At 36.8% G+C, this 70,770-nt stretch overlaps 8 protein-coding genes across 9 annotated transcripts; 2 read left to right on the top strand and 6 right to left on the bottom strand.

Annotated features, from left to right (window-relative positions):
* Positions 1-7,828: 7,828 nt before the first annotated feature.
* On the bottom strand, positions 7,829-10,395 carry LOC113317833 (pentatricopeptide repeat-containing protein At1g12775, mitochondrial-like). The gene has a single exon (XM_026565960.1). The coding sequence runs from the start codon at positions 9,851-9,853 to the stop codon at positions 8,873-8,875; it is 981 nt and encodes a 326-aa protein (XP_026421745.1). The 5' UTR covers positions 9,854-10,395; the 3' UTR covers positions 7,829-8,872.
* Positions 10,123-12,622, top strand: LOC113362609. Its single transcript, XM_026605209.1, has 6 exons — positions 10,123-10,132; positions 11,076-11,285; positions 11,413-11,423; positions 11,625-11,958; positions 12,051-12,233; positions 12,414-12,622. The coding sequence occupies exons 1-6, from the start codon at positions 10,123-10,125 to the stop codon at positions 12,620-12,622; spliced, it is 957 nt and encodes a 318-aa protein (XP_026460994.1).
* Positions 11,088-14,567, top strand: LOC113317838 (protein argonaute 12-like). 2 transcript variants are annotated; one of them, XM_026565976.1, is made up of 8 exons: positions 11,088-11,490; positions 11,625-11,958; positions 12,051-12,233; positions 12,414-13,071; positions 13,164-13,254; positions 13,342-13,528; positions 13,623-14,238; positions 14,503-14,567. In XM_026565976.1, the coding sequence occupies exons 5-8, from the start codon at positions 13,198-13,200 to the stop codon at positions 14,504-14,506; spliced, it is 864 nt and encodes a 287-aa protein (XP_026421761.1). In that variant the 5' UTR covers positions 11,088-11,490; positions 11,625-11,958; positions 12,051-12,233; positions 12,414-13,071; positions 13,164-13,197; the 3' UTR covers positions 14,507-14,567. The 2 variants fall into 2 exon arrangements, with proteins under 2 accessions (XP_026421761.1, XP_026421753.1); XM_026565968.1 differs by having other exon boundaries at positions 13,623-14,521.
* Positions 14,568-17,958: 3,391 nt separating this feature from the next.
* On the bottom strand, positions 17,959-26,018 carry LOC113317854 (flowering time control protein FPA-like). The gene is made up of 7 exons (XM_026565986.1): positions 25,529-26,018; positions 23,714-23,959; positions 23,472-23,591; positions 22,478-23,322; positions 20,952-22,080; positions 20,611-20,804; positions 17,959-18,237 (listed from the first exon to the last, which is right to left on the bottom strand). Exons 1-6 carry the CDS (start codon positions 25,811-25,813, stop codon positions 20,628-20,630), a joined length of 2,802 nt encoding a protein of 933 aa, XP_026421771.1. The 5' UTR covers positions 25,814-26,018; the 3' UTR covers positions 17,959-18,237; positions 20,611-20,627.
* A 14,887-nt stretch (positions 26,019-40,905) lies between these two features.
* LOC113317862 (hydroxyacylglutathione hydrolase 2, mitochondrial-like) lies at positions 40,906-44,540 on the bottom strand. The gene is made up of 8 exons (XM_026565990.1): positions 44,386-44,540; positions 42,817-42,999; positions 42,509-42,712; positions 42,235-42,358; positions 42,044-42,144; positions 41,848-41,922; positions 41,636-41,734; positions 40,906-41,367 (listed from the first exon to the last, which is right to left on the bottom strand). The coding sequence occupies exons 1-8, from the start codon at positions 44,431-44,433 to the stop codon at positions 41,221-41,223; spliced, it is 981 nt and encodes a 326-aa protein (XP_026421775.1). The 5' UTR covers positions 44,434-44,540; the 3' UTR covers positions 40,906-41,220.
* Positions 44,541-47,516: 2,976 nt separating this feature from the next.
* Positions 47,517-49,876, bottom strand: LOC113362625. Its single transcript, XM_026605210.1, has 6 exons — positions 49,095-49,876; positions 48,882-49,005; positions 48,327-48,820; positions 48,128-48,218; positions 47,889-48,045; positions 47,517-47,716 (listed from the first exon to the last, which is right to left on the bottom strand). Exons 1-6 carry the CDS (start codon positions 49,667-49,669, stop codon positions 47,517-47,519), a joined length of 1,641 nt encoding a protein of 546 aa, XP_026460995.1. The 5' UTR covers positions 49,670-49,876.
* A 3,120-nt stretch (positions 49,877-52,996) lies between these two features.
* On the bottom strand, positions 52,997-57,589 carry LOC113317883 (calreticulin-3-like). Its single transcript, XM_026566006.1, has 14 exons — positions 57,421-57,589; positions 56,208-56,315; positions 55,866-56,058; positions 55,272-55,530; positions 55,096-55,152; positions 54,949-54,996; positions 54,710-54,796; positions 54,558-54,615; positions 54,345-54,412; positions 53,931-54,026; positions 53,771-53,827; positions 53,580-53,681; positions 53,332-53,364; positions 52,997-53,236 (listed from the first exon to the last, which is right to left on the bottom strand). The coding sequence occupies exons 1-14, from the start codon at positions 57,530-57,532 to the stop codon at positions 53,225-53,227; spliced, it is 1,290 nt and encodes a 429-aa protein (XP_026421791.1). The 5' UTR covers positions 57,533-57,589; the 3' UTR covers positions 52,997-53,224.
* A 1,801-nt stretch (positions 57,590-59,390) lies between these two features.
* On the bottom strand, positions 59,391-64,358 carry LOC113317873. Its single transcript, XM_026565997.1, has 6 exons — positions 63,856-64,358; positions 63,499-63,567; positions 62,370-63,341; positions 61,932-62,204; positions 61,611-61,702; positions 59,391-60,817 (listed from the first exon to the last, which is right to left on the bottom strand). The coding sequence occupies exons 3-6, from the start codon at positions 63,291-63,293 to the stop codon at positions 59,926-59,928; spliced, it is 2,181 nt and encodes a 726-aa protein (XP_026421782.1). The 5' UTR covers positions 63,294-63,341; positions 63,499-63,567; positions 63,856-64,358; the 3' UTR covers positions 59,391-59,925.
* Between the last annotated feature and the right edge of the window lie 6,412 nt (positions 64,359-70,770).

A 70,770-nucleotide genomic window follows, 5' to 3' on the forward strand; every position in this document is an offset into this window, starting at 1 on the left:
CGATCAACGAGCGATATTATTTGTAGTATCATGCCAATCGACATCTCGCATGATTCTTTTCTCTTCAGCAATACCATCTTTTATTGACAAGAGAACACCCCATTTAGAGGTGCTACTTTTCATGATGGTAACTTCGTAGTTCTTGAAAAAAAAATCTAGGGTATAATCAGCAGGATTAATTTCCTCATCTCAATGATCAGAATTTCGCTTCTCCACTGGGTACTGAGATTCTAAACCTGCTGCGCGACGAGCATATTCAAGATCTATTCTAATACTATCACCGCTAAGTTGAAATATGCCATGCGAAAAACTCGCATGTGAAAGGATCTCATAAAACAAGGGAATTATGGGATCATAAAGGAAAATATGAAGACCAGCAAGAAGTTGTCCCATTGAAATGATGATATTTTGTTCACTCCATTCCTCAAGATAAAACCATTCAGATCCAAGTTTAGATGAAGGTTTTGATCCAGCAGGGGAAGATAACGAGAAACCCCATGCACCAAACTCGTTCTTCAATCTATCAAATGCATGTTTGTTCTTCCAACCAGCTTCAGACATTTTTAGTATGGGAATGAGGAATAATGAAAAGATGATCAGAGATGATCAAGATCAAGATGGGAGAGAAGTAACAGAGGAAGTGCGAGAAGAAATCAGAGGAGTAGCAGCAGAAGAAAATAGTTGCATAGAAAAAGAAAATACCAAGAGTAAAAAGAAGTATGAAGAAGAAGAGTAAATAAGATATTTACTCTCGATTCCCGAGATATTCACCCATTAATGTGATGATTCAGAATGAACAGATAAGAAAAATCGGATATAAAGGACGTGTCAGTTCAAGAGTAGCTAAAAAGACACGCGTAAGTTCTCACGCTTAAATTAGGGGAATATGTCAGCTGAAAAGTATACGAAAAGATGAATGAGTGCGGCATTTTAAATTGGAGTTTCTCATATCGCTCCCTTTCCAAAGAAGCTACATGAGAAGAGGCAAAATGTAGATACTAAATATTGCACGTCTATTATGTGTGCGAAGTAATGGTTCGATGAACGAGCGAAGGTTACCGCGTACAGTATATTTAAGATGACGCATCAGATGACTTCAGAAGAATCACGAGTAAAGTGTTATGATAGTGCGATATTATATAGTACGTGCAAAAGGGGCCAATATAAGCGTCTGTCAACAACGCACGCGGGATCCGTTAATAGGGGCTTTGTTAGCTGTCATCCACTATGTAAAATCCCTATATAAGGGACCGAGCGACCGTGTAAAGAGAGAGATCTTTTGAGGGCTTAAACTTGGAATTGAGGAGAGACAAAGATTGTTTGTTTCCCAAGTTAGAGTTCATCTCAAGTCTTGTAATCATATTTAAGATTTTATGAATGAATGTATAAATTTTAAGATGATCACTTGAATTGTTATTAATATTGCGTTAAGGGTGTGGTTGTAGGATTTCCTGCCACTACAATTTGTGTACAGGTGATTGGCCTAATCTAAGTAATCTTTCTTTAAGAAAATCCAGTTATTAGACTTGTAACATACCCGAGTTACATATGAGTTAGAATTACTTTCCAGTTATGACTATCCATCATTGATCCTGTTGCTAATAGGATTGGAGTCTATTCTATTACTTTCCAATAACGCATAGGAAAGAAAATCCTACCGTGTTAGGATTTTTCTAAAGTCCGGTACCGGGTCACCAGTGAAGACCCAAGCAATGGGTTCGGTAGAAGTCACTTCAAAGATCAGTACAGCATGAAAGCAGGAGTCGTAGGCATGGGATAATTACAAATGGGCTACAATGCCAACCTTTTACATACAAAAAGTTTATGGGGAGCATCTGGGAATTACCACGGCTCCCCTTTTCAGGAGACAAACCTAATATGATTGATTAATTAACTCAATAATCTTTGGGTGACAAAAAAAAATTACTAGACTAATCTACAAGCGTCCCACGTGCATACGATTTTAGGATAGGTTTTATGGACTGCAACTAGCCGGCAGTCTGTTAGAACTGTAATAGGATGATTGCTCATTTTGGGGATATATCATTATGTCTTCATGAATGCATTCATCCTGATAGCTTTTGAGGGAAGAAATCTCCGATGCATAATGAGAGTAGAAAGGTGATGATGATCTCGAATTACCAGAAATACAAAAAATTCACTAAATCTAATGGAAATGTCAATGTTGATTAGGAAGAGTAGAGAGACAATAAGGAGAGTGAATTTAAGATGATATATCCTGCTACTCCATTGATGCAAGTTGAGTTTTAGAATTTGACGTGAAGATTATATGCACAGACTAGATGTGAAGATTATATGCACAGACTATAGAATATAGAAGAGAAGAAGAAGATTTAGGAGAATTGTTCTCTATTATTCGATGTGTACAAAGCATCGACGGTTTAACTATATATATAGACTCTTTCGAATTCTAAACACAGTAAAAGACTTGTACAAAAAGCATTTCCTAGTTTACATAGTTTCCTAGGATACAACCAATTCTATGTATAGGAAACATTGGAGTTTGTACGTAACTACTAGCTTGATCATTACGGTATCTCAATACCCTCCTACAAGCGTAACGGGTCATCAAGAACCGTTAGCTTGGATCTTAATAAAGCAAAGCGATCTCTGGGAAGCGCCTTTGTAAATATATCTGCAATCTGATCGATCTTTGGAAGAAATAAATCGAACATCAAGTTGTTTAGAAGCAACTTGATCACGAACACATTGATAATCAATTTCTATATGCTTTGTTCGTGCATGAAAAACTGGATTAACTGTAAGATAGGTTGCACCTAGATTGTCACACCATAGGACAGGTGGAGAAGTAGTAGATATTTGAAGTTCCGAAAGAAGAGAACGAATCCACATAATTTCAGCTATAGCAATAGCAAGACCCCGATACTCAGCTTCAGTGCTAGAAAGAGACATTGTTTTTTGTTTACGAGCACTCCAAGAAATAGTATTACTACCTAAATAAATGCAATAGCCACTGGTAAAGTGACGATATTCTAATGAACCTGCCCAGTCAGAGTCAGTATAAGCTGTGAACGAAAATTTCAAATTATCTGCTGGCTTGAGAGTAATTCCATAGGTAGATGTATGCTTGAGATAGCATAATATACGCTTAACTAATGTCCAATGAAATTCAATCAGGGCATGCATAAATTGGCTGGATTTATTTATAGCATAAGCTAGATCTGGACGAGTAAACGTCAGGTATTGTAATGCACCCACAATACTTATGTATTCTGTAGCATCTTTTAACAATGTACTACGTTCAGAAGACATATCTCCAGTGGTACTAATTGGTGTTTAAATAGGTTTAACACCATCCATTTTAGCCCGAATAAGAAGATCATTAGCATATCTTTTTTGTGTAAGAAACATACCAGAAGAAGTACGAGTTGCTTCAATTCCAAGAAAGTAAGACAAAGTACCGAGATCTTTAATTGCAAATTCCTTGTGCAGAGATTGACGAATAAAATCCAAGCTTGCAGTGTTGATCCAGTGAGAATAATATCATCGACATATACTAGCAAAAATATAACTCCATTGTTATCCCTTCAAATAAATAAAGAAGAGTCACACTTAGAAGTAATGAAGTCAAGCTGTAGTAAAAAGGCACTAAGTCGATGATACCATGCATGCGGTGCTTGTTTAAGTCCGTAAAGAGATTTTTGAAGTTTACAGACATGAGTTGGGAAGTTAGGATAGTGTATCCTGGTGGTTGTTTCATATAAACTTCCTCCTGAAGATTACCATGTAGAAACGCATTCTGAACATCCAATTGATGAATAGCCCAATTAGATGTCAAAGCAATGGTAAGAATAATACGAATTGTGCATGGTTTCACAATAGGACTGTAAGTTTCACTGTAATCAACACCTTTTTGTTGATTATATCCCTTAGCTACAAGACGAGCTTTAAAACGTTCAATGGTGCCATCAGCCTTACGTTTAATTCGATAAACCCATTTACACCCAACAAGATTCATGGAAGGATCATAAGGTACCAAAATCCACGTACCGTTTTTAAGCAAAGCATTATACTCATCATCAGACGCTTGACGCCAGTTAGGATCAGCTTGAGCTTGGGAGAAACACGTTGGTGTCACTAATAAGAGCACACTTCGAAGCACTTAAAATTTTTGGATTTGGCTTAAAGATCCCATCTTTAGCACGAGTAATCATAGGATGAGTTGGAATAATATGAGCAGTAGATGATTGACATACAGAGTCACTTTTGGTAGTTGCCTGACCTGAAGGCGGTGAAAGCAAGTATGGAGATGCTGCACCAGAATCAGGTTGACTACTAGCTTGAACGTCAGATATTGTTTCTTCTTGCAACAAGGAGTGCTCATTATGTAATCCCAAATCAGTACCATGTGTTGGTAAAGATTGTTCCTGTGTAGATGTTTCAGGAGAATTAACAGACACTGGGATAGAAGATATAATGTATAAAGGAGAAGATATCACCTAATCATTAGAAGTTGATGCTGGAGATGGTTCAATTGGTGCTGCAAAAGGAAAGGTGGTATCATCAAAAACAACGTGTCTGCTGACATATATACGACCAGTTGGGATGTGAAGACACTTATAGCATTTATATTGTGGACTATAACCAATTAATACACAGGGAGAGGATGATGGATCCATCTTATGAGTTCTATAACGACGAAGATGAGGAAAACAAAGACATCCAAACACACGAAGAGAAGAATAATCAGGAGTTGAACCAAACAATACTTCATACGGAGACGCGTTATCCAGAACAGATGAAGGTACCCTATTCATTAGAAAACATGTAGTAAAAAATGCATCATACCAATAAGAAGTTGGTATAGAGGCCGTAGATAATAGTTTTTGTCATGTTTCACGAAGGTGACGATTCCTACGTTCAACTAATCCATTTTGCTCAGAAGTGTGTGGACAAGAGAATCGATGAAAGATCCCATTTTGTTGAAGATAAGGTGTAAGTTTACGATATTCAAGAGCATTATCTGATTGAAAAATATTTATCTTTCGACCAAAGAGATTCTCAACATGTTTTTGGAAAACAAGAAATATAGAGTAGACATCTGATTTATGAGCGAGAGGAAACATCCATGTAAATCGAGAATATACATCAATAAATATAATGTAATAGCGATAACCATCATTAGAAACAATATGAGAAGGACCCCAAACATCTGAGACAATCAAAGCAAGTGGATTTAAATAAATAGTATTACTAGAAGAGAAAGGTAACTTATGACTTCGATGTTCATGATAGGAAGAACAAAAGCTTATTTTTCTACTAGAAACAGGAAGAGAAAATTTAGAAATAACATGACGCACAGTACGCATCATAGGGTGACCTAATCTAGAGTGCCAGTTTTGTAAGCTAGCACGTTCACCAACAAGACTGGTTGTAGAAGCTTTTTTAATCAGCAAGGACATAGAGACCACCAACCCTATTTCCGCGTAGCATAACCTTCCCCGTACATCGACCCTTCACAATACAAAAATCAGGGTGAAACTCAAACAATGCATCGTTATCAGTAATAAGTCGAGAAACTGATAATAAATTATGGGAGATTTGTGGAGCAAACAAAGTATTGTTGAGATATAACTTACGTCTAGGAGTACCTAGTATGGATGAACCAACATCAGAAATTGGAATAGAAGAACCGTTACCCATCTTGATTTCATCTGGACCTGTATATTCTGAATAAGCGTGTAATCTAGCTAGATCATTCGTGATATGATCAGTAGCCCCACTGTCAGGTACCCACGGAGCAAAAGAAGAAGACCCTTGTGTTGCAGCAGCATAAGCTCGAGGAGCAGGTGATTGTTGTGGATGAGTACGGCGAGGGGGTTGTGGTTTAAAGGTACGATCAAAGCGTTTCCAACACATAGGAGAAAGATGTCCAGCTTTGTCACATAATTGGAAAACAGTGCCTTTTCGAGTACCAGTATTGAAGGTGCCAGTATTAGGTCTTGGTATAAGTCCATTAGTCTGAGAAGAAGGATTCCGAGAAGCAGTAGCAGCGACAAGTTGAGAGTTCAGTAACTTTGTTTGTTGTTCAACACGCAGTTCAAAAGTGAGAAGATATGTGATGAAATCTTCAAGTTTCATAGTACCCGTGGAGGTGGTGAGAGAAGTGACTATAGCATCATAAGAGGAGTCCAATCCAGCAAGAATACAGTGACGTAACTCGGTGGGAGTAACAGTAGTATCAGCGGCAGCAAGACTGTCAACAATATCACGAGCCCTGTCAATATAAGCTCTCATAGAAAGATATCCTTTCTTCAGTGCACGGAGTTCACACTGAAGATGATGAATGTGGGCATCTGATTTGGAAGCAAACAGTGATTCCAGGGAGGACCAAACTTCACGAGATGTAGCAAGACGATGAACTTTCCGGAGAACAGCAGGAGTCAAAGAGGAGAAGATCCATCCTAGGAGAATTCGATCTTGTTTCAACCAAGGAGCATATTCAGGGTTAGGGTTTTTCAGTGTTTTCAAGAGTTGCAGGGGGACAGGGTTTTTCACCATTAACATAGCCATCAAGTTCATATCTTTGAAGATAGGGTAAAAGTTGAGCACGCCAAAGGGAGTAATTTGTTTCATCAAGTTTGACAGTGATGATGTGATGAGGTTGAGAGAAAACAGATGAAGCCATCATAGATTGAGAGGAACCAATAAGTGTAGAAATTGTGCTAATTGAAGAAGATGCGGAAGACATGGAGAATCGAACAAGGATGATACCAAGTTGAGTTTTAAAATTTGACGTGAAGACTATATGCACAGACTAGATGTGAATATTATATGCATAGACTATAGAATATAGAAGAGAAGAAGAATGTTTAGGAGAATTGTTCTCTATTATTCAATGTGTACAAAACATCGACAATTTAACTATATATACAGACTCTTTCGAATTCTAAACATAGTAAAAGACTTGTACAACAAGTATTTCCTAGTTTACATAGTTTCCTATTCTATGTATAGTAAACATTGGAGTTTGTACGTAACTACTGGCTTGATCATTACGGTATCTCAATAATGCATGCATGATCTAATTGCTTGAACTTTAAATTTTAAACAGTTATTTTGTGTTTGGGTGCTAAATTTTGTTTTGTTTTTCTAACTTTTTCTCACTTACGGTCAGTTTGTCCATTATATATTATTATTTGATTGTCCTGCATAACAAAATTTCATAGACTTCATACAAAATCAGCAACAACAATTACTAGGATCTTCCAGATTGCGTGGACTGCAAGGTTAGCATTTTGTTTGATGGTGTCAGGCAGTGTGTTATGGTCCGTGAAAGAAACATCTGTCATGCACATAATTCGTGTAAGATAAATACTGTGAGTACCTGCAGTAAACTGCATGGCTTCATCTAACCTACGATTATTGCAATACCCGTTGATTAAACTCATTTGCTCGAGGTCCTATCCACCATCGAGTCAAACAATTTATTACCCGTTGATTAAACTCATTTGGCTCGAGGTCCTATCCACCATCGAGTCAAACAATTTATTACCCGTTGATTAAACTCATTTGGCTCGAGGTCCTATCCACCATCGAGTCAAACAATTTATTCGCTGCTTGCAGCCTACCTGCCAAACACGGACCTTTTTGATCATTGAATTATAAGTTATCTGATAGGGTTTCAAGTTTTTCTTCTCCATCAGTTCAAATAACCCCCAAGCGTTTTTCATAATCTCAACTTTACAAAGTAAAGTTATTAGTATATTAAATGTTGCTGTATCAGGTTTTTTTTATAAGAAGAGAAGATATATTGAAGAAAAAGATTCACAAGTATTCTGCCAGAGGTTAAACAAAAAAATATATCTCTTAAAGAAGAAATAAGGGAAGCAAATTGTAAGGTAAAACTGAATGTTAAAAACAACATATAAAGAAAGAGCTACTAGGCAATTAAAGTAAAATAATAGCGAATTCATCATCTAGTGAAAATCCGAGATGAGCTTCTGCGCAGAAGCATTGTCTGGGAGTGCTGGAATTGCTCCTTTCCTAGTTGTACAGATTGCGCCACAAGCATTGGCCATCCTTAGAGCTTCTCTCAGTTTGCTTTCGTCTTCCAGAATTGATGAATATTTGGCAGCCGAACAAAGTAATGAAAATGAAGATTCAAAGACATTGGCAGCTTACTGCACTTGGTCATTTCACTGTTAAACCATACACAACCTGAAATGAACATTCACCTCTCATCCCAATCTTTAGCTTTCCTCCCCTGACAGACAATTTTGTGCACATGCTGAGAGAAGATAATACTCTCTCAGCAGTGTACATGCCAATTATCCAGACTGCAACAATTTGAATCCAGTAGAAGGAATTAGGATCTAAGACCCTCGAAAATGGAACCTGGTAGAGCAACATCACCTGGAGGAGTCTGAAAATCAACTGCAGCGCGACAATATTCCCGACCAAACATATATAGAGCTGGAATACGAATAACAGGACATGGTTAAAGCAATAGCTCCACAAAGCATGGGGAAGGCACCAACTTCAAGAAAAAAAACTACAGATTTTTTAGCCCCTTCGCCGAGAGAGTGTTTGCTAACAAGGAAACAACAGAATCACTCGGTACAAATTCTCTTTCAGGCACCCTTGCTATAAGAAAACCCTTAATGATGGTGTCATATGTTCTAGCATTTGGCAAACAACCCTTCTCTTCCATTTCGATGATTAATGCGTTAGCCTCCGATAACATCTTGTTACGGAAGAGGCCTTTGATCATTGTAGTATATGTTACTACATCATGTGCCAATCCTTTGTTTGGGATCTCAATAAACAGCTTTCTTGCATCTTCCAACCGACCAGCCTGACATGAACCATGAATAAGAATACTGTACATTTAAATATTAGCTATGATACCAATACCTTTCATGGATTCGAACAATTCGATTGCCTTCTCCAATTTTCCATTCTTGCAAAGACCATTCAACATTGTAGCGTATGTAACTTCATCTGGAGATTGACCAAAAGATTGCATCTCGCTAATCAATCTTTCTGCTGTCCTAAGTCTTCCAACATGGTATAATCCCCCTAACAGTGCAGTGTAAGTAACAGTGCTAGGTTGCCGTCCACTCCATTTCATTTTGTTGAATAGCTGCATAGCTTCATCCATCTTACGATTCTTGCAATACCCATTGATTAACACACCGTAGCTGAACACATCTGGCTCAAGGCCTCTATCCACCATCAAGTCAAACAGTTTAACCGCTTCTTGCAGTCGCCCTGTCAAACACAGACCATCGATCAGTGAACTATAAGTTAACTGATTGGGTTTTATGTTTATTTTTTGCATTAGTTTAAATAATCCCCAAGCATCTTCCATCATCCCATCTTTACAATGTGAATCTATTAATATACTAGAAGTTATTCTATCTGGTGAAATCCGTCGATCCATCATATCATCAAAATATCGTCTTGCTTCTTCCTGTTGATCATGTAGGCAGTGACCATGAATCATACAATTATAAGTTGTTATATTTGCAGATATTCCTCTATTAATCATCTCGTCAAAAAGTCTCCTTCCTTCATTCAACCGGCCTGAATTGCATATCCCATTGATCAAAGGAGTGTAAACAACTACATCGGGTACAACATTGGGATCCCTATGCATTTCATTGAAGAGAACCAGAGCTTCATCGACCAAACCTCCTTTGCAAAGTGTATCTATAATCACACAGTATGAGACAGCAGCAGGTCTGCAGTTCCATTTGATCATATTGTTTTTCAGCTGAAGAGCACGACCCACTTGACCAGTTTTACAAAGCCCATGTATAAGAGTGCTACATGTGAAGGCATCACGTTGAATACCTGTTTCAGTCATTTTACCAAACACTTTGAAGGCAGGTTCAATCTTTTCTTGAAGACACAGCCCTTTAATCAGTGTGGTAAAAGTGACAGTATCAGGATGATAACCTCTCTTTATGATCTCTCCAATCAAACAAAACTCATAATCAACTATTCCTAATTGGCAAAAGCAATTGGTCAAAATGCTCAATGTTACAAACTAGGTTGTACTCCAACCAAATTCATCTTTTTATACAACATAATCACATCTGAATAACACTTGATTTTGGATAAAGAACTCAAAACATGACAGAATGTACTATTAGATGGTAACAGCCTTTGCAAAATCAGTTGATTGAAGTATTTCAACCCATCATCAAGCTTCTTAATCTTACCAGATTTACACTCATCCCTCACAATTTGCTCAAGTTGTGTTACTCTTTTATCTCTGAACCATAATAATTTCTCACAGTTATCTCGATATTATTTTGATGTAGTAGAAATGAATGATTAAATATTGCTCTTCTATGAAGCTGCTGCAATAATTTTTGACCCAAATTCATTTTTGTCAAATCTTTGTTTGAGAGAAAACAAAGAATGTAGTTTGTAGTAATATTTTTCAGAAGAGCAACTTATTTGGTGTTGTTCCGTATGCAGGCACCCATATGTGTGCTCCTAATTTTATTATGGGTGCCTTTATAAGTTTGTCATGGTAATATTCACATTACAACTGTATCTTCATATTTTAACAGTAAATATCCTCACAAGTAGGGGCGAGCAGAACACCCAAATAGGTACATTTCACCCAACCCAATCCGTATTTTGGCGTGTGGACGCGCGTTCTCTTGGCGGATTGGGCCCGGGTGATCTTTGAAACACACATTTTTCACGAGTTAGAACGCGGGTGAAACACCACTCATCTATTGGACACTCATCCCTAAAAGTAATGCTGATTATATGCTCCCACCGTCCTATTTTGGATGCTTAAATTGAGGATTTTTTTTATCCTTAATTACTTGCTAGAATTCATATTTGAGTTATTTTGTAAAAGGGTCGCATCTTTTTGGTTATATTAGGGTCTGGGTAGTAGAAGTTGCAGTTGCTGCGTTTGGGTCGAAGACTAACTTTGACTGCCTAACATTTTTACCAGAATACCCTTACGAAATTGTTTAAGGACATAATATCCTAACATCATTAAGAAACTTAACTGGGTCTAACATATCCGATCCATTTATAAACGGACCCATATTTTTCATCAGACGATGAGGATGATGATATAGGAAATAAGCTTTTGGATGAAGCAGATGGGGTTGAGAATTACGCTGAATTCATCAGGCTAACAGCAAACTGCTATAAGGAAGAAGAGGAAGCGGAAGATGAGGATCCTAGAAAAGCTGAAGTTACACCACTATATGTTGGGATGGAATGGGGTTCTTTTACAGAGTGCAGAGAGTATTTAAGAGACTATGGTATTAGCAAAAGATTCGGGATGAGAAAAATTATGAACAACAAAGTAAGAAAAGAGTATGTGTGTGATGATGATAACTGTGGTTGGTTTGTGAAGTGTATCTCAATGAGTGACAATGTTACTTTTAGGCTCAAGAAAGGTGAGTTTAAGCATACTTGTCAACCAAGAGGGATGGAAAATGCGTTAGCAAGTGGGTGGCACACAAGGTATCGACTATATTTACCTCAATTATGTCACTTAAGTCACTTAACTTTTCAACATTCATTCACTTAAGTTTTATTATTTTCTATTTCATTCGTATTTTAACCTCAATTATGTTGTTTATTTATTTCATTTGTAGATTCTGGGATATGTAAGAGACAACCCTGACTGCAAGCCTAAAGCTATAAGGAGAAGAGTTAAGAGGAAGTATAAGGTGAATATTTCATATTGGACAGCTTGGCATGCTAGGTGGAGGTGTTTGGAGATGATATTGGGAAGCTTTGAAGATTCTTACGCTAAAGTTCCTGATTTGTGTGAGCAAATAAAGAAGGACAATCCTGGTAGCATTGCTGCATTCAGTAGAGATAGTAGAACAAAGCAGTTCACAGGCTTGTGTGTGGCTTACAATGCTAGTCTAGAAGGCTTTAAAGATGCTAGACCAATGATTGGTTTAGATGCTTACCACAGTAATGGTAAGCTACATAAATACTTTGCAAGAATATGGTTTAGTGAAGTTTTCACAAAATTTGTGTCTGATGCTATTCAATGTTTGTCCCACGTGCAGGCAAATATGGCGGGGTGATTATGAGTGATACAGCTTTGGATGGTAACGGTGGGTTATTCCCCCTTGCAGTCTACTTCACAAGGTTAGAGTGTAAAGAGACTTGGAATGCGTTTTTGGAGATCATTGCACCTAGTTTGCACCTCCACGACAAGCCTTTGACCTTCATTAGTGATAAACAAAAAGGTATTGATTTCTTTATTATTCGATACTAGTAGATTATAAAAATCTGGTATTTTAGAATGCAAAGATGAGCTACATTTGCTTTAGTCTAATTGAGTATAGTTTGGCAGGAAATGCTTGTCCTCTGCCACTTGATCTTTTTTCACATTCCTTCTGATTTTTATGTTTGTTTGGCATGTGTAGGTATAGAGTATGGTGTTCAAAGACAGTTTGGTTATGTCAATCATTTTCACAGGCTCTGTTTTAGACATCACTACAAGAACATGAAGATGAAGCATCCCGGACCTGAGATAGAGAAGCTTGCTTGGAAAGCAGCCAAGTCCTACAATGAAATTGATTATAATCAAGCAATGAAGGATCTAGGTGAAACAAAGATGCAAGCAAGAGAATAGCTGGAGAAACATGACTTATCTCAGTGGACAAGATGGAAGTTTGACAAGACAAGCAAGTGTGAGCATGTAACTAACAACTTCAGTGAGTCCTGGAATAGTTGTATTCATGACTTAAGGGCATTACCCATCTGCAAGTTTGTTCGGGAGTACCAGATTCTGATCATGAGGTTGATGCATGACAGGAAAGAAGTTGCGCTAAGTGAACAATGGAACCCAGATGGGTTAGTTCCAAAGGCAGAAAAAAGATTAGATATGCATAGAAATAGGCAACATTTGTTTACTTGTTACCATTCTACTAATGTTAAGTGGCTAGTGGAAAGTGACAATGATATGTCTTACAAGGTTGATTTGGATAAGAAGAGTTGCGCATGTGGGGCATGGGAGGTAGGTGGAATTCCATGTGTTCATGTGATGGCAGTTATCTTCCCTATGGGTCATGATGATAATAGGTAATGGACAATTCATAATCAAGTGTTTTAACAGTTGTGTTTGAAATTTAGGATGTCTAATTTCGAAATTAACCTACAAATTGCATGTGCAGGTATGTAGATTAGTGCTACACTGTTGAAACCTATATGAAGATGTATGCAGGGAGTGTTGAAGCATTGGATCCCATTGAAACATGGCCACCTGTAAGTTTCTCATTCAACAAGAAGTTTGTGTTGTTTGTAATTTTTTAGTATTTGTAGCGGCTAATTTGATGACCTTGTTAAATGTAGAATGAGTACATTGTTAAGCCACCAAGACTAGTAAGGCCAGCTGGTAGGCCAAGAACCCAGAGGATCAAGGGTAGAGACGATCCTGGATACGACAACAGGAATGCACATAGATGCGGGAGGTTTGGACTGTATGGGCATCATAGAACTACTTGCAAAGGAGCTCCAGATGGATGTGAATCTTCTACTGGTAAGTTCGTATTACATTTGTATTACTGAATTATTTTCTAACATTTGTATTGCTCACTTACTTGCTTCTGTTTGTTGTTGTTGGTGAATTGCAGGTCTTCACATATACCATGCTCCACATATTAGAAGGCCACCAAATACAACTGGAACTGGTGAACATGTGAACTATAGCAGGACAGTAAGATCCACTGCGGGTATTAGGACAACTGGTTTTCATGGTAGTAGTGTTGGTGCAAGTGGAAGTGGTGGTGGTGGTGGTGGTGGTACAAATGTAACAGTTGCTGCAACTGTAACTGGTGATGATGCAATTGGTGCTTCTACTCAGCCTGCCAGAGGTGGTACTACTAGGAGAAGAGGAAGAGTTGGTGCTACTAAAGGAAAAAGAGGTGGTGCTAGGGGAAGGAATGGTGGGGCTTCTACTCAGTCTGCTAGAGTTGAAGGCCAATACTATCCAGAGACTCAGCCTGCAAGAGGAAGAGGTAGGGGTAGAGCTATAAGGATGCCAGGTGCAGGTTTTGGTGTAGGCCAATATTATCCAATTGAAAACATAGCAAGAAGGGCTTCAAGGATGGAGCACTTGTTGTTTGGAGATGCTGGTGCTGCTGCCGAACCACAACAACCAACTGCAGGAGAACCACAACAACCAGCTGCAGAACCACAGCGTCCACCTGCCAAGAGAGCGAAAACCGGCCCTCAATTAGTGCAATGGAGGTACTAATTTACATGACACTGAAGTTATAATGCTTCACCTTCTGCTTGAATAGAAGTTTTTTGGTAAATACACCCTTTTTAGTTGAATAGAAATTTTTTGGTGATGGCACTTTTTTGCTTGAATGATAGTGACATTCAGTAATTTCACTTAACAATAGCCATTAATGAACACAACTTTTGTATAAATTGCATTAACATTCTGTATGTATTTATGAATGAAAATGGCAGTGACATTCTCTATGTATTTATGAATGAAAATGGCAGGTGAAACCATCTTTTGGATATGCAATACTGGGTTTTTTTACAAGGTTTTATGCTACAGAGTATGGTCTTATTTATAGATTTTTTTTTTTTGGTTAAATTACATACATTCATTCACTTGTGTTGCACTGATCTAATCTCAGACATCAGATTTTCACACGAGTAAACAGTGTAACACGTGTGACCCATGGGTCTAACGTTAACTGATTGCTTAACTTGGTCGAGACGGGCGTTATTTTGACCATATATGGAATGTCAACTAACAGTTGACTTGACGGTCAACTATGAGTCTACGACCCAAACGCAGCAACTACAACTTCTACGACCCAGACCCTAATATAGCCAAAAACATACGACCCTTTTACAAAATAACTCTCCATATTTTTCCACTTTTTATCCTAATCTACCCATATGTTGGAATCGGGTCTTAATAGGGAGTTGGGGTGCAGAATCGAGACTCTACCAGTTACTTACTTAGGTATGCCTATTGGCTCGAGTAGGAGAAGTGAGATAATTTGGGAAATCATCATTTAGAGGATGCAAAAGAAATTAGCACCTTGGAAAAGAAGATATCTGAATAAAGCAGGTAGAGTTGTCTTGATTAGAAGTTCACTTGAGAGTTTGGCAGTTTACTTTATGTCTGTGCATCATATTCCTGCTTCAATTGAGAAGATGTTGAACACTTTAATGAGGAAGTTTTTGTGGGGAGAGGATGAAGATAAGAAGAAGATGAGTTGGATCTCATGGAAAAGAATTTCCAAACCAAAAAAGAAAGGTGGTTAGGTATTTGAAACTTGAGGCTGGTGAACAAATCTTTATTAGCTAAGTGGCACATAAGATATTGCAAGGAAAAGACGGCTCTTTGAAGGCGTATTGTTTGCGAGAAATCAAAAGCTAATGAGAATTGTCTGCTGCCCTTGCAAGTTAAGAACTCTATAGGCAGAAGCATGTGGTTCGACATCTTATGGTTAATGATGTTTTCTTTGATGCAGTGAAGGTTCAGGTTCAAGATGGTACAACAATCAGATTTTGGCTCGACTGGTGGAACGAGAAAAGATCCTTAAAAGAGAAATATCCAAGGTTGTATAAGATTAGTATTCAAAAGACGGCGACTGTGGCTACGATGTACGACAGTAGATGGAACTTGCAGTTCAGTAGAGCCTTGAATCCAGCTGAAAGGATAGACCTGCTAGAGATTAAGCATGATCTTAGACATGTGAACTTGACTCAAGGGGAAGAAGATGGTTGGATGGAGATTGTTCGGTGAGAAGTATTTATCTCAAGTTAACTGAAGCTGAGCCTGATTGGGATGGTCACTATCTATTGTCTAGCAAGTTCGTACCTCCTAAAGTTTTGTTTTTATTTTGGGCTTCTCTTCATGATTCTATTCCAACCAGAAGTATGTTGCAACATAGGAGAGTCACAATTCATTCGAATCTGTGTTTATTTTGTAATGCACCTATGGAAACTTTGGAGCATCTATTCATTCATTGCATCTGGGCTTCTCAGTTATAGGAGAATTTTATTTCAGCTATGAGAGTTCTTTGGGTGATGTCGTATAATTTTAAATCTCTTATGCAAAGCTGGAGGTTAGTTAGAATCTCAGCTAGACTGAGAATGGTTTGGCATCTGATGCCTTTTGACATTTGTTGGGAATTATGGAATGAACGTAATATGAGAGTTCATGGTGGAAGATCAAGACCTTTATACGACCAGAAGATTGCAGTAAAGCTTTGGATATGCCTTTGGAGTTCATCTACTGACGTTTTAAAGCAATTCTCTACGAACCAAATTCTAAATCATTGGGAGAATATCTTGCATATGTAGTTGTGTTCTTTCTCTCTTTTTGAAGGTCTTTCGACCATTGTAAATACCTTGTAATTATCTTTTTCTTTCGATATAATCTTCCTTTCTCGAAAAAAAAAAATACTCCTCTCTCTATGTATCCTCTATTCTCTTGAGTTATATTTTATGTTTTGAATTGTTCAAAGTAAAGAACATAAAACTAGACTTCTAAAAACTAGGTGCCTTAAATACTAGCCTAAGGTAATTGTGTAAAAAAATTACCCTCTTTGTGTTTCTTAATTTTTGTACAAAATCCTATTTAGGCATCTAAATTAGAACGGAAAAAGTATATATAAAAGTTATTATAAGAAATTAGTAGATATTTCTATATTTTCCTAGTCAGATACGGTGAAGGTCCTCTAAGATATTCAAGTATTAGTTTTGGATTAGTCGGAAGTCTTCATTTGATAAATATTTTAATTTTGGTTGCTGGAAAGACGTTCTTTTTGTGTTGTAGTTATTTAAATTTCAGTAATTGAAGTTTTAAAATTAAGTTATATTCTCTTGTTAAAACTGAGGAGAGATCCCCTCACGCTTTTATTATCACATTATCTCACACGTTGGGCGTCACTTTTGCGAATAAAAACCAAACCGTGACGGATTTGAAGCTAATATTTTAGGGATGTGTTCCTCTTACCAAGTTTTACATACTTACCAAAAATGAGGGTATTCCGAGACATATAACACCACCATCTACTACTTTGAAAATGAGCCGTTGAAAACCAATGGATTTCTGGCCGTCGAAATTAAGACCGGTATACTGTGAGGTTTTATATTTCGAAATGTGCTCATTTTTGGTAGGGATGTAGAAGTTGGTAAGAGGAACATATCCTCAAAATATTAGTTTCAAATTCGTTACGGTTGATTTTTATTCACAAAAATGACGTCCAACGTGTAAGATAGTGTGATAATAAAAATGTGAGGGGATCCTTTCTCACCTCACATTTAATTGCTTCGTTTATTATTCCTTAAAATCCGCAAATTCACCCATATCCGGTCCGTTCATCCATTATCTCACGGGTGTCAAATCCGACGGATAATAGAATGGACGTGTATCTTTTTTAATTAAAAATATCCATATGGATAATTAAAAAGTATCTTTTTTAATTTATGTGTATTTACACAGTATCAAACTTTACATGTCTTTTCCGCCTAGGAATTATTGTTGTAGAGCTATTCCACCAAGCTTCTGTAGTTTTAAAGATACTTGGCGACTAGCGAGATGCCATTATCATATGACAGATGGATAATAGACATTAGGACAATTGCAAATGGGCTATGATGAGGTGCTATAATTCGATTTGGGTACATAGAAAAGAGCAGGGACAACACCTAAAGCCAAGTTACAGCTTATTGATTCTAGGACCCCATATCCCTATGGGTGCTATAACTTGACAGAGTTTAGCTTTCCTGAAGCGATTCTTATCTTACTCCAGGACTGTCCAAGAGTTCTTACTGCTGTTAAAATTTGAACCTGGGCTACAACCTCATCATGACTGACTGTCCAAGAGGGTTTGGCAAACCATTATGTTTACGGCTTCTTTCATAAATTTATAGAAGTAAATTTTGCAAATTTCTAGTTGCCATTTGTTGATCAACACGGACAGGAAAAGATAAGAGAGAATAAAAGAAATTTTTATATAAAAAACAAATCGAAACTGATGAGAAAACATAGGTTTTTTTTTGTTTTTTCTTTCAGCCCTTTTCCGCTTTTGGCCACCTGAAAGATCCACAGTACTTCCTGTGGGGAAAAAAGTTACATTTGTATTTAACAGTCGTCTTCTCCTCTGGCTTCCTCTCTGCTTCCCAGGTTGGCATCTCGGCGGGTTTTGTGTGGAGCGAGGTAGTTTGTAAGGAATATGTACTGGATGGCCATTTTGCATTTATCCATGCCTACAAAACGTAAATTTGGAAGTTCATGTTTCTTTCTGGAAACTTTGAGCCATTGATGACTACATAGAAATGTCTAAATGGTAAAGCCAAATGAAAAGTAACCGACAACTGCAGGTTAGAAATCGAAGCTGTAAGATCAGGCATACTTGCTCTAAATTTTACAGGCCTATGCAGACTGATTGTTCACTGTGATTATACTAAGAGGACCCTGACTAAAACCCGAAGTAAAGAGGACCCTGACTAAATTTGTGCAACCTTCATTTGTTTGTTGGCTATAAGACGCCGTACGTTGTCTAACGATTATACTGAGGATACTAGTGCACATTAAGGCGTCCAATCACCCAACATAAATAGTGGCAGACTAAACAGGACATGCACACTTTATGCTTTCAGAAAATTATCTGAAACCTCCACACCTTGTCAACGAAATAGGGAAAAGACCCCAGATTTTGTAGTTCAGTCAGTTTCCTCTTTGAAAAAACGCTTGATTCTGCAGTGTGGCAAGTTGGAGGGTTGATCTCAAATAAAAACTAAACCCTAAGAAGGCAAATAATATCATGACTGCTGCGAAACGAGATAACCCTGGAAAATTGTGATGCCAGACCACAAAATCAGAATCAAATCTAAGGTAGTGATTTGTTTAGGAAAAAATAACTTATCACTCCTATGAATGATGAACCCATCAGTTGTAGGTAAGCCAAAACTACTGTACATATATTACAGGGGGCCTATAATATACCGCAGATATGAATTCTGCAACAGAAAGTTTTGGTGCATGAGGAAAAAAAAATAACTGTGCACAGAATCGACTTTTATTATGCATCTCTAAACAGAAAGTTCAGGTGCGTGAGGGTTAAAGAAAACAGTGCACTAAACGATTTTTGATGACCAAAGCAGAAGGATAAAAAGTGATGTCGCACTCAGCAATCAAAATAAAGTTCGATAATCTTTGTATCGTGATTGCATACACGCACATGAGACTGTTAATTGCTTTATCTGTTCTACCCTACGAATCGATTTTATTGCGCTTTCTATAGCCACACACGAAACTCTGTATTTGACCAGTTTAAGACAAGTTACACATCTAAACCTAACAGGAACTCCTGCGACGCTCACAATGTGTTTATCTGGAATTAAAGTGGGCATTGGCAGTTATAGCTTTTTCAAAAATACACAAAACTGATCGACTCCACTGGGCGGGAGGGGCTCTGAATCGCTGTATGTGTCTTCCCATCAGACAGGATTCCTGAAAAGTGTTCTGAAACCGTCGAGGGGAAAAACAAACAGAAGGGAAGCTTTTGTTCGTAGAAATCGGTGATAGTTACTATCTCAATTAAGAATGTCTTTCTTCCTTTTGCTGATAGATAGCTTTAGAAATCCCTATAAGGTAAGTTTTGGAGGTGAGGGCTGGCTAATGATTCGCTACAATTGTAGCCTAAGTTTCAAATTTGTAGCCTAGACCCTTAATTCAATTTGATACAGAGAAAACACGTGAACTCCTAACACTATTCGTTCAGAAAGGCAAAACACCTTTTTTCCAATGAATCATTTAACACTGACAAACGTACATATACATGGATAATGCAAGATGTAGACAAAAAAATGGGATGACATCTCATTTATATACTACCACATGGTAACAAATCCTGTACAATAGTCAAGAATCTTGTACAAAAAATAAAGAATGATAAGAACAACTTTCTTGGGAGCAAGCAAGAAACCATGACATCATAGCAAATTAGAGATAACATGCTCAGAAAATTCAGGTAAAGCATGTTAGCAACCGAAGTATCATAGCAACAAAAAATAAAATCATCATCATCATCACTGAAATACGAATAACAAGACCCTAAGAGCTAGTTACGAATCTAATTGCTGATTTCTAAAATCAAACTATGACCAGGCCCTTGCATGGTATTCCCCTCTCACCCATTGAACTTTAGGTATCTCAAAAACAACTCAAATTACAAGAACACTTGTAGCACCAGGTACCAAAAAAGAAAAAAAACACTCTAAATCAGGTACATGTTGCAAAGCTGACCCACTAATAAGAAAATGGTATAACACTATAGTCTATTTCCTGCACTTGCATGTCGTAAACAACAGATTGCACCCTAGGCCACCGGGAGTCCAGAAAAACTTAATTTTGCTCAAATTAACATATGCAATGAGGGAACGTTCAAATCCTACATTTAGTTTGTACAGAACAAGAGACCATGAAAGTATAATTTGTCAATCAGACACACAGCATGACCCACACATCTAAGGGAAAACCATTGATAAGGTGGACAGCAGAATGCAATCAAGGATGAGGAGTAAGCAAACACATCAACACTAACAATTACAATGTAAAAACATGCAAGAATAACTCACCCGACATGAAGCAGTTCTCATTGATGATTGCCAGGTCCTTGTGCAGCCTGAGAGTTTCCTTGTTGCTGCTGCTGTATCTGAAGAAGAAGGTTTGCAGCAAATTGCAACGTCGATTGATATCTTTGGTTCTTATCAGCATCACCATCCGCTGAACCCTGGCCAGCACTTGATAGAGCTGATTGCAGTTGTTGCACCTGATAGTTGAACAACAAATTCAATTACTATCTAAAAAGAAATTTTGATATGACACTGGAGTGGATGAAGTAACCTGAAGCTTGACTTGTTTAAATGAGAGTCTATCAAATTGCAGTCAAATGCCTGAGAGGAGTTAAGTCTCAAACCTGAGTAGACGAGGTAACTGGAAGCTTGGGCTGCTCAAAGCCTGGTGCACGGAACTGTCCTGCAGCATTGGTTGGGTGTGAACTGCCACCATAGCTTCCCTGAGAATTCTGTGAGGGATCAAACTGGAACTGTTGGTTGACCTGCTGAGGAACAAAATGTGAGCCCTGAGAAGGGTTCGCGAAATTACTTGGTATTCTAGAGGAAACACCACCCTGCTGCTGTGGAGTGTTGAGAACGGGATCTTGGATTTGTGTATTGCCATGTATGGTTTGAGCTAGGTTCTCAGATCCATTAGAAAAATTTGCATAACCAGGATGATACTGTGAAGATGGTGGCTGATTACCAAACTGATGCACTAATTGTTGGGCTTGCTGAGCAGATTGATCCTCTCGTGGATGATGTAGAGACCCAGTAACATTAGTCGGATGATCTTGTCTCCATCCTTGTGATGAAATTAAATTCGATGCAGGCCTCTGCGCAGGGGAGACCACTGGTAACTGAGCACTATTAGTAACTGAAGACTGGAAGTTGGGCGGTAATAGAGAAGTTAAGGTGGCAAGAAGCTCAGGAGGTAGGGACACTCCCCCCTGGGGCAATGATGTAGGATTTCTGGAATAATCTTGAGGCATAGATGGAATCAAAGGGGATCCTTCACTGTGCTGTTTCTGGTGATGAGCCATCGAATCAACATGAGGCAACCTATTATTATAAACTTGCTCGTCCTTCTGAGGCAAGTTATAATCATTTCGGGAAGGAAGTAATTGCTGCCTATTAATGTATGGTGATGGAGGAATAGGTTGTTGCGACTGTTGTTGCACTGGCGCAGCGTTATTCGGCAGGTGCTGGGGCAACTTAAGAACCACACCATAAAGGCGTTCAGGACCTGAGACATCAAGAACCTTTGTTAAGAAATCTGACGGAGGCACCAAGAATAATGTGGTCCCATCATCGAATTTTGCAACTCCAGCACGATTTTTTGCCCCCAAGTAACGGAGAAATTCAGTGTACGATGCAAAATCTTCTTCGCTGTCTGGTAAGAAGTATACGATGTCAAAACCACTAGCCTCTGCATAATGTTTTGCCAGCAAATCCAACCCTGTTCTTGCAGAGCAATTCACAATTTCAGGGCTGCACCAAAAGCAATTAACAATAATATCAGATTGGGCCATTACACTCATCCTAACAAATATATCCCGCATAAAAATTCCTTTCTCGTGAAGTAATTTTTTTTCAGGGTTATTCTATGAGCTCCAACTACCATGGAGATTGATATTCCAGAATGGTCATAAATTTTTCACCCCGACCTATCCATTGGGCCATATGTTTTAACTTTTTTTTGCAAGAAGAAAGAAACCAGCAGAAAATTAATAGACGTGAACCAAATATGGATAGAAATAATAGATTTTTTGCTATGTGGATCAGATTAAGATTCTCATGGAAAGCCTATATGGAACTCAGAAGTATCTTCATAGAACACAATAGTTATGAAATCAAAGAAGAAACGCTAGGGCAAAGTCGAACTTACAGCTGAGAGTCTATCCCCTTTCCAATGGGAACACAACGAGCATTACAAACAGGAGTTCCTCCTTTAGCAATGACACCACGCCAACAAAGCTCATTTTCAGATGGGCTCTGCCCAGGATACCGCAAACTTGGACTACTTCCAAATGGGCCCAAAACACCTCGATCATCAATTGGTGAATGACCGTCAATCCTTGACCTCTTAGATTCCCTTTGATAAGGGTCATCTGGTCCATCCCATGTGCTAGACACACCCCTGCCGGATTGACGTATTCCTTTTCCGTAAGGAAGCATGCCTGCTCCAGAAGGAGAGTGCCTTCTTGCATTCGAGAAATTTTGGATGAGCCCAGCCAAGTCATTGTACAAATCAGGGTTTGCTGAAAGAGACTCGAACCCACCTTGAGGGCCAAGAGATCTCATCAGCATATTAGCACCTGGCATACCTTTAGCCGCTAGGTGCGCCATAGATCGGCCGTCACCATAGAAGTCCATGGATCCAGCTCCAAACGAAGGTTCATTAAAGAACATATCTGGTCTAGACCCTTTAACTCCAGGGAACATACCAGGAGTATCTTTAGCCGGTGCGAGTCCACTACTTGAAAATAATATCTGTATCCTAGGATCATTAAAAAGACGACCTTGCAATCCTTCTTTTGCACGCCGAGCCTCATCCACACTTCTAAACTCTACAAAAGAATAATTCCTTGAGGGGAAACTTTTGATTCTCTCAATTTCACCAAAAAGAATCATAGCATTATGAAGCATCTGCTCGTCAATCTTAATCGTGGGAGGGTACCCTATCCATAAAACATTGCTAGGTTGCTGTCCTCTTTTCCCACTTGGTTGTTGCTGCAGCACACAAGAGAGGGATTTAGACAAGATACAAACTCATACATAATTTCTCTTCTTTCATTTATCATACACAAGTATCTAAGCAACTAACAACAAAAGAGAAGATACACTTGAAGATGAAGCAAGAGATAGATGAAAACACGTACCATGTGTCTTTTGGACCCGAATTGGGATGACTCAGACATCAATGAAGGATCACTATGTCCCATACCCCTTCTACTGTTGAATTGTCCATCTCTTGAGTCAGGGAACTCGTTCCAGTTTTCCTGTTGCAGAAAAAAAAACATGGATACCATTCTTCTTATTGTAAGGAAAACCGAGGGGCATTATGCAGGAGGAACTGAAAAGGTGAAAGAATGCAGTAACATTAATGAAACAGTTAACTCACTCTTCTTGGAGGTTGAGACCTCAAGTAATCCACTCGTATTTGATCACCTCCGATGCGCTTCCCATTCATACTTTTTAGGGCAGCAGCAGCATCCTCTGATTTTGAGTAGTCAACAAGTGTGGTGTTTCTGTCTCTGAGAAATTTGAATTCCTCAATTTTTCCAAATTTTGAAAATTCATTTTCTAGGTGGTCCTTTGTGACAGCTGAACTAATTGCGCCCACCCACAGTTGTTTGCCTGGTTTAGCCTGCAAAGTGCAGCAGACAAAAATTCATTGAGGATTCAATTCGTTCCACACTGACAGCAAATAAAGCGCTTAGGCAATAAAATAGGTGTAGGAAATGATCTCTGATCATAATTTGTCAAGGTTTTAGCATACTTGAATACGACAATGTAGGGAATAACATCAGATCTTCTTTTTTCTATGCAGGGTAGAGTTGCTCAAGTGTGAATAGGCATAGCACATATTCATGCATGTCAACAATCTAATGGATACGTGTATAAAAGTACTGGCCAACTGTTGACCACAACAAGCGGACCACGGGTCCACAACAAGCGAAGTTAGGAATAATGAATTTTTTTCATTGCAGAAATAACTGTTGGATTCATTGCAGCAATTTCCTATGTTTCATCTGAGGGTTTTTTTGCAGAAGTGTTACTCTCATGATATGTCTAACTATTAGCATTTGGTTTATGATTTTAAGCTTTTAGCTTTTTTGAGAACGGGTGATCTGATAGCTTTCCCCGCTTTTGGTGGGAAGGAATATAGCCTACAATGCAATTCAGTTTTCTTGGAGCTGTTTTCCATTGTCATGCAAACTAGCGCGTAAACTTTCTAGAATGACTGTCCTTCATCTCAGAAAAATAAAAGCATAGGTACAGTTTTATTATGTTTTGGACGGTACGTATGCTCGAAAAATAAAAGCCAGAACGATCAGCTGTAAAGTGTTTTACGAAGAAGGAACAAGAAATGCTTGAGTGTCAGTGTTATTTGATGCTTATCCTTCAATTTGTGTTATGAGATCTTGTGATTTTTGTAAGGGCGTAACTCCACATTATGAAAATTCAAACTCATGCTACTCCAGGCTTTCAGCAGTATAAATATTTTGAAAATATAAATTCACTGATTGGACTGCAAGCTTTTCAGGGTTACCTTTCATGGTTTTTAGAGACTCATTGATATGGTACGGGAAATCAATAAAAGGTATGTAATTGTTGCACAAACACAATCGAAGTTTTGATAGTAAATTTTCTTAGATAACTTGACAAGGCTAATTAGACATTCCTTAACACTATCCGATATTGATTATGTCTATACAAATCTATCCTAGCTCCAAAAAAAAAAAAAACGCACCAATAACCCTAAATAACAGATTGTGCAGAACATATAACAGTTAGTTTAGAGATCACGAGTATTTCACAATTGGATCAGATCATGTTTGATAAGCGATTAAGGTGGCTCGAGAGTTTCGGTTAAGGTGCCCACCAAGGCTTAATAAGAAAAGCAATGGGTATGATTTTCTAATAATCAACATCTATTATCACCCCCATTGTTCTACGCATTATCATTATCCAAAAATCTAAGACACTAACTCTGGAAAACACACACAAGGGAGATCCAAAACATGCACAATGTGGACCGGGACCGATACGGCTATTATCACCACTATTTTTTCAGGCATTTGGGTTGAAAATTGCATAAACATAATAAAACTTTAAACTTAACCAAAGAATCAATCTGTACAACAGTATTTACAACAACCAATACAACAATATCTAAAATACAAACAGGGAGGTTAAAAGAACAAGAACAAACCGGACGAGCAAACTCGATCTTCAACGGATTTCCAAGTAAATTAGTTCCTTGTAAAGCCTCTTTCGCCTCTTTAGCATCTTCAATACGTTTATAATAAATAAACGCAAAATTTCTTGATGCGTAACTAGTCACTGTATCTAAATCACCATGTTTACCAAATAGATCCATTAAATCTTCTTCGGTTGTATCATTCGTTAAATTACCAACCCATAGATTATTTGATTCATGCGATCCTGTTTCTTTTCCTTGTTTTGAGGGTTTCTCTGAATTCTTTGGCGGTGCCATTGTGAATCAAATTCACCAAGAACTAAAAAAAACCTAGAAATTTCTGTTATTTTTGATGGATTTGTGGGATTGAATTGGGGAATCAACGATTTGATTTGATTGATTTGGAGGAATTTGAGATTTGGGGGAGAAAAGGGGGGATTTTTTTTTTACGATTGAAAACCCTAGAAAGATGGAGAGAAGGAGATAAGAAGATTTGAGATCGATAGAGATTGACTGAAAGGTGGTAAAATAGATTTGTTTATATATAGGGGTATTGCTACAGTGTCGATTTTGGGAGTCCGACAGGCGTGGTTTCCGTTCTAAGGCATGTTTCCTAAAGGATTCGGGGGAGTTCTACACGTTTCCGACAATATAGCACACATCTTTTGTTAAATTTGTTTGCTATACCAGATGGCCGGGAAAACTATCCAGCCACTATGAAAAGATACAACGATAGATTTTCTATCGAGCGATCATCTGAGGAGTGTCAGGGATAAAGTCTTCATTTTCGGCGATTTAGCCTATGTGGCTCGGCATAGTTGATATTGGCAATGGTTGGCTTTGTTCCGTCTATAAGGCCTACTCCTATGCACATGCCAAAAAAAAGTTGTTTGGCATACTAGGTGGCATAGCAAACCAATTGCGTCACTATGGGAAGACCAATAAGCGATAGACTTTCTAGTGAGCGATATTATGAATAACGCTGGCAATATTATGATTATCGATGGCGTTATACATTAAACCGAGCGATTTAAACAGTATCGCTGGCGATATTAATATTATCGACCACTAGATATTTTGCAACGGCTATTTCCCCCTACTGGTTCATATATATACGCCCTCGTATTTCTCCAAGGTACTCACACCTACTTCAACCTATAGTTCACCGATTTCTCTATCTCTATTCTCATTTTAAATTTCGTAATCATTAATGACGAGATCCAATGAAGAGAGGAATGTTATTATGAATCGGTTTAGATTACAACAAGAAATGCATCGAAGGAGGTTGCAAGAACTTGATGATGAGGAAGCTGAAGATAATAAACTAATCGACACTTTGATGCTTGTACATACGGGCCAAATACCTAGAGTTCCATAGCGAAAAGAAGTATTATCAAGAAGGTATATGTATGGAGGGAGAGAATTTTACCATCAGAAGCTGATGTACGATTATTTTCTTCCCAATTGTGTGTACTCTAATCAAAATTTTCAAGGTCGATTTCGTATGCCTCGTCATCTGGTGATAAAGATTATTGAAGAGCTTTGTCGAGTAGAACCTCAATTTAATTATCAGTTTGATGCACTCAATATTTGAGGTCATAGTCCTGAACAAAAAGTTACTTCGTCTTTAAGGATTCTAGGTTATGGCACTCCAGTGGATGCAAACGATGAGTACCTTCGTATGGGTAAAACAACTTCATTCACTTACCTTTCATTGTTTTGTGAAGTAATGATTAATCATTTTGGTCCAACATATTTACGAAAACCAACCGAGGAAGATGTTAGAGAAATATTGAGGGAGAATGAGGAAAGGGGATTCCCAGGAATGTTAAGTAGCCTCGATTGTATGCATTAGGTATGGCAAGGATTCCCTGTTTATTGGGCCAGTCAATATAAGAGTCATTATCTGTCATTTTAACGATGCTCAAATGGCAGCGAGGAAGGATTGGAACGCGCTTTTGGAATTTTAAAGAGGAAGTTCGCTATCATTTGTGGCCCATATCGTGGGTTGAGTCCTCGTGAAATGCACAAGACTATGCTCACTTGCATAATTCTTCATAACATGGTAATTCAGGAAACCCGTCGTGATCCGGAGTGGACAAACTATGAAGATGAAGATTTGAGGCCGGAGATTCAACCAGAAAGAGGCATCCCTGCAAGGAATTATGCCCAAATGTCTAATTACATTCAGAACCGAAATTTATATGACAGTTTAAGAGAATATCTGAGATTGAATATTTGGGCAGAGCATGGAAGACAATGAGTTATGTATTTTAATTTAAGTTATATATTTTAATTTAAGTTATGTATTTTTATTTAAGTTAATGAGCAATAGACTTATTTAAGTTAATGAGCAACAACATTTCAAATTAATCAACTTTTCATTTCAAACTAATACTAAGTAGAATGCAACAATAACATATCAAATTAAAATGCAATACTTTGAATTAAAACTTAATTTAGTACTTCAATCATCTAAAGGAACTACTACATCAAACTCATCATCAGTTCCATCCTCATCATCATCACCATCGTTGCTAGTAAATCCATCTTGTTGTTCAATCTGTGCTTGAAATCTGTCAAATTCAATTTGCCACACATGTTTTTGCTGGGCGTTCATAATTGAAGTGTTAGCTTGAAGAAAGTTATGCTTATCATATTCAAACCTAAATTTTTCTTGAGAAAGAAGACTTTTTTTACTCTCCCTGTTCTGAAATTTCCTATCAACTTCTCTTTGCTTCTCGACGGTCTTTTGATGTTCCATAAACTCCGCCATGTTAAATCCACTGGAACTCCCTCCTTCTTGAGCTAATTTTCTAGCTAGTCTTGCATTGTTCCTCCCTGGCATTTTTCTCTTACCATCATCATAATCATTAAAAACTAAGTTACCATTTGGGTTTCTTGCAGTATCTGGTGAAGAATTTGATGGACCTGGTGAAAATGGTGAAGAATTTGGTGTTTAGGGAGAAGAATTATATGTTGACCTTTCAGGTACTTGTTGATTATTTGATAAGAATTCTGGATTATATTTGTTCAACCCTTCAAAATATGATAACAACTTTCGTAAGCAAACTGTTTACCATGTTTTCCCTGCCAATCTGTACGAACCTGTCTTTCAAAATCAACATCCACCTGACCACTCTCCTTGCCTGTTCTCTTGGCTTGCATTATCAATGCAACATAAGCGGCTATTTCCTTGTTGATTACAATGAAGTATTCTGCCAATCCTTTTGCATCACGACCATTGATGTTCATGGTTTGTTCTTCATATTTACGAAATATATTTTCCCACATGGTATTACCATGTTGTTGTGCACCATCGATACACTCTTGGGTAAAAAAACATAATTACGACAAATGCATTCATCCTCTATCATGTTGTATTTTGCACCACAGACTTTGTTTTTTTTCAGCTTTGCCTTTGCCTTAAATTTGAGATTGTGAATCCATATTACAAGAAATAAATAATTGTAGAGAAGGTGTCATTGTTTCATATTTGAAGAAGAAGATTGAGAAATTCTAGAGAGATTTAGAAATTCTGGCGTGAGTTGAAATGAGATTGAAATTAGGTATTTATAAAGGGGCAAAATAGTAGCCATTGGATGAAGATATGATAAGTGATGCCAGACCAGTGAGCGATAGCTTGACTAGCGCTGGCGCTTTAAAGACCAGCGAGCGCTACTATGACCATCGAGCGATGGACACTCTATCGCTGAAAATTCCATCGTGTATGCCTATATGTTATTCCTGGCATATAGACATATGAGTTTGGCAGTTTGGCATAACCATATTGGGTGCATATATGCCAAATATCAGTTTTTGGGATGTGCATAGGAATAGTCCTAAATACCATTTCTCTTCACATCTTTTCTGTTTTATCTTCTTCTTAAACTTTTTTAAACAGAAGTCGTTATGATCTCTAATTACTTCTCTCAAAAAATTTGTTGTACGAATTTTTTCTTCAACACGGAGAAAGAAAAACCAAAAACAAAAATGAATATCAAAGTCGAAAGATCAATCAGCAAGTCAGTGAGTAGATTGAATTATGAGCAAAATCAGAACTATCAATATTTTGTAAATGGGTCGTAAGTTTGGTGGATAATTAAAATCTGGATCGTTGAAGATGCAGTTGATGCATAGGATCGTTGACTGACTTTCACCAACTAATTGGCCACTGAAACACCCTTATAAATTAGTTAAATGGACTCATATTCTAAACGATATAGCAACTTAACATGATAATTTGTGAAAGATTTAAAAGACTTGTCGATTGAATTTCATTTAGTAACTGTAAAATTCTAAGTTCAAAAACAACATCAACAGCTCTTAAAAATATCTACCTTTCATTTTTCTTAACAACTTTGAATTCCTTTGATAAAAAAAACTTATACATTTCAAGTAACGATCAGGAACATCACATAATCTAGCAAGTTGAAGAACATCAATATTTTCACCACTAATCTTTTGCATAATCCTTTCTACATCCCTGTTTCAATTGTTGTACACCTAACATATATGATAAAGCTTGCAAATATATCCACATCTCTGAATCTCTTATTTTGTGCATCTTGGTAATTAAAGGAACTGAATGAAATGGATGATAACATCAGATATTTACTTGGAACCTAAATATATTTACTTGGTCGATCTATGATTTTCTCCAAAGTTTTAGTTCTCGATTTTTATTAGATTGAGTAGGCAAAGATTCCAAATACATTGTAAAAAAAAAATTACTAACATCTTAGGATTAGGTTTTATCAGACTTTGCTAAATCAAGTCGAATTTGATTAGACATGGAAATGATTTCTGAAAAGTTAATTAGTTTTCGTTTTCAGGATGTAGGAGATATGCGGTCCATTGATTACATTTTTTAAGATTCATAATGGTTTCATAGATGCACATACGGTGTTTGGTTTTAGTTCTCAGATAGGGCATTGCTCATGTTGTAATAGTCAACATCAGTCACAATGCATAGTCAAGGTGCTGGAAGGTGACTGTCTTAATGTAGTTAGGGCTATTAATAGTAATACTGAGGCTGTGAAATGGCAGAATAATTCAATCATTTATATTGTAGGGAACTTTTAAAAGGTTATAATGAGTGGTGTTGTGTTCATGTTCCTAGGGACACAAACGATGTAGCCAATAATCTGGCAAAATAAGCTAGAGTTAGTCTTATTTCTTTATTTTGGGGTCCTGAATCCTCACATTAGAGAGAAACTTATTGTTGAGATTTGATTATGCAATAGATTTTCATTTCCTATTAAAAAAACGGTATATGGTCAGTTTATGACCCTAATGCATCAACTGCATGTTTTACGACGTAGACCTTAATAAAACACAAAACTTATGAACCTTTTACAAAATAAATTTAAAGAATATGGATTTCAAGATTTTAGACAACTAGTTGGTGGTGGTATACTCCTTATGCATGTATGTGTCCATCCAAAGCAAGTTAATTTGTTCGGTCGACGAGGTGGGTGGTATGAGTTTAATGCGGTGTTCAAGTACCTTTCACCTGTTGTTCAAAATAGAACCCGAAGACTTCCTTGGTGGCATTTATACTTATGCAACTTAGAAACTGTAGAACTCAAATTATTCAAGTTATAATAAAACAATGGTGGAAAACTATAAATATGTTCTTTTCCAAGGATTTCGAATGTGGCAATTTTTAGTTTTATTTAGATTGAAATAACTGTAATTATGAATATGTTTTTCATAGGAGTTACACCGTTAGCTTTGTAAATGTGGAAGAAAATAATATATGAGAGGAGTATGTTTCCATTTAATAAATTAAATTGGGAGTTGGAAGGAAGATAGAGAGACTGACTTCAATCATACTTAAACAATCTAGAAGCAAAACCAGATCATGGAAAACTAAAAAGCCCATAGATATAAGGGTGTTTGGGTTGAAAAGTTTTTTAAAGTGTTATGTTAGGAGAATAAATGAAAACATCAGAATAACTTATTTGTTCCCCGAACACTATGAGGAGCTCGAGCGAATATGTATTGTGGACAACAGGCCAAATGCTAGCTCAATGATATTGTTTGGTTTTCTCTAATTGTTGGAAGATTTTGACCGAGCACCAACATGTGACTTGGGGTCTGCAATTTTAGCATAACTTTAGATAACCCTCAGTATTTTATAATTCATTACTGCTCTTCGTGTTATTGTGAAGAAATAACGCTCACATTGACTAATTATTTCTTCACAATATCTGGTGCTATTGTGAAGAAATACTACTTGTGTTCAAAGAAAGCCTGAATAGTTTTTGGGAATGTTTGAGGTAAGAACCACAATATGATTCCATTTTTTATTTATTATCAACACAAATTTTGAAAGGGTAAATACACTAACCCAACAATGTTATTATATTCAGTATTGGGTGGTATACTTACTTTCGTGTTTGTAAACATTATCTTCACAATAGCACCGATATTTTTCTAGATATACAAAAGTACAATGTCGATAATTGGACGACAGACATATTGAAGATGGTCCACATGTTTCCTTGTTTTAGAGGATTGAACAGTTATGTAGAACAATTAGTAACATTGTTGTACCGTCTTACTAATAAATCCCAAAGTAAGAAATTAATGAAGCTCAGAGAATGCAACAGCTAATCCTTAAGAGGATTATGTTATGCAGTCCTATTACTGGGTATTTGGTAGTATGTCCTAAGACACATTCCGCAGTTACTAGGAAAAAAGTTGGATCCATCAACCACTATCCAAGTAGAGAGATTTCTTATGATGATTGGTTGGTTTTGACAAGATGTGGTCCATATCAGGAACAAGTTGAAGATTTGATCCAGCAGGCTCGTTGATGAAGTTGATTACCTTTTTTGGTTTTAACACAATTTACAAACCAAATATGGTTGTGCAACCACAAAATTTGGGCAGGATATAAATTTCCCTGCTTTTAGGATGTCGCTTGCTGGTGAATATCTTCATTTCTAACCTCCACTAGAGACGACATAAGTATTTTCGTATCCCGATAGTTAATTGGGTTCATCGTCGTCCACCATTTACTTGGGAATTAAAGACAATATACATCTTTGGAAAGAGAAATTATTATTGTTCCAATTAGTAATGAAGGTTTGAAACAGAATTATTGGAGGTACAAGCTACATTGTTGGTGGTGGATTGAATACTGAAGCAACTAGATAATTTACTTTTTATACCCCAGTTGCCTCAATCACATTAGCATTTCACCCATTTGAAAATTGTTATCTTGTTCCCCTCCTTATGAATGATCCTCATCAGGTTACTTTTTAAGGTTTTGCAGACAATTTTGATGAGAATTAACCACCAAGTGAGAGTCAAACCGGTGAGATTTGTGTTGTATATGTTGAACGCCACTCATGATCTAAAAAACCTGATGAGATGGATCTTTAAATTTCAAGGAAATCGGTAATTTATGGATGTAGTTTGATTTCAATCTTTATGATAATTTTTTTTGTTAATGTTCAAATCCAAACTGGGTTGACATTTCATTAAGTTTTAATTGGATACATTTAATTTTAAAAAACATAATTGCATTACATAACAATATTATTACATAAAATTTAATCAAAATTAAATTCTTGCATATGAATCTCATAGAGTTCAAGGAATATTTCTTCCTTAACCATCAAAAGGTACATACTGGGTTCGTAGGAAAATAAAAGTTTGGGAATTGGTTTTTCGTTTGATTTTGGATCATATTTCCTATTTAAAGTTAGAGAACAAATTTTGTATCATATGGAATATCTAAGTTACGAGGTAACTCGTGGGTCACATTATAGATTATGGGCGACAACACATATATATATACTCTGGTTAACATTGAAAATTCGGAGTCGTGAGTCCCATTTAAAGTCACTAATGAAATTCTAAATCATGAGGGTTTTTTTTCCAACTAAAGATATATGTTGACGCATGGAGGCATAAACATTGATATACAATGACCTATGTGCTCTCTGTAACTCATAAAAGAAAACTATTGATCACGTGTTCATTCACAACACTTACTCTTTTGAGTTGTGAGATTATTTATCAAGGCTTCCAAAATATCATGGCCTTTCACAGGAACTTCATTGGGGTTGTTTGAAACTTGAAGTTGTAATGTGCTGCAGGGAAGAGGTAAGAAGGTATGCAACATACTTCACTACGCAGTAAGCTAGTTATATTGAAGGAGAAGAACAATCGTGTCTTCAGAGCTAGACATAAAAAATTTGTTGATGATAAGCTTGTTAAACAACTACTACTTTTATGATCTTCTGATTATGAAATTTTTAGATTTACAAACTTTAGTCTTGTTTGGAGTAATTGGGAGCCACATAATCAAGTAGTTACCCCAAATTCTCTTGTATCTAGGTTTTTTCTTAATATAATCTTTTTCTTCGATTCATATGTTAAATCACTGGGTATATTTTTGGCGGTTCTAGAGTAAAAAAAATCAACAATGTAATCTACTCCATTTATATTTTAAGAGAAAAAAAGTTACGGTGAAGCCGAACGTATTTTTTTTTCAAATGTGGCTCGTAGTTATGCTGATATCCAGTAAGTCAAGAACCAAAATAAGTCTAAAGCAACATGCTTGTAACGGCACAAAATTGAAAATTCAGACAAGAAAGGATATGGAATTCCGAGAAAACACCTAATACAAGAATGATAGGAACTGATTTAGTCGGATAAAATATAATCTTCGTAACATGTATCGACCATTTAATAAGTTTTCTTCTTGAGAAAATGATGCTCAAATGGAATTGGAGTATTCTGCCCAAAATTTTGACTAAGAACTTAAAAGAAGACTATTAATAATGAAATGATGAAATATTAAACACAATAAATTTTTTCTATATTTACTCCGAAGAATATTCTAAAATATCAGTTGCATATGCTTTTATAATGTTTATTACATTTAGGTGATGTAAAACATACTATTAGTATTGTCTAACTGGTTGTCTTTAGGGATGCACGAAACCGTATCGGAACCGTAAACTGATACGGAACCCGCTGATTTTAAACCATACCGAAATTATTCCTACGGTAGATTCGTGGTTATCATTTTTAGAAAACCGACAGTTTTGACTTCAGTTCAGTTGCTAACCAAATCCGTACAGAAATAACGGAGCTAGAAACTTTTGATATATATATAATTAATCATAGCCATCAATTTGAGGTTAATAGTTTACACACCTTTTAATTTCTTCCCGACAGAACAGTAACTCCTCTTCTTCATCCTCGGTTGCTACTCCTCTCTTTGTTACGTACAGAGATTCACCACCACTTCATCACCAGATTCATTTCTACCCTTTTCCACTTCTTCGTCTTCTTTGAATCAATTAATTAATCAAACAAACATGCAAGTATCTAATTGAAGATCTTCGTAAATGAATCTTTGAATTTTAATGATGTTCATTATTTGTTTTATTGTTTCTGAACATTGGGTCTTGATTAAATTAAGTAATTAAGATTAATATTTTGGAAAAACTCTGTGCTTGACTGAATTTTTTTTTTTTAAAATTTCCCTTCAAATCTTCATTATATTTGTGAGGTGTTTATTATAACTGTAAGCTTTCATTTGAGATATCTGCATACAAAAGGGCTGAGAAGCAATTAAGTTTGACTTTTGGTTTGTAAGGTTTTGTAGAGGGATTTTCAATTTTATATGGGGAATTGAATATGTTAGTTTTTTTTTCGTTGATGAATTTGTGTTTGTTAATAGCAGGAAGCATCAAAGATTCTAATGGAAAAGTTGTTGATATTTTCATACCAAGAGATCTAAGGTTAAATCTTAAACTTTTTGTCTTTTTTTTTTTTTTTTGTTGTTGTTGTTGTAAGGTTTTGGGATCTTTTTGTTTAATTGTATACGGTTTTTGTGAATTGGAGGTGGATATTCGCAAGGATTTCATTCGGTACAAATGTCCAAACGAAGCTTCAAAAGCTTGATGGTTAGTTTCATGTTTCCGCTTGGAGGTTTGAGGTTTGCTTACTTAATTTGAATAGTTTTTCTTAGGATTTGTTGTTGTTTGTGTGTGACTTGTAAGAAGGAATATTGATGGAAGGGATATTATGGGTTAATTTGCAAAGTACGGTCCCAATGTTGAACGAATGAATTAAAAATTACGTATTTGAGTCTAGTCTGATTTTATTGTTCCAGTTATGCATTGCAGTCTAAAATTAGTCTGCTAACTGCCTCTTATTTTTGAAGAAAATACGGAGTAAAGATTATTTGCTGATTATGTCATGTTGCAAAGCATCAGTATAATCATCTTTCGACACCACTCCGTCAAAATTAACGCGTAATCATCTTTCACACTAGTTCACCAATAGTATTACTTGTGTTATCCCTTTCTGAACATTGATTGTTTGCGGAAATTAGTTTTTCCTCTAATCTCTTGAGAATTTTCTTAGAATTGTTTATTCTCTGAACTTGGAGTGTATTTCAAACTTGACTTGTAGTGTATTTTAAACTTGGAGCTTGTTAGAAAAATTTTCATTGGTTGTAAATCCGTGGGTAAATGCAGAGATGGTCATTATTTTATCCATATATGGTTATGTATTGGGTTTTCAACTTGTTCACTCACTGTTTTTGAAGCTTTACTTCCTTGGTTGGTATATGGACAATTACTAACACTTGCAATTTGGTTGTTTTCTATTGCATACTTTGAATACTCACTAAAGAGCCTTTGTCATGTAGTCATGAGATAACAGAAAACATCAACAATGATATGTTGTTGTTTTTTTATTGTGTGTTTTAGTTAGACCGTTCATGTATGTTCATCTTAATCTCTGTAGGAATTTCTGTTGTGCTATTGTATCTGAAATTGCAAGAACAAATAATTTGACATGTTTTCTTTATTGTCAGTTACCTTATTACTTGTAAGTTTCGCAAAACTGACAGAAAAATATGAATATGCTCAAATATGTCGGTTAACCAAAACTGACCGGTTCAGAACCGAATCGAGTCGGTTAGAAACCGAGTAAAACCGAATAATCTTAATGGTTTCATCGGTTTTCAAAACTGGAAAACCGAATACTTCGGTTTAGGTTTCATTTTTGTCAAAAACCATATTGAACCGAACCATGTGGCCTAGTTATCTTTTATACAAAGAAAAGTATAAAAACTGAAATAATTCAACTTGCCGACCAAAACATTTAGAACCTTTGTTTTTGTACGTATATATACATATGCACATCATAAAAAGGATGTATTCGACCATATGTATCAAAAATATGTATTTGAAAATTTGGTGAAGGTGAAAGAATATATTACGTTTATATCATGGTACACAAAACACGTGTTAATTTTCTAATTGCTTATATATTGGGTTGAAAGTGCACCAATCATACACCTTAACAAATTCTCTTGCATCATTCAAAATCCCGCGTGAATGGATATCTGAAGGAGAAAAAGAAAAGAATTTGACAAAGAAGAAAAATGAATCAGTAAAATTTGTAAGAGAATTAAAGATTTTTATATATTGGATGGGATGATATTTGAAGGATGGAGAAGGAACGTGATTTGGTCGTTCTATTGGATTTAAAAACTAAAAAAACAAGTACTACCTATAGGAAACACCATTTATTTGAGAATTAATGGAAGGTGATCCGAAAATGTACAACTAGATTATTCAATGAAAAGGTTAGGATGACTACAGTCTCATAGAAAGGAAAATTATGTTTATATATTACACTAGTTCTAAGGTTATTAGTTAGTTACCACACGCATAAATTAAGTGGCTTCCATAATATCATGCAAATCAGCTTTCTCAATGAGATCGTCAAATTCACGTGGAAAAAGTTAAACATCATCCAATCCATAGTTTAAATCATTTCCCGACCTTTCAGCAAAGAAACGTATATGAATGCAAAGCTTTTGCGATAAACTTTAAGAATTATTGGTTTTAAGATTTAAGTGTAGTTTATTGTGGTTTTGATTCGTTTAACCCAATTGATCGTGTTTAAAAAAAATTGAGTTATTGTTAATTTATTTTGGTCTTGTGGATGTAGCTAAAAGAGTTTCTCCACTACTTAAATCCAGTGTTTTTCTTGTTATTGTTTATTTTCTTAATTTTATAAAATAAATTGGTAAGAATCAAAAATATATTAAGTGTATATTATATGTGCGCAAAATATATGTTTCCGAATTATATATAGAATACATATAGTGGAAATAATCATGCGTTGACCATAGTATGTTTATATGAGTGTAAAATATCATAATACTGATATAATATCTAGATCTAACAACTTCTTTTCCATTGTTTACTCCCACCTAAATCAAAATCAGAAGAATATATATATATATATATAAAAACTACTTCAAAATAATAAGATTCAATGAAGAATGAGGAAAATATTACTCCACAATAACTAGCGAAAAAGAAAGGGAAAAGATATGAAGAAGGTCTGTACGACAGCTAAAAGACATTTTATATGTTGGGCGGGTCATATTCGAAAGATTTTAGAAGAAAAATGATTTGGTAGTTTGAGAAAATTCACAGATTGCAAACTCAAAAAATTTCATTAAAGGAGTCGCTGGCTTTCACTCTCAATAACTAATGAACTTTGATAATACACACCCATGTCTTTGATACCCAGTCTCTATCAACGTTCGTGGGCGACGATTCGGTGAAGTCTACTCACATTCAATATAAGACACCATGATGGATAATTACGATGCATAATACAGGTTCCAGAGCTATTTATTAATGGCAGATTACGTGATGGATTTCACACAAACCTATATCGGAAGTATATTTTTCAATTTCAAAACAATTTGTATATGAATATTTATATTAACACTAGTACAAAAAGTGATATATGCTACGTTTTTTGGTTTGACGACCTAGCCACGTTTTGGGTTATTTACGTGGCTACAGGTTATAGTTAAAAGTGAATGTTATTATAGCCACGTTTTAGGTCACCGTGTATCGATAGAATATCATTTGGTCACGACTTTTTGCTTGGTCATGGTTTAAGCCTAAACCCATGACACGCAATTGTAGATGAGTATATAACCACATTGTCGAATTATTTGTGTGTCTATTGTGTAGAGTGGCACTTGACACGCCTAATCGCACGAGGCTAAACATAGTTTATTTAGGTACTCTGGCTTTTTTATGCGTCCATAAGGCATGATTTATCAGACACATTAATTTTAAGAAATTTACACATTTGATTAATATGACAAAAGAGTGATATATGGTTATACGACTAATCTTAGTATTTGCTTTATTATATGGATGCGTGAAGATATATTAATGTGTCCAAAAGCATTGGTTTTATTTGTTCCCAATGACCAAAAGTTAAAGAATCTTGTTAATTAGATTATACTCAGTATTATCAGATCATACTCAAAGTGACTGGTTATCCACCTAATTCCATTCAATTTATTCCAATTGTATTCAATCACATTGACTAATTATATATAAATTCAATCCAGTTTAACTCCATTTTACTCCAGTACATTAAATAAGTAGATTTTGTTCAATGTTATCAGATGCGGCTCGGTGTAAGTGATTTCCCACTTGGACCATAATATGTTTTGTGACTTATGTTACTAGGGAACCGATCATTTGAAACCAAAGCACAAGTAATCACATGGTTCACAATAGACCAAGCAAAAATCTCATCCTACAATCCATTATATTATTTCAAGAATAACAGAAAATCTGAACCAAATCACAATCTGCATCAATAAATCAACAACCAAGTTATATTTAAAATTGATTTTTGCATCTGTTAATGTGTTACTGAACTGAAAAAAAAAAACTAAGAATAAAAAACCCTGGCTAACTTTAAAAGAGTTGTGATCTATAATAGGTTTTACTCAACTGGTTGAAACAAAAGATTCTAGGGTTTTGCCCCAATAACTGAAACAAAAATAATTTATAGGTTGGTTGATAGATGAGAAGTAAAAAGTTTTTGTTTAGTTGATCCTAGGTTATTTGATTGAGATAAAGAAACTTATTAATTGTGATAAAATAAAATCAAATTGCAAAATTTGATGAAAATTCGACTGAGTTTGTAAAAATTCGAGTAAAACCGAAAATACTGGGTGAAAATAAAGATTTTGGAAATTCAATCCTTTTGAATTGAGGCGATTGCATCTACTTGATGAATTAAAAATAAAAAGTTGATACTTCAACTTTAATTTCCAGGCTACATCAATGGAAGAACTAAAAATCAAAAGTTGATGAAAAGGAGAGGGTACCAAGTGCACCACTAATTTTTTTCATCCGACAACATGTATGGACAAAACGTAACACAGTCATAAGTAGGTCAACAACACAGACCCTCGTGTAAGATTGTATATAGAGTTCCACAATCAATAACCAAAGGTCTGCGTACCTGAATGTGTATAAGAGTTCTTGGACGATCTCAAAAATCTATATCTAGGATCAATCTAGTGTGCATTCGAATTGTACAAGATCCGAATTCAAACAAGTACAAGACTTGTAATCTATATTTCAAGATACAAATTCAACAAGTCTCATAGGATCTCAATCAATTAGGGCTCGAAGAATATCTAGATTGATTACATACTACTTGTGATAATCCTATTATAAAGATAAACAATATAATACCCAGAAGGATTGTTAACGAGGAAAAACGCATTGACAGAAAAACCTATGGACCTCGTCTAGTTTGAACAACACACGTATTAAATCATTATATGCACTAGCCTACTATCATACTATCAGACTTCAGACTGAACTTTAGTTGAGACTGAATTAACTAACCCTCCAACCAATTCAGCTCAGTCGTGCTCTTGTGCATCTCTGAAACCAACGTGGTTCTATGGACTTGATTCCCTTAGCTGACGTCTTTTATAACCTAAGAGTTGCTTTAGCCTCAGTGAAGACTTTTGGTACTTATCTGCCTCTAGCAGAAAGCCTATTGATTTCCCTTTAAATATGTTCAATCAAGGTCTGAAAACCTGTTCGCAGTAGACAAGTCTAGCGAACCTCACAGATCCAGAACACTTACACACTCTTATCCTGACCACTACCACCTCACAAGAACAATCTAAACAAATCAAAGAAATTATTAAATATATATATATATATATATATATATATGTTGTCCTAACCTAATACAGTTTCTCCCAAGTTGCTGGAAGTACTGAGCAGATGGTTTTTAAATGCCACAATTACGACAAATATGCAGACTTGGTCACTTTGTTTTCGTATGATCACAGGAAAAAGAAGTGCAAGATGATTGAAATGGATGGAGACTCATCGTTTCATCACGGTCCCTGATTACAAGTTTTACGGAAAGCCTCTTTTCTTTCTAGCCACTAAAGCCAGGAATCTCTGGTTGTAGTAGTAGTTTCGTTTCTTATGGTCTAGGTTGGCATTTTTATTTTCATTGAATTGAAATTTCAACTTCAGCTAATATAACAATCATTCAAAGATCAGATGTAATTCTCATTCATATTTAGACAAAAATCGAACGCAGACTCTGCCTGCAGATACTTGAACCATTTATATATATTCATGGGAGATACCATGGGAACATACATTACAAGCAAAATGTGCATGAACCATTCGAAAACATAATTCCTTTTTTCATTGTGGAAATTTATTGACATGTTGGTCATTGTCGTCATTATCATTTTACCTTTTGTACAGGATGTATCACTGGTGTTTTGTTTTTGCCCTGTGTTGCACTTCCCGTATAGACTGATTTTAAAACAACCTGATAAAAGAAACCTAAAAGTTATCTTTTGCTTTGCGGATGACTCCCAAGGCTTCAGCATCATTTGCGGTGTTTGGAATTTTCAACAACTGCCTGATTTCCGGACTTGTTGTGCGCAAGAATGGATTACATGATTTCTCTGTCTTCAGTGTAGTTGGAATCTGATATAAAGCAGAAATCAAACAACCGCCAAACCAAATTAGCAGAATCTTTTGGAGAGATTCCCCATCCCAAGTGTCAGCTTCAGTCAGCTATTTTGCTAAATTATTTTACTGCAAAGGAACATTCATGTTCCGAAACAAAGACGCAAACTAGCAGTTTCTAACATAAACATAGTTCGCAGGAGTGTGACAGTTGCTAATTACATATGTTCAGTCCAAACAATAAAAAAAATTGAAAAATAATATTGAAGTAGGTATTGGAAATTACCGTGGGCAAGCCTTTACTTCGGAGCTTGGCCACTTGGGCAGCATAGGACTGAAGAGCCACGTTCTTGGGCTCTACGGACAGAGCGAATTTCGAATTACTCTGTCAAAATGGGTAACTTACAGTCAGGATATACATTGCATGCCTCTTTATAACTAGAGTATAATTTGAGTTGTGGTTATCAGGGGATGGAGAGGTGTAGAAAGAAAACTCACTGAAGTGTATTCATGTCCGCAGTATATGTTTGTGTTATCTGGCAAAGACATGATTTTTCCAAGAGATGTGAACATCTACAATGAAGAAAATCATATATCAATTACGGAACCCATTATAGGACGTTCAACGAAAAATACAAAATATATAGAGAGAAAAACATGTTGAGTGTATCAATTGGAACTGAGAAAGTCATACCTGCTCAGGTGTTCCTTCGAAAAGCTTGCCACATGACAAGCTAAACAAAGTGTCTCCTGTAAATATGGCACCAGATCCTGGAAAATAGTAGCTAACATGACCTGCTTGATATTTAAAATATAGACGTTAGAAGGCATTCCAGTTGAAGCATTACTCGAAAGGAAGCAATCAAAAAAGGTTTAAATTACAACCTACTGTGTGACCAGGGGTTTCCATTACAACCACCTCGTGGCCTGCGAACATCCACTTGTCTCCGTCCTTCAAAGCTATATCAATTCCAGGAATTCTATCGCTGTCTGCACTTGCACCAATTATCTGCACGTAAAATATAGAGCTTAAACTTCCATGGGGACAGAACTCTGGATAAGAGTTAAGACTAAGATGTGAACAGATACGATATAACACTAAACAATGTTTCTTCAATTTGATAACAATTAAATGTAGAAAACAACCAAACCATCATACCTTTGCACCATACCTTTCTTTCAGCTCCAAATTCCCACCAGTGTGATCAAAATGGTGATGTGTGTTGAGAATATATGTTAGATTCCGATTTGTCCTATTCAATGCATCTATTACAGGCGTAGCTTCGGAAGGATCTACTACTCCAACAGTACCCGTACCTACGTCATGCAAAAGATATGCATAGTTGTCCTTGAGGCATGGTACCTGAGGATGGGATAAGGCTCTACAATTTCAACTGAAAGTACACAAGGAAATAAAAGTTTCCCATAAAACTACACCTCTGTAGAAAATAAACAAAGTATTCTTACCAGTTCAATCTGTAATGTAGATGCCATACTGGCGATGCTACATAAATATTGACCGACTTTATGTGAATGACTAACTGCACGCAAGGTTTTCAACGGTCTTGACAAGAAGCTCCCAAATCCATACAACAAACGCCTTCTGAAGCTATTTTGTCTCATTTTGGGCCATAAACGAAGATCTTTCACCTGCGTAAATACAGAACATTTACAATGTATGAGTTAACATCTTAAGAAGGGATCCAATGAAGATAACTTTCAGCACATCACAAAAATGCACAGACACCAAGTAATTGATTATACATTTACACCTACAAACGATATCTTTCAAGCCTACATATATTAAGTGACAGTTCCACTACCACTCAACATGACCTCAATTAGCAATTTCTCTTCATCATACATTAGGCGAGGTAAGGTAATAACGTGAACCAATATTGGCTTATAACTTCCAATTTGCTGTCAACCAAACGCTTTTCAATTGTTCGGACAGATTTCCTTCCAGCTCATACCATAATGTCGTGATGATAAAAACAACGGAGCAACACCATAGTTTACATCACTCAGTACGTAATGATATCAACAGAATACCTTTGAAAGGGTGCACCAATCGCTCGCGGATCTATCTTTTGGGTTTTACAGGCTCTCACTCTATGTTTCAAAGGACCTTTGCTTTATCCGCAGGATCTATACAAAAGGTCAACTTTATCTTTTCTTTCTCATTCACGGTACACTACAAGCCACGAACACCATGTGACGCAAACACCTCAACCTCTCTACAGATTGCACAACAACAACCACAGTACATATACCCAGTACAGTTATTTTCATTCAACATTACGAGAGGTAAAGCAATTACGCGAACCACTATGGCTTTGAACTTCCATTTTAGTATCAAATTATTGCTTTTCAATGGCTTGAAGAGGCCACCCATAATGTCATGATGATACCAACAACATACTTTAGATCACCCAGTAGGTAATATTCCCAATGGCTCACAGATCTAGCCCTGCAACTTCACAACCGTTCACTCTAGAAAGCAAAGGACCTTTGCTTAGTCAACCATACTAAACACCCCGACTCTCTCGTTTCCATTTCTCATCCGCGGTATTCTACAAGGCTCTTAACACCGTAAAACACAAACACCTAACCGGCTGCACATTGCACAACAACAAGCCACAGTGTCTATCCCCTTTACTAAAACCAACCCAATTCCCCCATTCTCACAATCACTCATTCACCAAATAACTACACCATTCCGTATACATCTCAAACTCAAATCTCTCCAAATGCACTAGTTATCTAATTTCTACTCACATTTCAACACCCCATGTAACCAAAACAAAAAGTAGGGTTTGCATCAAATCTATATAACCAAATCAAAAACCCACAATTTTATTACATTTTTATACAATTTGCACAAATTACAACCATGGGTTTTAGAAGAAAACTAACCCTAATTCTATAATTTACCAAATCAAAAAAGCATAAAAAAAAACACAATTTTCAGTCAAACCAAGTCATAATCCAACCGAAAAAACTGGATAAAAAGAATGGAGAAGGGAAGAAACAAACCCTAACGCACTGCAAAGAGGCAACAGCGGAAGACGCTTTACAGAACATCTTCGCTTAAGAGTGGAGAAAGAATTTCTAGAGCCAAGTGTAGAATGAATGAAATGTGAGAAACAAAGATAGATTTTTTTTTCTATTTCTTTTTCTGGTTTGCCACCGGAATTTATGGGTGGAGTTATCCTGGAGTGTCCGTGTAGGAATAGAAGTGTGGGGGAATATGATGATAATGATGATGATGTAAAGAAAGTCCACTCAAAAGTCATTAATTGAGATTTGAGTGTATTCACAGTTGGCCACGAGTCAACAACGTTGTCATGTTTTCTACATCCTAGGGGCTGTTTGTTTCTGAGTGGTAGTTTTGAGTTTTGACTACCACCCATGAAACATAAATACTTGCAACTACTACCCATAGGTGTGCCAGTGTGGTTCTAGACTTCTAGTCTACGGGCATGTTTGCGTATCAAGGCAGATGTAAAACTATTTTGTTTGGTAAAAATTCAACACAAAATTGGTTAAAAAGACCAAAATCAACAATTCCTGAGTGAAATGGACAGCTAGATTTTGATACTGTTTAAGTGGACAAAAATGTAAAAATAGGCAGGATGTAACCAGTTTCATCGTGTCCATTTTCAAATATTTTTTCTTATTTTTAATTTACACAGGATGTATCCAGTTTCATCCTTACTATTTTTTAAATTTAAGTTAGGATGAAACCTTACTATTTTTTTTTGATCATTTCACCCAAACTATTTTTTACTAGTCCATTTGAACCGTGATTTAAAAATATTTGAACAAATGACCCATTTTCCGAAAATTCAATACTATTATTTAATTTCAGAAAAGAAATCCAAACTAATAGGATATTTAGATGTATACTTAAAGATTACATTTTGATTTCTGGAAATCGAAAAGTTAAAGGTTAGTTTGGTAATAGTTTTTTAGAACGACTTCGTGAAGCAGAAAAATCGGCTTTTTGTGAAGTAAAATGGTTTCGTTTCCGACTTCTACTTCTAGAGAAACAGAAGTCAGAAGCAGATTTGTATCCAGACGCGCTAGAAATTCTTCGGACTTTTCGACTTTCAAAAGTCAAAAGTTAATTTATGAATTTTATATCCTGACATGCTATAAATTGTTCCTATTGTAGTTAATTTCGCAAAGATCTTGTCGAGATTCTTGGTTTCGGTCAACGGCCAAAACGAGTCCACTCTTTACAGAGCGGTCAACAACCTTGTCATGTTTTCTACTCCCTCCATACCACATATATAGGCGGAGGGGGACAATTCTCTTAGATTAAGAAAATTGTTTTGGAATCATAATTTTCATACCTTTTCTTGTTTTACCCTTTGTCTTATTCCTAGTACAATTTTCCATACATGGTAAATGAGGGTATTTAGAAAAAAATTCATCTTGGAAATAGGACTTCGCCTATCTAGTGGTACAAATGAAAATCAAAATTCCGCCTATATAATAGGCACGGAGGGAGTAGTTCCTAGGGGCTGTTTGTTTTCAGTGGTTGTGTAGTCTTGAACTTTGACTACTACCCATGAGATGTTAATGCTAGCAACTACTGCCGTAAGTGTACCAGTGTGGTGTGGTTGGAATTTTGATTCATCATCTTCTGACTCATTACATTTTACTCAAAATGATACTACTTATTTTTCTGGAATAAATGATAGTCACTTCGTTCTAAATTAGTTGTTTATTTAAGGTTTACGAAAGCATCAAGGAATTAAAATTATTTATACATGAACCCTCGATCCTCCAGATTACTTGTTTAATTTATTAGTTTTTACTTCCTTTTTGATCGAATATTCAAAAATTGAAGCCGATTTGCTTATCAGTAAAAGAGAAAACATGGAAATTTTTTAGTATGCTTTTGCTAAATAAACATTATTGATATAATTCAAGTGGGACAATACTAAAAATATCGTTTTTCCTGAAACGAAGTTACAAAATATAATAAAGGAAGTTACTAAAAATATCGCTTTTCTGGTATGTATATAATAAACATTATTGATAAAAACAGTATCGCTTTACCTAAAACGAAATTACAAGATATTTTGAAAAAAAAAATTGGGCTTTTTAATAAAGTAACCACCTTTTTGAACCATATTTAAGAAACTGGCCGTTTTTTTGAATCTTTATATAAACTGGCCGATATTGACATTTTCCATCCCGTTTTTTTCAAAAAACGGATTTAGGTAGTTAACTGGCTATGTGGCAGTTAACCTGCTAGGTAAAAGACGACTTAACCCTCGTCTGAGTTCGTAACCAAACCAGTATCGAGTCAACTCGGTGACTCATTGCAACGGTCGGATTTGTAACGGTCGGATTTGTAACGGTCAGATTCAGCTTCATTCATATAAATTAGGCCCTGCAGAGAAGAACCATATTATTTGTCATACTCAACAGATCAAAAAAATAAAAATAAATAAGACATGAGCCAAAATGAAGTAAACTCTCCAGGCAGCAGTAGCAGCAGCAAGGTAAGATTAAGATTAAAACAACCCCTAATTCCATGTTCTATCTGTGCACAGGGAATTCATGATCCAAAGGTATGTCCTTGGATTTATTCCAGGTGAAAATATATACAATGTAATGGTATAAGGCAACTATTGTGTTCAAAAGCAAAAGAAACAAACGAAAAAATGTTTTTGAAGTGTTCAATTCCAACCTGTCAGTACTTTGAATGGTTTGACGATGCCATCGATCCTGTCAAATGCAAGATGGTGAAATTACCAGTAGAGAATGGTTGTTACGCTTGCGGAGAATCTGGTCATTGCTTCAAAAACTGCCCACTGCAAAATCAAACCTGCAACAAAGATCACTACAAATCAAAGATGGAGATGAAATTTTGCAAGAATGAACACAACAAGAACATAGCATACCTCACTTGTACAGATTGTGACGGTTTTAAATGGGTCTCAGATGAAGTCTTCATTGCTGCAAAAAACAGAATTATGCATTCAAGTTTACAACTTAATGCTATATGTAAGGAACTCAACAATCTGAAAATGTAACCTGGAAATGTACTAATAAACAACCTGCCACTTTTGATTCATCATTAATTCAAGTCTACAAAAGAAAAAAATATCGTCTTCTTAAACACAAAAAATCAGAAAACGGATCTCAAATCATTTCTTCTTAGCCTTTCCATTTCCCCTTCCCTTTCCTTGTTTTATATTCTGAGATACAGATCCAATGCCAAAGAAGTTCTGATAAAGGTTATTTATTGTAGAGGGTGGAGTAGAAGATGGTGCTATAGATGGCAGACTCATAGGTGTTGTGGAAGCTGGAGTAGAAGATGGTGTTGCCAAAGGCTGACTGCCAGGCCCTGTAAAACATTCACCAACAAATGATGCCGTTCTCTTCTTCTTGTTTGACTTAGCTGCACCCCTAACTCCGGTGGTCTGACTTGGCTCTATGTTGCTGAAGGTGAAGCTTTGTGCATCACATTCAGTCCTTTGCCTCTTTGCAGTTGGATTAGATCCCACTTCACCACGCACATGTTCTTTTGTTGTGGTTAGTAACATTTCCACATTTCCCACACCTCCTTTTTGTCTTCTCAACACGAGGTTCATCATAACTTCTTACCCTCTTGCTCTTGGGTCTTCCTGGTTTCCTACTGTGAGGAGGGTTCAAGATCTTCTTGTTCATGTTTGGCTGCAAGAACAAATGCACTTATATCAATGTAGTTGAGAATATAAATAGGGCATATAGTTACAAATTTAAGAAGAAAAAGTACCTGGACCCATTCACTTTTATCATCTAGTGGTGCAAAAGTTGGTGCATATGTGGCCTTATAGTTCTCCACTGAATAGTAATCACTGCAGTACCTGCTCAAGCAGAGTATGTAAAGGTTAGTGCTAGATACATTTAAGGCCTAGAAATTGCATAAATAAGTTCTGAGACAAGGTACAGATTTAAAAAAAGAGAAATCTTACTTTCTCCATTGTGGCCTTATGCTATGCAATGCACTCACTGCATGCATACAGGGGAACCCCCTCAACTGCCACTGCAAACAAGAGCAAGTCTTGGCAAGTATGTTCACTGTGAACACAGAATTCTTTGGACTAGTCACCATATATAACTCTCCAGCCACACAAGGGTCAACACCATAGTCAGTCACAAATTCCAACATTTTCTTAATCAATGTAACAGCAGTAGGAACCAAATTACCATCTACCCATGATGCAGATTCAGTCCTCCTATTGTACCATGTACCCATCACTAAGTTAGCATACATTATTCCTATCATTATAATTGGTTTATTTCTCATCTTGTTGATCATATTGTTAAAAGACTCTGAAAAATTGTTGTTCATATGTTCACAACAGTGAATAGGGTTAAAAAAGGCCCTGGACCATGTAGCAGGATCTTCTCTACTGAGATAAGCACCAGCTGCAGCACTCTGTTTCACAATATTGTCAAAATGTTCCTGCACAGCCAATCAAAAACTAGCTTAACTTGACTGTCAAACAGTGCATAAAACCAATAACAAAGAACTGTTGTGAACTGTCAAACCTGAAAATGTGCTTTTCTTTGTATGCTTTTGCTGCATTCCATAAAGAACTGTATAATTCAAGACCCTTGTAATCCTTCTTGAAATTTTTGTATAAATGTCTGCATTTTAACACATTGCAATTAACATAAGGCTTTATCTGATCTGACAAACAAAAGAAACAAGAAACAAAGTTAGACAAGAAAGTTACCTCCAACAGTATCTGTGGTGATGGCCAGGGAACACTATACCAACAGCTTCCAATAAACCTTTTTGCCTATCTGAAATGAAAGCCACTTTCACTGGATGTGCTAATATTGCATCCTTCAAATGCTTCAAAAAAATGATCCAATTTTCCTTTGTTTCAGCTCTGCATACCATAATTCCTAACATTACTAACCCATTCTGTCCATCAAGTGCAGTTGCAGCCATCAATACTCCCCCATATTCCCCTGTTAGATGGCAGGCATCAAGCCCTATAACTCCCCTGCATGCTTTTCGCCAACCCCTCATTGCAGGTTCAAATGAGAGTGTCATGCTTTCAAAGGTGTTATTCACTGTGTCAAAAGTGAACTTAGCAACAGACCCATCATTGCATTTAGTAAACATCTTGCAGAATGCTGGTACTTCATTGTAACTTTCTTTATAGTTCCCATATAATGACTCTAAAACTAGATTCCTAGCCTTCCATGCACACTGATATGGTATATTTACTCTCTTTTCAGCTAAGAAGTCTTCCTTGATTTTATAAGGGTCTGGAACAACTTTTTTAGGCTTATTCTTCATCTGATCAAGAACAAAATCCTTTACAAAATGAGGATCAGCAGATCTATTCCTATTTTGGGGATCCCCTTCACACTTATGTTCCAAATTCACTTTCCTAAGAACAAAAGTCTTCTCACCCTCTTTCTTGCTAGCATACACAAACCAAGGACAATCATGTTCTGTTTTAAACCTACACTCAGCCTTAATTCTAGAGGGAGCACTTCTATCCAAAATAATTGACACTTATTAAGAACACAATAACCCCTGAGATGTTTCTTAAATGCTTCCTTATTTGCAAATCTAGTTTTTACCTCCATTTTGCTAGGATCTACTGGAGTAAAAACTTCTTCTTCAGGGAAAAGATCTACATCATGCTCACCCTTCATGTACTGACCAAAATCATCATCAAAGTCATCCATGTAAGCAGGTCTTTCATCCACATCCTTACCTGCACATTCAAGATCAACATCAGTACCATATAATAAGTTACAAATTATAATAAATGAAATCAGTTATAAATGAAATATACCTTTTTCTTTGCCTTCTTTTCTCCTTCTTCTTCTTCTTCTTCTTCTTCTTCTTCTCTTCTTGTTCTTCTTCATCTGACCCATACTCAATGTCTTCATCACTGTCATATACTGGAGGAGCTTCTGGATTCTCAATTGGGTGACATTCATCTTCTTTGGTGTTTTCCAGCTGAATATTGTCCACATCTTCAACAAACTTAACTTCATTTGTAGCTTTTGACTGACTGCAACCACTGCTACTAGCCTGAGAATGTTTGGACATGGGCACATCCATGAAACTCAGCTTTCTTGATGCACCTTCAACTGATTTATCCACACTATTTAGCCTTGGGGATCTTCTAGGGGTGGTTCCCTTACTAACTGTCTTCTTCTTTGGTGTAGTCTTTGGAGTCCCAAACACTGTGTCTTTCATCCCCATCCACAAACATATACATCCATCCTCATTTACAAAAGAATCCTCCCAAAAATTATCAAAATCATCATTGTTTAACAATGGCAGTGGCAGACATTCTTCCTTAAACCAATATAAATTAAACTTCTCTTTAACATCCATAGACAAACCCTTATACACCATATACTTAAGTGTCATCAACTCTGTTTCATCTCTATGGCAATCAGGAAATACCAAAGTCTCATTCTTTGGCTCCGCATATACTGATATTCCTAAATTTGAACTGACTGCAACACAAATGAAACAAAATCAGATATAAACCTATGAAAACCCAATGAAAACCTAATTAAGCAATATTACTTAAAATCAAACACCCAATCACGAAAATTAAACCCCAATTAAACAATAAAAATTTGGTTTCAAATAAACCCTAATTACAAAGGAAAAAAAACAGAAACCCTAAAAATCAATCGATCAATTAAATCAATTAACTATCAATACAATGATTTTCATCATATATTAAGTCACGGGTTTCGTTAATCTTACCTTGATTCAGACTGTTTCAATCCCAGTTTGTACCTCATCTTCACTGTATCACCACTATCTCTGAATCCCTAAATATGTAGAACTTTTCTTCCAAATACACTCTGGTCTTTCACTAACATCTATGTCTTCAGCAAAAACAACTTCAATAACATCAGTTTTCTTTTTCTTTTCAAACAGCTTCAATACCTAACCTTAAGAGAAGAGAACGAGGGAGAAAGAGAAAGTGTGGTGAGAGATTACACCACACGCGTCTTTAAATGGGCAAGGGCACAGTCGTAAATTCTCCTACCGAGTTTGACTTATTCAACGCAGCTGGCCGATCTGGTGGGTCCAGGTATCAACTCTAACAGAAAGGCCAGTTTGTAAAAGAATTTAAAAGCTTGGCCGGTTTATTAATTATATGGTTTGAAGCAGGACACTTTATTAATTTGCCCAAAAAAAATTTCCATTCTAGATAGATACGTGGCCATCCAGTCAAGTTCATAACGAAACATCAGATAGTAGTTCTATACATGCCCCCTCTTTAAACAACATAAAAATATAGGGTGGGTCCCGCCGTCTTTGGAATTAGCAGCGGCCTTCTTTTGGACCTCACAAATGGAACTATGTGAGAGGATTGTTTTTAATTTTTAGGAAAAAAATAAATAAATAACTTGACATCTGACTCGATACAAGTCAGATTCAGATTACGAACCAGATTCAAATAAACAAAGTGTAAACTTTTACTCGTAATTTCTGAAAATAATTGCAAGTGAAAATCCTTGAAAAGGATGAAAAGACTGACCGACCAGATGTGAGATTTCATTAATTATTTCAGCAGATATATTGGTAGTTGTGAATGACTGTTTATTTCTCAAACATATTGTTTTTGGTTGATGCCGATGGCTAGCAAAACTGTTGTTTTCAGTCGATACAGATGGCAATGGAAATGTAGCTAAGATGTCCTTTTTGGTTGACGCTGTCATGTGTATCTTACTTGACATATGTAATGAGTCGGATGTTATATTAATTATACTACTTATGTTCAGACTCAAGATGATACTACTTAGCTAAGATGTCCTGGACATAAAATGAGCTTCTACGGTTGGAACTAATCCAAACCTGGACGTAAAACTACATGAAAATAAAATTATACAGTTGGAATTAATCCAAACCTAGACATGAAATCACCTGCGATTTTTAAGTTTTTATTTTAATTAAAGGCTAGACATTTTGTATATGTGTTAGGATATCCCATAACCATTATTTTGGACATTAAGAATCCAACTGAAGTCCCCTCTATTGGAGTGTGACGCCCCAATAATAGCCTCCCTTTTAATATAGACTGAGCCGCAGCCAGTGCAGCATATAATGTGTACTGGTTTTGGGCGGCAGGACTAACTTGTCGGTGTGTAGAGTGGAATTAGACAGACACCTATATCCACCATAAGCCATAAATACTTGCAACTACCAGATAAGTGTACCGTTGAATTCCAAAGTTGTGTCAACTGTGCTTGGCAACTCGTTAAATGCTACTCGAGGCCACCAGTGCTCTACATCTTCGGGATGGACACGGTGTGAATTTCACATTCTGAGGTTCTTAGTTTTCACTTAAGAGTGAAGTTTTCTGCACAAGCCGCCATTAATGTTGACGGGTATACAAAGATGGAATAGACCAAGTACTGTAATATACATACACACAGGTTCCACACGGGATTCCACAGTCTGTAAAACATAAAGTGATACTCAAAATGTAGTCGCTTTAGGTGACTGACCAACTTCTTGATGTGTAATGTCTATGTTAGCGGAAGTACTTTCAATTAGTAGTCTATAAAATGGGTCTGAACATCGTAATCATGTCTTTAGTTTAAGATTAAATGGATCTGAAATTGTGGACATTCATCGTGCTCAACCAAAATAATTGACTGTGGATTAATCAGAGTGGCAATACAGTGGAGTTGTTTAAGGTACCAGTTGATAAAAAGCGCAATTCAGATAGACATGAATCGATTTAAGTACTACTAATGTTACAACAACAATTTTGCACCATAAGTTTTAGTGGAACAATGCTGATTCAGAACGGTGGTTTGAGACTGGATATTATTTATTTCACTTTCATGGGAACACCAGAACTCAGAGTTCATCCTGCAATACAAAAAGAATGCGCATGATTAGGAGTTCAACTATTAGATAACATTTATATTCAAAAGAATTTGGAAATGTTGTCATGAATTGCTTACATGGTAATCATTCATGTAATCACGGCGATCATGCTGCAAAGCATTTCTCAAGAGTTAGAATTTGGCAGAATTTAGATACCAGAAATGACAACAAAAGTAACCATAGTAATGGGATTACTTCTAAGAGAACCACAAAAACTTCTAAAATTTAAAACGGACAACTCCAGACAGTTAAGTACTTGTATAAGAGTATACCAGAAATAGATTTGAATCCAAATACTTAGATCAAAGAACGTGACGAAACATACCCTTCTGTATTTATCCCTAGCATGTTCCCTGTCTCTGTATCTTCGGTCATGACCCCTCTCTCTCCTCCTTTTTTCACCCTCTTCTCTTGCTTGTTGAGCTTCCTGCACATGCAATTGCCAAAAATCTGAGAACCGAGAAAACAGAGAAAAATCTTAAATGCACAAGGTCATTGTCTATAAACTATAATCACCTCTTCTTCACGAGCTCTTCTTACTTTCTCTGCTTCCTCAAAGGCTTCTTTTTCAGCCTGCAACGCACAATTTAAGAAAATGAAATTCTGACAATAATCACTATGGGACGAGATTTAGGAGTTAGGAAGAGAGAACACTACAGTTACAGAAATAGCTGACCTCTTTATTCTTGTCAAAGACTTCCTGTGCAACTTGTTTTGCATACTCTGGGTCATCGCAAATCAAAATGTTGTCGTAAACTGAGCCAGCTTTCACCTGCATCGCATTTGATAATTAGACCCAAACATATCAAGCATAGGTATAAGTGTCAATGCATGAAATTTTTGATCCACTTTGATAGGGTTGGACAAAGCAAGCTACATTAGGTCAACCAGCCAATTGACCATTGTAAATCTGACAATAATTTGCAAATCCGCCAAACTTTTCAACAGGAGTAAGTTATACATTTTCCTCGACATATTGAGAAAATGTCGATAATTAAGAGAAAGTGCCAACAAATGATCTTATATGCATCTGAACTGTGAACTTTGAGCTTTTCATTAAATTAGTGATACACATAATAAGTGGTCTAACCTGCCAAACTTCAATCCCGACATACTTGATTGGCTTTAGCACGTAAAGATCAGGATCATCTTCAAACTCTGCATAGATAAACGTAAGAAAAATGGTTAAACTTCAATTTCCCTCTTTCAAGCAAATCTCTATTAGCAGGCCCCAACGTTATTGTAATGTTTCTAGTTAACTGATCTCCCCTCTAATTTAGCTCGCTTAGCATGGCACACATACCTGGGTTATCTATCCATTGAGTCTTCCACTTTCCTTTGTAATTGGGGTTCTTGATTTTCTGTTAAAGCAAATACGCCGTTAATGAGAAATGTTAACTTCACAAGTAATTAACCTTAAAGTTGTTAAATGTTAAAGAAAAATAATGGGCATACCTTGCGCTTCCATGGTCCTTTGTAAGCAGGGTTAGGTATCTTTGGTGCTCTCCATATACCATCTTCGTCTTCATCCCAGTCAGCAGGCTGATCAAAGGCCAGCAACACAAATTCATGTAGTCAGACATACGTTTGGAAAAAGAGAGAATTGCAATGAAAGACTTGCTTGAGCAAAAAAGAGAGCAATCATAAAAGACAGAATCAAGTATAATTTGTGATATTATGAGCAACCAACAGACCTCTTTAGCTTTTGGATCAGGAATTTCGGCTGGAATGGAGTCATAGCCCTGCATATTTCAGCAGATATTAATATAGCCTACTTGACACAAAAAAGTGTAATACGCAAAATGATCAAACAGTTGTTCATCAAATATACAGCATCGTACCTCGGGTTTAACATCATCAGGATCATCGATATACTCCTTCTCCTCCCAGTCTTTCGGCTGTGAGAATAAGACAAGCAGTAATAAGAGACTAAACTACAGTAGGTGTCAAAACGAAGAATGCAACAAAAGAGTAACAAGTGTTTCAACTTAAATTATCAATGAATCGGATATCAAACCTTTTTCGAAGTGACATCTTTAATCCTGCGAGGAGGAAGGATATCCCAATCTGTGTACATGCTTCCCGATTCTCTTTCTCGATTATCAACCAAAACACTATAACTGGCATCAGGCCTCAGTATGAATGTATAAAAATGTGTTAACTTGTCAGTTTCACACTGTAGATCCTTCTTGATAGGATAATTCTGCCCTTGGTAGGAAAGTATAACATGGAGCTTCTTCGTCTGTGAACCACATAGATCTGGCCCAAACATTAAACTGCAGAAAAAAAAAGGGTCATTTAGAACAGCTATCATCAAATATAATTAGCATGATTATAGAAAGTGAAAAGATATCTCAGGTACGGCAAACCACTTCTAGACAAGTTTGAGGAAAGAACAAGTCAACTACTTCGCTTTTCAATTATCAAAATCAAACTAATTAGACTTTCTTAATTTCTTCTGCCACATGCCATGGTAGATTCTGGAGACATTCTTGCTGGAGACAACTACCGTAGCTTACAATTTTGTTTACCCTCATTTCAGTGAGAGAACAGGACATGTGGTTGCCTGTATACAACAGAAAATGCAATAGATGAGAAACTGTATACAGACCTGTAAGGGGTATCACCACCAAATTTCTTCTGATTGACATAACTTGAAAGAAGCTTAATATAACCACCACCACATTCGATGTCTTGCTCTAACTTTATAGAATATTGGACCACCAAAGTTCTGTTTTTGTTTGAAAACTCTGGTATCTTCGCAGATATTGCGAAATGCCTGGCATCAGTAGATGTCATAAGACCTGCAAAATATTCCTCTCATTATAAATTCAACATGTTGTATACTGCACCAGTTACTTGCCTATCATATGAAGATTCGGTATGTAGCTTTTGCATGTCTAATGTCCAACATAAATTGGAGTTGTTTTTCAAACAAATATGCAACACATACCTTTATCGTCAGGATCACCAGACCATGTTCCTGCTGTGTGTTTAAATGAACCAGCTTTTCCTTCACTCCTCTTCCAATCGGACTTGACCCAACGACTTGCCCAACCATCTATTGTTTATGTCAAAAGCAGTTAACACATCAATCAAAGTTAGTTATAACGAAAGAGCAATACCATTACTCATAAAAACCAATACATAAACTTGAACTATACATAGTGTTATTCAATTCAAAATGGTTAACCAATGACACCGGCACATATGCGAGGCTGAACTAACCAAGCCTAGACTCCACTGATCAGACAAGTTTACTATTCCAGATGTTAGGTGCAGAAGATAATTGGAGTTTCATGGTTTGGAAACAGAAAATTTTCCCAAAGAAGACAGCTAATCCATGTAGATAAACCAACTCAATTTCAAATTACACAAGCGAACTATTAGAGATTCAGCAGCTGATTTAGCCTGGGATTATGTCAAATGCCATGACCCATAACTACAACCACACATCATCTGCCGTCTCACATGGTTTACTAAAGTGCCAACAAAATCTGGTCATAATCTCAAGTGCAATTTTAAAGACACATCTCTAAAGTCCGTCCAAATGACACTCGATTTTGATTGGCTACATTCAAGCAAGCTAGAAAAAACACTACCGAGCCTCACTCTGCAATTCAAATAACCATCCAAAACCAAATGTCACGTGAACACACTTTAGAGGTATGTCAATAAAATCAAACTCACTCTCTTTAGTGTTTGATACAAGTTACAGAAACCGAAGGATTTTCGATCATTCGAACGAACCAAACCATAGAAAGCTATAGAAATCTAACTTTTCCAAGCAAATCAGTTACATCTGTAAGTTCAATCAGACCAATTACTCCAACTAAACATGCTATATAAATATGAACACGCCTACATAATTAAGCTGAAACTTCCCAAAATGTTTTTCAATGCAAAATCCTACTAAAAAAAAATCCTCAAGAAACCCAGTAATGAACTCCACCAAAACATTATACCCTAATTTAGAAGAAACAAAAATTCATCATGGTTTTGTTTCAAATTAGAGTTCAAAACTTGGTATGTTAAAGGATGTTTTTTCCAGAAGTACAACTTAGCATAACCAATTCTTGATCAGATAAAAAGCATGGAAGTAGCAGAAATACTAATTAAGTGAGCTGAAATTGAAGTTATAGAGATAGAGTTAGTGAGAATTATACCTTCAAATCTCTCTTCAAAAATAACCTCTGAAACAGCAAAATGAAATGAGGAGTGTAGACTAAGTAAGATTAGTAACAGCTGAAATCCAGGAATTAGGGCAATTTCCGCCATTTCCGGGTAATCGGTAAGTGCAACTCAGATCCTAGTAGCATATTATAGAATTTCTTGTAAATATAAAGCCTTCAAATGTCAGATAAATTACAGTAACTGCCACTTCATATAGCCTGAGAGGCTCCAAGAGTCGGGGCTGCACAAACCCGACTCAACCCACCGACCCAACCCACACCCGCCTGAAATTACCCACACCCGACCCAACCCACCTAGGAGCGGGTCGATTATGGGTCACAACATCAAAACCCATAGTATTGTGGGTCGACTATGGGTCAAAGTTTCCCTCACCCGACCCAACCCACCTAAATATTTCTTAGTTAATATTAACCCTTAGATTACCTATCCTTGATGAATCACAACCGTTGAAGTAGTGATATATAGTGCCTAAACCTAAATCGCTAACTTCACTTCAGTCTTCACTTCTTCAATCACTTCCTTGAATAGTCTTTTATCTTTTGAGCTTCGAACAATTGAACTCATTTCTTGTAATTTGTATGCACTTCGCAACTTTGCACCAACTTCTTACTTCTCTGGATTATAATTATCATTTGTTTACACTTGACTTGGGGTCAGTTCTTTAATTGTCATCTGTAAGAGTCTTAGGTAAGTTTGTAACTTTTTTTTTTGATGCAATGTAACTGTAATGTGTATTTTATGGTGGGTAACCCACCACCCACCCGATCCAACCCATTGTAATGTGGGTCGGGTGAAAACCGACCCATTGTTATGTTGGGTTGGTTGTGGGTGACAACTTCTGCTATCCACCATCAGTGGGTTGAGTGGTGGGTGAGGCCAAACCCGACCCAAAACGACCCATGTGCAGCCCTATCCAAGACCTATACTAAGATGGAATTTCAGAGGATGGTGTTTACGTAATTTGAGGATTATAAGAGGGTAATGATGAGAAGAAATATTCCGGTCAAATTCTTGGTTGTGGTGGTGCAGTTGACTTTGAAAGTCTTTGGAACGTTATTGATACTTCAAAGACAAAGACCGTGTGATTCGTCAAGGACCAATGATATTCATATGCGGTGTTGGCGAGGCCATCCTCATTGGATGGATATTAGTGTGGGAGGCAATTACTATGATGCTGGAATTCATTTCTATCATATGTTTGTGAGCCAATCGTACCCAATTGTTGGTTTATCATAATGACATGGGTGTGCATTTTCATGGTACATGACTTTTGGGTGATGAATTATAATTTGGATTTTGTTGGATATCAGAAATAGAAGTCAGTCTTACAGGTCGAGAGTAAAAACAATTTGCTTCATTAAAAACCGACTTTTCTGCTGTTAGAAGTCATTCTAATTACTAAATTAACTTTTGAGTTTTATTTTCAGAAATCGAAAAGTAAGTGTTCTCTGTACAGGCTATAAGCAATTGCTGGATCCCATGGCAAAACATGATTTATACGAGTCACCATAGGCGATTCTGAGAAAAGGTGCATGGGTTACGTGATCACAGTGCAGATTTTGGATACGATGATTCTGGGTTTGTAAAAATGTAAGAAGTTGGATATTCTTTTGGTGTATTCTGCCTAGTACAATGATAGTTGATGAGATTTTACTGTTACTAGGTAATTTTTCAGAAATTACCATTCTTAAGTTTCTTGGCAAAAAGGGTAGGCTCACACTTAATTTCCACAACCAAATGATGGAAATGATTCTTCTACCTGAAAGCTCTGACTCCACTAAGCATTTGTTCAAGCTTGCTCAACAACCATTGCCCAACAAAAAAGTTCAGCAACTGCAGCAGCCTTTGAACACTTTCCTGGTGCAAAACCAAAAATCAAATACAACCAACAGCTTTTTTTGCAGGCTTGTTAGAAAGTGCAAAAATAATCGGAACAGAGTCGGGTTCTTTCAAAAGCAGTTAAGAAGAAGCACAATACAAATCTCTCTTTACATTCAAGTTAATATGTCATAATTAAAACTCTCTTCTATATCTAATAAGCAAACCAAATACTTTCGAGCAATCTTTTGCCATCAAATAAAATTATAACCAATCATATTTACCCAAAACCACAAAATAAGAAGAAGAAGAAGAAGAAGAACGAAAGAGGTAACTGTATATACACAATGCAGAACTAGTTCCTTTTTACTTGACCATCTTCCCTGGTAAGTTTTGAACTGTTCACGTGAATTACTGTGTGTCAGTGTCGTTTCTGTGCTTGGGCACAACTACAGTTCATCGCCAACAAAATAATCATCCAAATCCACCCACAGGCATGAATTCAGGGAACTATCAGTTACTGCAATGCAACTGATGAAAGAACCAACACAAGGGTTGAAGCCATCAAACATTTCATGTGGCAATTGGTGATTCTTTCCTCATTTGCACAGTGTGGCCCTTGCTGAAGCAATATAATACTTACTCATCAAGTTACCTTGTCACCTCCTTGTTTTTGTTTCTGGTGTTCGGTTTGAAGGTGGTGTTGTTTGAGTTCCACCACCGAGTGCAACCGCAGCAGACTCTACATGAGTGAGAAGGTACTCGTAGATCTTCTTTCTTAACCTATCAGCTGTATCGGCTGAAATTCTTGGACCTTCAAAACCCTCCTTTCCCAATCCAATCTCATCTAACCAGTCATTTACACTCTTCAACTGAGTCAGCATGCCTGCAATTTGACCATTATCTGATAATGACGAGGAATCCACATCAGCATTCAAGAATCGCTCAACAAACCCTAAGAACCACTCTTGAGACTCAACTTGCAACATTTGGGCCATGTCCACTGCCTCATCAAGACCATTCCCTGGGGTCCATTCAGGTGGAGGTGGGGCGGCTGGCTTTGGACGGATTGAAAGACCATCGACGGATCGGCGAGGTGTTCCTGGTGTGCCCAACTTAGAACCATTAGCTGAACGAGTTTTTGTTAGCACCTTCGTCGCCACGTTCTTCAACGAGTTCTCAAGGACTAGTATTTGCTTAGTGCCTGAGGAAGTACGATTGCTTTGGGCTGGAGACGAAGCTGGAGTGGAATTGGTATTGGTATTGGAGTTGGAGTTGGAGTTTTTGTTATACACTGAAAAGGATGATAAGTCGGTGGCCAAAGCAGCTTGAACCCATGAAGTTGCCTGTCTACGCCTATCTGATGACAGCTTCAGCACTTCTTTTGGAAGCTCATTTTCAGGATCTGGTGATGATCCGGCTGGAACTGTTTTTGATAGCGAATCTGCAACTAAACGAGCTTTGATAAGACTTGAATGAAGACTCAAGAACTGCTCCACCGCAGGTTGTGGGTTATCCTCCTTAGCAGATGAATTTAACTCGGCATATATGCTGCAAAGAAAATTGCCAAGGATATCAACTTCTATGTACTGCGCCATATATAAAATCCACCAGAAATAATCATATCATATCATGGACTCTGAAAACCTAAATTCACAAAGCAAAGAACAGGATTCATAGCAATGTTCAAAGGTGTCCAAACATTTAAGAAACAGCTGCCAGGGTGTTGCATGTTTAGACAGTTTAGTGAAGCAACAGGAGCACATCATTAGAGTTTATTGGTGAAGGCTAACATTATTGCGTCAATTTCCACATTCCGACTTCACTATGCTACATTTTCAAAGAAAAGTGTGCTTCTAGAACTTCTGAGCTCTAAAATTTTTGTTATGCTGATCACATTAATCTTTCAGAAGTTTTGGTTACCACCTTTGAGGTAGGCGAATCACAACCAGTTTACCCATCTGCTTCCAGTATGTGATCCAAATTCTAAGTGGTGTTATTTGAGCCAGGACACAGGAACATATCTAAACCAACTTATCAACTAGGGAAGTTCGGTCACTGAATACTCAAAATTCAGATCTCCTAAAGATTTTATACAAATGTGAGAATGCTCATGTAATATGAGAAGGATGGAATTTTAAAAATGCCGACAAACCAAATCACTAATCTGCGGGTCGTCTTTTGGGAATTAGCTTTCAATTTGCTATTTTCCTCTGATGTTTGTATAACATGGCTATGAAGCTCAATTACTGTGTTGTATCAGATGATATCAGAGTTTTGATAAAAGACATGAATTTCGGCTATTGAGTGATTCCCAAACTAAATAAATCTGTTGTATAGTTACCTCAAGCACCGAATCAAGCTCTCTGCAGCAGAAGCTTCTTGCATGGCCTCAACAGCAGCAAATTCTGCAGCATCTCTCTGCTTTAAAACTTCCTGAAATGGATTTGACGTAAGAAGTGGAATTAACAATCAGCATTCATTGGTATTAACCGAAGTATTCACAAGTATGGTTTATCATCTGGTGATGAACTTTCAAGAGGTTAAACGCCTACAAATACTGATAACAATACTGGAGTGAACACACTAACAAGGTGAATGAATGTACTAACGAGAGAGGAGATAAAAGATATCGAGGAATTATCTAATTAAAAAAAAATTGTACCTTGCCAAGCTTTGCAAGTGACGACGGTAAGGAAGACCATGAAACAGTTCCATCAGTCAATCTTCTACTACTGCTGGAAACAACCTTGACCAAATTCGAGGGAAGTCCATTACTAGCAACTTCTGAAGCTCTTTTTCCGACAGAAGCCCGTTGTTTACTTATCTTATCAGAATCATCCATATTTCCATTTGTGGCGACTTTCCTAGGTGTCTGGACCTTATTCTCCTCTTTTTGTGATGGTTTATCATTTGCTGACGTTTTTTTCTTGGGAACCTGTTAATCCCAGAACGCAAGACAAGATGAGTATGGCAAAAAATGTACATGGTTGCATCGATACGCATGCTATTCCTACAAGGATGTCAATCGTACCATTTTATTGTCGTGACTATCTAATTAAGGAATCATAATAAAAAGAAAAAGAAAAAAAGCCGGACTTACAGAAATGCTCCTAACTTCAGCTTTCAAATCATTCTTGGCTCCTTTTGAGCTCGAATTTTCCCTACCCTTCATCTCGGCACCTCCTTCCCAGCTTCTTCTCAAAGCCTTAGAACCCAAATCATACCCATTAATCAAATTCCCAACTGGGTTTCCCGAAGACGACTTCCTTCCCGTTGTAGTCACCTTAAGGGCTGAAGCTGCTTTCTCCATCAATGTCTGACCTGCTGATTTCTTTGCATGTTGTTTGACCCCATTTGAGAACTTCTCAAACGAAGCAGGCACTGAATAACAACTTGACGGAGATGATGGGATTCTTGAATTAGACGACTTTGGCCTGGTTGATGAATCCTTCTTCTCTACCGAATTCGTAGTAGGTTTCGACATAGACCTAGACCTATCAAGGGGTTCTTTCTTCTTATCTGAATCGTCATGTGAAGAAATCCCATTCACTTTAATCGGCTTGATTTTTTCCTTATCCCCATGATTACTCGAGCCTCTAGATGGTGTCTTAGTTTTCTCTACAGGGTTTGACCCAGACGAATTAAGGAAACAAAGAGAATGTGTTGCAACTAAATCTTCAGGAGTACCTATACAAGGATGACGACCGGGGACAGGTCTTACCCCTTGGAGTAGTGGTACAGGCGAAGCAGCCTCAAGGCGTTCAACATGAATAAACTGACCCAATTGAAGCTTATCACTTAGAATCAAATCATCATGTTCATCTGGCAGCGCAACATAAGTTGCATGTGAAGAATCTGATACCTTGAGATAAAATCCTTTGTTGGTAAATAAGTCGGCACCTGCAAGCGCAGGAACAATGCCAACAACTTGAAGTAGTGACGAACGATGCTCACCAGCAACCTTAACATCTGTGTTCATATGCTGTAAAAGCTTTAAAAGAACACCCGGAACTAATGTCGCCATTTCCAAAACGCATTACTTTACTAATCACAAATTATGTAATTCAACAACCTAAGCAACAAAATTCACACACATCAGAACTCAAATTCCAAATAACTCAATCAAATTGCGTAAACACCGAACCGAATCATGAAATCATGGGATTGTCATCTATGATCAGTGTAACTGTAATGGGCAAAATGAAGAACAAAAAAAAAATGGGTCTTACCTCCTCAGCACCCTCAGATCTGATAACTGTGTAAACTTTTGAATTTCAAAGGGAATTTATTGCTGCTCTCTGCAACCAATAAGATCAAACAGTTAATTAGAATTTCAGAAACATTTAATGAATAAATCAATCAAAAAACAACAAAAAAAGATTCTAAAAATTTCCAAAAAATGAAAAACACTTCACTAGAAAAATCAAAACCCAACTATTCCAATTTGGGTAGTATTCTCTTTATTGATTGCAGCATCTATTAAATTCTTCAACTAAAAAACCCAGAAAATTAAAAACAACACTGATTCAACAAAACCCAAAATGAATAAAAACCTAAAATAGAAATCAAGAAAACCCAATACTCACCAAATGCAACTCCATTCAGCAATGGAAAAATGCTTCAAACTTTATTGATTTTAACACCAACCCAGAATATGAGATTAGGGTTTGATGCATTACAGCTCAAGCAACCACCACCACTCCAAGAAGTAAGAAAAAAGCAATCTCTTTAATAAGTTATGGGAAGGGGTACAAGGAGGAGATGAGAGAACCTGGAGAAAGAGATGGAACTGAACAGAACCAAAAAATGAAAGTAGAAAAGAGATTTGTTTGAGTTTAATGAATGATGAACCACAACTCTCCTCTTAATTGAATGATTGTAACAAGAAAAACAGAGCTGTCACAAGAAATCTGACACCCCTCTGACACTTTATTTTTTTTTATTTATCTGATTTCATTTTTTTTAACAACAGAAATTCAGACTTGGAGAAAAAAATCTTGGGTTTTGATTGGATTTCAATCTGAGTTCAGAGCTACAAAAATAATCACAGAAAAACAAAAAATTAGTATAAGAGAAGTGAAAGAACTAGTGAGGGTGGGAGGGAGGGAGATACTAGCTTTACAGAGAATAATTTCTTGTCTTTAAGCTTTAGTTTTTTCTGATTTTTTCATTAAATTATTTGTGAATTAATTAATTAATTTTTTTTTTAATATAATAATTTGGGAATTATGGTGGATTTATTTAATATGCATGTGAATGGGAGGCATGTGGACGGTTAACAGCATTGTCGGCTGAACTTAAGTTTAAGAGATTCCGGCAAGTTGGGAGTTTACTACCGGAAAGTGTGATTCCGGTGGAGAGATATTTTACTATTTTAGTTGACTAGTCTATTTATTTGACTCGTGCTTCTCAAAAAGTTGACTGGATTTTTATCTTGAAAGGAGATTTGTGATGAATTTGTGAATGTGATTAATAGGGGTAGGTATTAGGATAGATATTGAAGAAGAAATATCAAAATCAGCTAAAGAATGTTAACATAGGTAGACTAGAGAGATACCTATGTCATTGTGGTGGGGTGCTCCTAATGTAGGGGACCCTTTTTACACCATGAGAAATAGTTGGTGTTACCGTCACTAAGTCAGCTGCCCATAACCAATGAGGACCTAAAATCATGTGAATCATGTTGGGATTCTTATGAGAAGGTTCAATTCATTGTGAATCAACTTTACCAAATGCAATGTTGTTGAGTTGTTTGCCAAGTGTGATGTTGTTAAATTGTTTGGTGTTGTCTTCAAAAGCCCCCGTCATTTAATTTATGAAAAATCTTGAAAACTGGATTGATTAGTTATTGATCTTGATGTATGTGTCTTGTGTAATCATATTAGATTGTTTCGGTTTGCTCTTAACATCCTAAACATGACAATTTAACCCTGATTTGTATGCTTGTACGACAAATCTGGTTGTAATGGTTAAATACTTTGAATTGTGGAGAAGCTCAAGTGTCAATGCTGACAGATTGGACAATATTGTAATCTGGAAAGCGAGTCTTGTGTTGTAATGTTGAAGGTTTTACCTCTTTTTCTTATATAAAAAAAGGCATTGTGAATCAAAATTCGAGAATTACTGCAAAAGTCTTTACAACGGTGAATCTGTGAATGATCAAAATATTGAAGAGTCATTTTCGTAAACGAAGTGTCTCTTCTAATACAGAAAAAGAGAGAGGCTCTTTGCATTTTACATTGAAAAGGAGGCTTGCAAGTTTACGCCTCTTAATGCAATTGTGTTATGATGAGCAAGTGATACTCAATATAACTAGAGGTATCTGTTGTTGATAACAGCTTGGGTTATTGTTGAGTCTGACAGTTTAGCCAAGTTGGTAAAATAAGCACTCGTCAAAATTTGAACTGCAGCTAGAGATTCTCCAGTTTACAGGATAAAGTGTCTTATTTACACATTTGGGCATTGATTAGAGAGAAAAAACTATGCTGATACAGTACAACGACCAATAAATATTACTCAACATAACTAGCAGTATCTGTTGTTGATAACAGCTTGGGTTACTGTTGAGTCTGATAGTTTAGACAAGTTGGTTAGATAAGCACTCGACGAAATTTGAACTGTAGAAGACATATGGGCGTTGATTGGAGAGCAAAAACTTTATTGGTACAGTATAGCGATCAAAGAAATATTATTCAACATAACACGCAGTATCAATAACTCAATCAAAATACAAGTATCTCCAAGAAGGAAATGTTTTCATGCTTAATATCTTTAGTTTGATCTGTATCTGTCTTAATTCTACCATTCATTCGAGTAGTTTTTTCTTCGCCAAATTGCCCGAGGCTTATGTTGTTTTTAATACAATTGTAGATGTTATGCAATAATTGTTGATAATTCAATTTGATTATAATTCAATTCGTGACGATCATATGTAGAAAGTTCATATTCTTCGGTCATTGATAAACAGTTTGTTAGACAATACTCGACACAGTTCCCACGAAAAATACAGATTCCAAAATTAATATTATAGTTAAGCAATCATTTTTTTTTTTGAATACCCGTTTCCAATTTCCAATCAACAACGAGCAGATCTATAGGGCATACACAAACACATACTTCACAAGCAATGTATTTATCAAATTCAAAGTGGATTCGACCGCGGGAACGCTCTGATGTGATCAATTTTTCATAAAGATATTGAATAGTTACGGGTAAATGATTCGTGTAGGATAAGGTAATCATGAAATGTTGACCAATATATCTTGCAGCTCTTACTGTTTGTTGACCATAATTAATGAACCCAGTTACCATAGGGAGCATATCGTGAACATCTACGAATAATTTTAAGTTTCTTTCTCTTGTTTGAGAGAAGTTCTAAATGGAGAATAAAATATCGTATGCCCTTCGAGTGAAAAGAGTATATGTTGTTAAAAGCAACTTAGGTTACAATTGAGTCTGACAGTTTAGACAAGTTGGCTAGATAAGCACCCGTCAAAATTTGAAAGGTAACCGAAGATTCTTCAGTTTCCTGGATAAAGTGTCCTATTTACATCAAAAATAAAAACAAAGACATTTGGGAATTGATTAGTAAAGAGAAAAATCTTTACTATACACTACAACGACCAAATAAACTATTCCATTAAGGATAAACTGATACAGTGTAATCATCCCTTATAGTGTTCCTGTAGGTACACACTTCATCTTCTGCCACCTGCCCACAAAGACACACGTGGAGGACATGCGTCTAAGGGCATCAAGATTTGATATCACGCGTGGACAGCCAAGAGTCACTTTATCCTATCCCTAGAAAGATCTAAGATCTACGGATGGGGATAGTCAGACTGACGCAGACAAGACAGGGGAAGAGGACAACTGTGTACCGCGGACAGACATCTCAACTACCCGCATTAAATACCATCAAACAGCATACGTGTCAGTCATCCTGTGTAGGAAGCGCAGATAACACTGCGTATTCTTACAGAACACGCAGATGGAGCCGAGAACACGAAGACTTCTGCGTGAGTGGCACAAGACACAAGAGGATAAGGTTATAACTGGCATCAGAAGTGGACCCCACGTAACCTCCCTATAAATACCCCTCTCTCCCAAGTAAAGAGGAGGCCAAAAAAAAGATTGAGAGGAGAATAGGAGAGAGACAGAGAGATAGAGAAAGTGTAAGTGAAGTTCCTCCTGCTACGCAGGCTTATGTTGATCTCAGAGTCATTCGACTACTTCTATAACCTTCATACATATAAGGAAAAACCCAAACCCGCAGATAGAGATCTGAGGGATGAAACATATAAGTTAATCGCTTCATCTATATTCATGCATTTATACTTTATATGTTCGATTCGATACTTATTGTATATTATGTTCGTACATTTTATACTTCATCTACTGTTAATCTTATTATATGAGCTAAGAGCAATGATTGTAGTTGATGAGTCAAGGATTCGACATAACCAATCCATTCGCCTCAGGCGCAGCTTATTTACTGTATTGTCATGAGTCTGTGCGCGTTATTTGTGAATACTCAGATGACAATGATCTTTGTGTTCACAATCTGGCGCTAGAAACAGGGATCTTCATCATGGTAAAAGATTTATCTTCTCCTGTGACTTGTTTCAGGCTTCGTTTTCTGAAAATAACGATGCATGGAACACTACGGTTTTTTCCGTTCATGATTTCAAAAACCAAAATTTTGAACAGATCCGCGTTTATCTAAGTAGATCTGATTCTTCATGCATTTTCTAAGTTTTCACGTCTTTGAAAATCGGAATTATGAACAGATCCGCGTTTATCTAAGTAGATCTGATTCTTCATGCATTTTCTAAGTTTTCACGTCTTTGAAAATCAAAATTATGAACAGATCCGCATTTATCTAAGTAGATCTGATTCTTCATGCATTTTCTAAGTTTTCACGTCTTTGAAAATCAAAATTATGAACAGACCCGCATTTATCTAAGTAGATCTGATTCTTCATGCATTTTCTAAGTTTTCACGTCTTTTAAAATCAAAACTTCGAACAGATCTGTGGTCATCTACATAGATGGGCGCCTTAAGTATTTTCAAGATTTTACACCTTTGACAACTCAAAACGCTAATAGATATCACGTGGGGCCTATTGTCTTCGTGATTTTTTCTCTCTCTTTCAGGAAAATATTAAAAGATGGAGAGAAGCAAAGATGTCGGGAAGGCAAAAGCTTCTTCAAAAGAGATTCCAAGAACAACCCCAGTGGTGACTAGGAGTAAGCAGAGAGGTGAAAAGCTAAAGGAAGCGGATAGGGCGGAGGATAATGCAGAAAGAACGGCCCCAATCAATGCCAACATCATCGCAGCAAACGCAGTAAATGCCGAGGCAGCCAAAGCAGAGAAAAATTTCTAACAACATACATGTACAACAAGGTTGTCAATACCGGCATGGACAAGCTATTCTCGCTGGAGATGAAATACAAAGAGACCATGAGAGAATATACTGATAGATGGCACAAGATTTGCCAAGCTATTGGCAACGTAGATCCCGTGGTTAGTATCAACTGCTACAAATGGGGGATGGACAGGATGAGTCCTTTGTTTGTCGAGATCCACGGAACCATCCTTACCACCGAAGGAGATCTCCGGATAATCATATAAAAGCATGCAAGGTTAGAAGAAATTCAGCATGAAAATCCCAGAGCTCATACTCAACGTCCCACACGCACAAATTCCGTGGATCGAGCCAGCGGGTCCAAAATAGGAATCACAGAAGAACATCAGAACGAAGAAAGGAAAGAACGAAGGGATGATAGACGAATAGATGATAGAAAATTTGAAGATCAAGTCTATACCAAGCTGAATACCAGTTATTCGCGCATCCTGAGGGAGATCAAAGGGAGGGAGAACTTCGATTGGACATGGTCCAAGGGAAAGCAGCCTCCTAGATCAGAAAAATCCAAAGAATACTGTGAATACCACTGTTTCAACGGTCATCAAATAGAAAAGTGAAAAAATCTCAAGATAATGATTCAAAAAATGATCGACGCAGGAGACCTGAAATAATATATACAGAAGATTGATAACGAAGACAGAACCAAGACAGGAAAGCAGGTTCAATTACCAGAAGGCAACCACACCCTCAACACGATTTCATGTTCGGAGATTCAAGGACCATCCCTAACTTCCCAGATTGGGAAGAGATTGAGAAAACAATTCGAAGATTATTGTGAGCTTTACAAGATCGATGGGAAAGAGGTAAACGAGCACGAACAATGGATGGACGCCCCATGACTTTCGATGCAGACGATGTGGAAGAAGACATGGAAGACCATAATGATCCCCTAGTCCTCACACTCCCAATAGCAGGGTGCAATGTCAAGAAAATTCTCATCGATGGAGGAGGCTCAGTCAACGTCCTGTTCTATGACGCGTTCAAACGTATGGAACTCAACGACGAGCAACTGCTGTCATCTTACTACACTATCTACGGATTCAATGGCACAGCTACAAAGCCCCTAGGGGACATTATCTTACAAGTAGACGCAGGGCCCATGAAAGTGGACACTCGATTCAGCGTCGTAGATGCACCTTCAACCTACAATGCCATCATCGGAAGAAGATGGGTTCACAAGATCAAGGGAGTAGCTGCAACCTACCATCAATATCTCAGATTCCCAACACCCCTGGGAGTCAAGAAAATTAAAGGAGACCAAGCAACTGCGCAGGAATGTCAGACCTTACAGAATCAGATCAATAATGAGCGAGAAGAAAAGCACCAGTCCCGAAGAGCCAAAAGTAAGGAGATATCCATAGATACATATCTGGAAGAAATCTCCGGAAAAAGCCTTCTAAACGTAAGCACCACTGGCAGCGCAGAAGCAAGCACCTCCGCGGCAAAAGAAGACGGAGAGCCCACCAAATAGCAATCAAAGAATGTTCCTCTCTTGGGGGAACCAAAACCCAAGTTTACACCTGTCGAAGCAGCTAAAGAAGTCAACATAGGTACTGAGGAAAACCCGAAGATTATCAGAATATGCACCTTGATGGATGAAGAAAGAGAAGCCGCGCTAATCAAACTTCTAAGGGAATACGCGGACATTTTTGCTTGGAAATTGGAGGACATGTCGGGAATTGACCCAAAATTAGTTCATCACGAACTTCGAATAAAACCAGGTACCCCCCCCTCCCCCTTTTAGGCAGAAGGTGCGCAAAGTAGCTCCAGAATACCATCGAGCAGTTGAAGTGGAACTCCGCAAACTACTGGACGCAGGATTCATCAAATAAGTTAAGTACCCAACATGGATCTCTAACATGGTCATCGTACCGAAGAAAAATGGCGGAGTAAGGATATGCATCGACTTCACCAACCTTAATAAGGCTTGCCCTAAAGATAGCTATCCACTGCCAAGCATTGACCAACTTGTCGAGGAAGTCAAAGGATACGAAGAAATGTCATTCATGGATGGATACTCTGGATACAATCAATTATTCCTAGCAGAAGAAGATCAGCAACATACAACATTCTA

Source organism: Papaver somniferum, chromosome 1 (assembly GCF_003573695.1).
Source record: "Papaver somniferum cultivar HN1 chromosome 1, ASM357369v1, whole genome shotgun sequence".
Taxonomy (NCBI): domain Eukaryota; kingdom Viridiplantae; phylum Streptophyta; class Magnoliopsida; order Ranunculales; family Papaveraceae; genus Papaver; species Papaver somniferum.

Bases quoted from the DNA above. Each gene is read 5' to 3' on its own strand.
- LOC113317838 (XM_026565968.1), top strand. From the start codon at position 13,198: ATGAAGATGTATGCAGGGAGTGTTGAAGCATTGGATCCCATTGAAACA. The intron at 13,255-13,341 runs GTAAGTTTCTCA...TGTTAAATGTAG, and splicing joins CCATTGAAACATGGCCACCT to AATGAGTACATTGTTAAGCC. The intron at 13,529-13,622 runs GTAAGTTCGTAT...GGTGAATTGCAG, and splicing joins TGGATGTGAATCTTCTACTG to GTCTTCACATATACCATGCT.
- LOC113317883 (XM_026566006.1), bottom strand. From the start codon at position 57,532: ATGGCGGAAATTGCCCTAATTCCTGGATTTCAGCTGTTACTAATCTTA. The intron at 56,316-57,420 runs GTATAATTCTCA...CATAAACAATAG, and splicing joins TTTTGAAGAGAGATTTGAAG to ATGGTTGGGCAAGTCGTTGG. The intron at 54,797-54,948 runs GTCTGTTGGTTG...GCCTTTGATCAG, and splicing joins CTGATCCAAAAGCTAAAGAG to CCTGCTGACTGGGATGAAGA.
- LOC113362625 (XM_026605210.1), bottom strand. From the start codon at position 49,669: ATGAAGAATAAGCCTAAAAAAGTTGTTCCAGACCCTTATAAAATCAAG. The intron at 49,006-49,094 runs GTAACTTTCTTG...GTTAAAATGCAG, and splicing joins CACCACAGATACTGTTGGAG to ACATTTATACAAAAATTTCA. The intron at 48,219-48,326 runs GTAAGATTTCTC...CTGCTTGAGCAG, and splicing joins ATAAGGCCACAATGGAGAAA to GTACTGCAGTGATTACTATT.
- LOC113317854 (XM_026565986.1), bottom strand. From the start codon at position 25,813: ATGGCACCGCCAAAGAATTCAGAGAAACCCTCAAAACAAGGAAAAGAA. The intron at 23,960-25,528 runs GTTTGTTCTTGT...TGCACTTTGCAG, and splicing joins AGATCGAGTTTGCTCGTCCG to GCTAAACCAGGCAAACAACT. The intron at 22,081-22,477 runs GTAAGTTCGACT...CTTTTGGTGCAG, and splicing joins AAGGGGATAGACTCTCAGCT to CCCTGAAATTGTGAATTGCT.
- LOC113317873 (XM_026565997.1), bottom strand. From the start codon at position 63,293: ATGGCGACATTAGTTCCGGGTGTTCTTTTAAAGCTTTTACAGCATATG. The intron at 61,703-61,931 runs GTACAATTTTTT...AATCCATTTCAG, and splicing joins CACTTGCAAAGCTTGGCAAG to GAAGTTTTAAAGCAGAGAGA. The intron at 60,818-61,610 runs GTAACTATACAA...TTTTCTTTGCAG, and splicing joins AGCTTGATTCGGTGCTTGAG to CATATATGCCGAGTTAAATT.
- LOC113317862 (XM_026565990.1), bottom strand. From the start codon at position 44,433: ATGTTCTGTAAAGCGTCTTCCGCTGTTGCCTCTTTGCAGTGCGTTAGG. The intron at 42,145-42,234 runs GTTGTAATTTAA...AATATCAAGCAG, and splicing joins AACCCCTGGTCACACAGTAG to GTCATGTTAGCTACTATTTT. The intron at 41,368-41,635 runs GTAATTTCCAAT...GCTTTATATCAG, and splicing joins GAAGTAAAGGCTTGCCCACG to ATTCCAACTACACTGAAGAC.
- LOC113362609 (XM_026605209.1), top strand. The intron at 11,959-12,050 runs GTAAGCTACATA...TCCCACGTGCAG, and splicing joins AGATGCTTACCACAGTAATG to GCAAATATGGCGGGGTGATT. The intron at 12,234-12,413 runs GTATTGATTTCT...TGGCATGTGTAG, and splicing joins CATTAGTGATAAACAAAAAG to GTATAGAGTATGGTGTTCAA.
- LOC113317833 (XM_026565960.1), bottom strand. From the start codon at position 9,853: ATGACTGAAACAGGTATTCAACGTGATGCCTTCACATGTAGCACTCTT.